We start from the raw sequence: 72089 nt of genomic DNA, 5'->3' as shown, positions 1-72089 counted from the left end.
AAGAGCTGAAATTAGTGCATATGTGTGTGTGTTGCCATCAATGCCAATTGAGCTGGAGGCAATATGTCTGTCTACTGCAGAGTTATTTGACCCAGGTGTGAATGTCGGTCGTACACATTCCCATTGCATTAAAAAGCCAGATGTTAGAGGGCTTTTTGTGCAGTCGGAATGAGACTTGAGTCACTACATAGCGCCCAGAGCATGCATTCTGTGATGTGGACACCGTGGTACTTGAAGCTGTCCACCCTATCCACTAAATACCCATTGATATTGAAGGAGGCCTAGTTTCTTCCCTGCATCTTGGTCTTATTTCAGAAGTAGACACTACACAGTATGTATGTGTGTGTATGTTTACACTGTATTTTGTGTTTATGTGAGATGGCAATGCAGACAGAGATCAAGCCAGTATGAGTGACATTTGCCCCCCTGCTCACCGTTGTCATCATCACTCTGAAAAGACCCTTCCTTCTGTATCCTGTTGATATGCAGTCTCTCAGCTCTTTGACTGTCTCTTTTTCTTTCTCCCTATCTTGTGTCAGTCAGAGCGCTGTTTTGTTTTATTTCTGTCTGTGGAGCTGCCCTCCCAATCGCCTCTGGGCCTGCATGTCCAATAGAGTGCTGAAGAAGAGAGCGGAGCTCAGTCATGGCCCTCCAGGGGTTGTTTCAGATGGAGAGGCCGTCCCTGTCGTCTTGTGTATTCAGTGAAAAGAGAAGGGCCAGCAGGGGGTTGCCTGTATCTTCTGGGCCTCCTACTTAATAAAACCCTTCTCTTTCTATCACCCCCCACTCTCCCTCATTTTCATGAGCCTTGGAATGCGCTCAGAGGCTGTAGGAACTCCAGGTGGCTGACGGGGGGCGCTCCTAATACCTTCTTTCTCTCTCTTTTACTCTGCTTTCTTCCAAAGTCTTTTTTTTCGGTTTCTCCCCAAGACAGGTCTAAGGGGTAAGTTTCTTCAGAAAGCAGCTCGGGCTGTGTGCTCAGGCCTCGTCCCTCTTGTATGTTTAGAGAGATCGTGCAGGTTCAAACCCTCCGTCCACCCCCTACATTGCTCTAGTTTTTTAAAAGGCTCTCCAGCAGCGCCACAGCTCTTTGAACACAGAGAGTGAGAGAGCAAGAGAGAGAGAGTCGTGGCAGCATCGAAAAGCTCTGCATTTGGTGTATAGGCGGTAGCCCCAAAGAACATTGTGAGAGAAGCAAATTAATGGCATTAGACAGCCTTGTGACAGGAAACCCCATTATGTGACAGGCACACAAAGCCTTTGAGGCTGGGTTTCAAAGGCAAGAAAAAAAATATTGAGTTACATATGTAAAAAAAATAACACCCCCATGCTTACTAATGCTGTATACCCTTCCTCCAAAAAAGAGGCCTCTGTGGAGCACTTTTGGTAACCCACGTAATCCATGATTCTAAAAGCAGCTCCTAACACCTTCTGTTTTCTTTGCTTTTCAGCTGGGGAAACATGAGAATTTACCATTTTATTGATTAATTGTTCAAAAAAGGAGTGACCCCCCTTGGTAATGTATCATGTAAGTACTATAGCAGGTTGATTCAATGAGTGCATGGATAATAATATATAAATATATGGATAATAGTATATAACATATAAATACAGCACAAGGTACACATTTATCAACATATGTAGCCATCCTAGCAGCTGGCTGTAGGCCTGGCAGTGACAGTTCATCCATCCATTCACTTATTTCTGCAACTTTTGTACGGATTGCCAACACATTCTCATCCCAACTCATCACATATTGCCGCTTTCTCAGTGGACTTACATATCACACGCTAGGTGTTCCAAAATGCCGCAATCACTGCTGGGATGTCAACAAAAACACATCGTTAGTGAGGGTTTTTTTACATTAAATCTGTTGTTTGTCGAGTTTTTATCCATTATTTACAAATTCTATTATTATTCTATGTTTATATATATATATATATATATATGTGTGTGTGTGTGTGTGTGTGTGTGTGTGTGTGTGACTGTGTGTTTGTATGTACTACACACTGTTTTTATCTTTGATTGCACTTTGTAATTGTGTTGTAATTGTGAAAAGTTATATATTATTATTATTATGAAAGCACATGGCAACTAATCCATGGGACATCAATAAAACACATAATTAGGATTAGGTTACATGGTCAGCTTTAGGCATCAGAAGCATTGTGTTAGATTTTTGGAAAAAAGTATCATAGTTTGGCTCTACACTCACACAGTAAGCAAACACCAACCTTATGGATGAAAGTCTGGGATCTGTTGAACCCATCCACCACCCTCCTGCTCCTTATATTACGTTGTTGCAAGTAACATTTCAACATGATGCCATCCAGCAGTGGATCATAAGACTGCAACAGGCTCTTTCTGGCCACATTATCAACTGAAGCACTCATATCAGTGTCTCATACTGCCGTGTCAGGGACCGTCCTGCCACCTGGTGACATAAAACAGGAAAAAGGTGTCATGCACCCTCACTACAAACTGACACTGTGTAGCACTGTATCATACTGGTCGGTATATTACACCAAAATCTTAGACCAAGCGGCAGTTTTTGATGTCTTTGAAATGAGAACATGCTGTTAGTACTTCACAAACTCAATACAGCCAGACTATAATTCATGATTGGTCCAAAAAAAAAAAAAAAAACAGGTTGAAATTATGTTAGTAAAACATAATTGTTAAAACATTTGAAAATAAAAGAAGGAAATTTCTCCAGCACGTCAGAGACAGAATTACTTCTTTTGTTTGTTTTTGTTCATGACTGCAATACAGCATTTTATAGTTCATAAGCAGCTGTTTTGTTTTATGTGCTGCTAAGAAGACTCCTGGTACAGCTCCATTAAAGTTCAAAATAAAAATAAAGATCATTCTTTATGATGTCAAAATGTTATAAATTAAGTATCAAGTATTCCGACTTTTTTGCTGTATCAAAAACATACCTGACACCATTGTGTTGTATCAAACCGAACCCTGAATTTTGTGACCCATTACACCCCCATTTAAGATCTTACCAAAGAATTCAATTGATTTTTCAATAAATAATATGTAATTGGTAACTTTTTACATTGTTCAGGTATCTTGTCCAACACTGCTCAATGTTCAGATAATGTTCCTTTAAGCCATTTAGCTTAAGCACGAAAACAAAGAGGCAGGAAAGTGTCTCCCACAGAGCAAACTCTTTGGTAATAAGAGTGAAAAATCAGAACATGAGATGACATCACCGTTGGCGATGAGTGTAACCCCACGCCTTTTCTCCGTCCAGAGAATCCACCTCCCGGAGCCAAACAGTGTGCTGGATCCTGGCTGCAAGCCTCCTGCTACAATAATAATCCCTTATCCCTCACACACTTCATTCTGAGGTGGCTTTCTCCAAAAAAAACTGGACAAGATGACAGCTTTGCAAATGGCCCCGTCCCAGATACCATTTATTTCTATGACGATATTGCTCTTGATGCATTTCCTCAAAAGTAAAGCTGACATTTCAAGTTAGATTTTGCAAATGGTCAGGGCAAGGAAAACAAAGTCGAGAAATCACCTCATTTTCCCCCACCCTGAGAGAACAAAACATGTGTAAAATGCATTATGGTCAAAGTTGAGCGTTCTTCCCAACTGGCTGAGATGGATGGGGACTGTTTTGTTTGCCGAGAATAATGGCGAAGAGGAGTTTTTACAGGATTACACGGGGACTACTTAGAAATTCAAAGAGCATGCTTCTCCGAGATAATTTTGAGCTCTTTAGAAATCATTTGTGACTGTCTTTTGATGCCTTTTAGGCTGCGTCGGTGTTGAGACATTTCAGTCTTCTTTTAGCATAACAAGGAGCACACATCTGATAGTAGGAACAGTGGTTTAAAAAAGGATGGGTGCTTCTTTCTTACCCCCACTGGGATTAGGAGACAATTTACCGATAAGAATGCCAAAGACATCAGCATCATAATCCCGTCTTCTGGCCGACTCAAGATCTTTTGATCCCTCTCTCATATGCATGAATGTATAGAAAGAGTAAAAGATAACGAGACTGCAATGCCCTGAAAACCGGATTTCCATATAGCACATTAGCTTTAATCACGCATGTATTGATTAGTCCCAAAACATGAAACATACAGTGGATATGCCACATTCACCAACGTTCAAAGATTCACATGAAACATGGGAGTTCAATTAAAAGATGAGAGTACGCAAGGGTGGTTTAATGAGTTGGTTTATTTGATGGGAACTTTGTAGTAGCTGCAGGATCAACTTCATGTGTCAATCTCTGTCTCACTCATTTTGTGTCCCAGTGTCTCACTGTATGTCCGAGACACAGTGAGACACTGGATGAGTAACACTCTTGGCTTCCTATAAAAATAAAGCAAGCACCAAAAGTAGTTTTTCATGATGCAATACCATAACCTCTTGAAGATGTTCAGAGAGCCTTTAAGTCTATCCACTGGTAACAGCTCTGTCCATTAAGTACATAGTTGACGTCAAAGGGATATAGAAACATAAACAAATTGTGTTTTTTTTCATGAGTTTTAGTCATAGACAAAACAACAGCACTGACATTAAAAATGGGTGTGTCGGCTCTTGTGATTACCGGTTGCGACAGCAGGGCGGGTTTTGTTTCCAGCCTCTGAGTTTGTATGTATATCATAACAGCAAAATGTGTGGTCCTGGCGACACATATTTTAGCAGAAACTACCACAGAAGCAATATCGAGTATGTTGCCAGGTGTTTATATGTCATTCTGTGTAACTGTGGATAAACTTTGTCACTATGTATGTTTCACTTTTGTGCGAGATATAGTCACGAAACAGATGTGCAGCTGCAGACTGTTCTCATTCCAGAGTTGTTAAATAGTCCCTGCTTTGACAGTGCACTTGACTGTAGTATATTGAATAGTATACTTTTAAACATAATGCCATCATGACAAAAACCTGGCATTTAAAGGGTTAAAATTCTGAAAATTAATGAATATTTGATATTCATAATTAGGATATTGTTAAAAAAAAAAAATAAAAAAAACAAACAAACAATGAAAATAGAAAATAATAGGAATGTTTAATATGTTTTTAAAGCTTGATAAAAAATAAACAAAAAAATATGGTATTAAACTGGGCCCTGAGGGTTAATTTTGTCTTTAAACCTAATTCAGGCCATTACGTTCTCACCACAACGTAATTAAGAAAACAATGTAGTAATATATAGATGTAATGTCTTGGAAACGGGGTTGGGCATTGATTGCTGAACACTACACAACTGTGCAAACTACAGATATCTCACAAATGAAGACCAAACTATGAAGTATATCCATCATGCAATGTGGCAGTAATAGATAAACGATTAACACTGCTGAATGAGTGCAAATTATGTAAAATGTGCAGAATCACATGTGCAAGTAAAGACACTTTGACAGACTTCCCCAAACCTGTTCACAGCCACTTTCTACCTGTCCACCAGATGTCCTCGGACAGTTCCATCTGCTCCAGTCACCTGATGTCCCTGTCAGCCCTGCAGTTACCCATGTCCCTCCAGTCCTAGTCACCTGACCTTCACTGCCCACCTGTTTCCACTTTCCCCCATCAGCTCTTCAGTATATAAGCAGCCCATTTCCACTCTTTCGCTGTCACATTGTCAATGTTGCCATGTGCTTTGAAAATTTGCTTTGCAGCCTCTGTATTATGTTACCTGAAACCTGGAATCTGGAACTTGTTACTCGCTTCTCCCTGATCTGGTGGACTTTGGATTTCCTGCCTGCCCCTTAAGATTTGTTTGCCTGTTTGGACTGCCTTCCTGGTTTTGACCTTTTCCTGCTTCATGATCCCTGTACCTACCTGTATGCCCATTTATATACAGTGTATGAACTTGACAGCCTGTAGAGAAGAATGATCTGCACAATAAATACTGTAATGTGACAATGGTGTAATAAGCTCACAGTAAACTGTAATAATTCAATCTGGAGAATCTGAAGTACTGAATAACAGAGCAGATTTTGAAGTTTGATGTTCTTGACTTCATACACTGTTTTTCATAGTAAAGATTTTTTTTTTTTTTTTTTTAAAAAGTCCAAAAACCTTTGTGTGTGTGTGTGGATGGGTGCCTCAGAAGAACAATTTTGTCTCAAAGCATCTGGTCCTGAAAATGCAAAAGGGTCTGTCTCATTGGTGTGGGCTCTCCTGCAGGATTTTTGCTTCCAGTCCTTGGAACATCTGCAAGACCTGCCACACTGTGTCCTTCATCTGCTCCAACTGTTCCAGGATCCCATCCTCCTGATAAAATTGTGCAAGACACATGTCGCCTTCACACATGTCTCCACATGAGATGACAAAGCCGGTGCTGGTGGATCGTCTGCACACTCGACACTGAGCGATGAGTGGCTCAGGGAATATGACAAAGAAGTCTGCAAGATTATACTTAAAACCAACAAAGGATTTTGTCATGGACATTAAAAGTCCACATGCAATAAGCACAGGCGGCATCACTTGAGAATGTGGCCGGACTGAACCAGGCACGTGTGTATGAAACACTGAAGGACAGCATCAGGTGATAACGATGCCTATGACAACTGAGTCAGTTAATTAATTACTGTTTATTCCTTCCATCTGTGGCCTATTAGCATCAATATTCTTCAGAGAAACCAGTTTCTTCAGTGGTTTATCTGAACATGTCCATTGGCAAAAGTATTTTTACCTGTCCCTTATGATTCAAAGGCAGGGTGAGACCTGCCATCACAGACATCACAGACAAAGACAGGATATGTACATATGACAGACCCCGACTCCAATTCTAACACTGTTCGGAATCTTACAAGCACATTTTTAAAGCATACAGACACTTTAATTCCAAAATATATACATGCATTGTCTTGAGTCATGCATCATGCACCTCTTCTTTCTTAAAAATTCTGTCTTTCTTCAAACACACTTCCCTCCCTGCTCTTTCTTACACATATTTCCTCATATCTTTGCTTTTCAGCCCAAGCATGGGGTCCTTTTTAACTGGCAACCCAACTAAAATGGCCCTGGAGGGCAGGAGCGTGGGACCAGGTACAGTTTCCTTCAAGCATAATATTCATTTTTTCTCCCAGCATTCCTCAGTACCCCCGAGAGCAATGTCTCACATCGAACAAAAATGAAGTCAGCACACAAGTTTGAGGTAGAAAAGCTAGTGTAATCACACACTGTAGATATATACTCCTCTCCAGCTGAACCTGGGAGGGGGGACATTTCAACAGAGTGATCTGGAATAACAGACAGAACCGTCCAACAACAATTCATTCTCTGTTTCTCTTTTCTTCCCATCCAGAACATAAAAAGCAGACTAAGAACTAATATAAGGACTCAGCAGAGGCAAAGTCCAGTGTACATTATGTCCCGTAAAGCAGTTATTTCTGAACTATATTGTCAGATGTGCCTCTGCAGCCCTGTTAGATAAATATAAGCATTTACTCCTCCAGTTGAGTTCCACATGTGTTGAACTGATATTAAAATTGATTTTACACCATTAGTCATATTGAAGTTTGAATTTGTAATATTATTGCCGGATGCTGGATGCTTCAACCATATATCTAGTGGTGAACTCTAATCCAGGTTTAATAATCTGGAATAAATCTCAATATCTATAATGTTTTTGCACTTTTGTTTTACAAGATCTATGGGAATGCTGTTGATGAGAGATTGATTTTGAGAGAACAAACTGACTAGGTTAGCAGAAAAAAAACAAATCAATTTGTATAACAGGAAGATTAGTTATCTTGTGACCACATGTCTCCTTACTTTATATTATGGTCTTATTTGTCCCTGTCTTTCATATTGTAACATAGTTTGGGTGAGCATTTTCCCACCACTTTCCACAACATTTTGATTCTGCAAAAACTTTTTGCAACCCAGTCGGGGCCTGACATCTCATCTGCTCTTCTATTCCAGAGACTTCAGTTTCTTACCATTTCTGAGATAAATATTTCTCAAATTTGTGTTTTTATCTATAAGATACAAGCTGAGTGCCATTTACTTCCATTATATTTGAAGAAAAAAAAAATAAGGCAGGTGGCACCTTGTACAGTAGCCTTGGCCACAAGTGTGTGAAAATTTGTGGGAATGGGTGAATGTGACATGTAGTGTGAAAGCGCTTTGATTGGTCAAAAGGCTAAAAAAACACTGTACAAGTGCAGTGCATTTATCTATTTACCATTCTTGTAGAAGTGATATCTGAAGAACACCTTGAGAGAGTTTCTCAAATTTGGTGCAAATGTTCACTTGGACTCAAGAATGACCTGATTAGAATCCGGTGGCCCAAGGTCAAAGTCACAGTGACGTCATAAAACATGCTTTTGGCCATAACTCGAGAATTTTTATGCTTAGATTTTTACACAAATGTCTAATAGGATAAAATGATAAAGTGATGACATTTTGTATCCAAGAGGTCAAAGGTCAACTGTGTTCCATAAGATTCTGTAAAAACACTTTTCTGGCCATTACTCAACATCATAAGTCAGGAGGAGAGGGGGAGACATTTGGTCAGATATTGAATCAGGGACACCAATCTTGAAACTGCTGATTGTAGAGATCTTCTGTGCTGCGGGGGGAAGATGTGCGTGAAGCATCTATGCTTTCACAGACATGGATGTAAACTGTAAGTGCAACTTGACTGGCATACAACCACATGGTGGTAGTTCTAGTTGGTTTTGTAGAAAAGTGTTTCTTTAAAATAACATGACTACCGTCAGCCTTGCAGGCTATTTTTTGTATGTACGTCATATGTTTGATACACGATAAACTGTAAATGGCTACATTCACATAGGACTTTTATCCAGAGCACTTAACAATTTGTCTCTCATTCAATACATTAACACGCATACACACACACACACACACACAAACAAAACACAACCACTGATGGCACTGAGCTACAATGGATGGAAGGTCCTGTGTGACCATCAGCAGAAACTGCAGCTGGCAGTTGCAGTACCCTTGAGTACCTCTGGTTGGTAATCGATGGTCTAATGTAGTCATACTGTATGTTCTGTCTGGGTTAGGTTAATCCTTCTACCAAGTCCTTGTCTAAAACTTTCTCTCTAATGTTTTTCATTCCCACAATGCATTGGGCCACAGAGTGGTTGGCGGGGAGTGTACTCTGTAATTTAACAGCCCCTGGAAGCAGAGACAAAGCATGGAAGGGAGGCTTTGCTTTTCTTCATTCCACCATGGAAATGATATTTCCAGGCCCGGCCTGAGGATACATGATCCAACATGGTGGGAATCAAATGCAGTGTTAAATATTTCACTTAGTGCATGTGTTTTGCTGCATTTGCATTTGTCTGTGTTAGCATTTCAACTTCAGCACTACAGGGAATACCCTTTTCCATGGATAATATTAATGTAAGGAATACATTATGGGGTCTTTATAAACACTGAAGACCTTGCCTCATCCTTCAGCCCTCTGGGGCAGCAGGATGAGGCAAGGTCTTCAGCAGTAGGAAAACTCACACAGTTTACTGAATAAGTAAAAAAAAGAATATTCATATGTGCTTTGTGTTTTTTTTCATGGCCTATGTGCTGGGTGCAAATTGCTGGGGGCAATGTTGGGGTATGGGGGTTACCCCTCTTTGCTTTTGATATCCCCACTTGTGGTTCTTCATTTTTATCCCCTACTTCTAGTCAGACTACTAGTCTTAGCCTTATAAAAAAGTTGTTATGGTTTTGAGTCATAAGAAGTTTGAACTTTCTTTATTGACGATTACGACTGCATTTCATGCTAGATTGACACAAAAAGTATAGTTCCATAATTTGTCCTTACCAGTGTCAAATTAACTGTCCTTTCCATTACAGATTTGCACAAAAATTGAACAATTTTCTCAAAATGTCAATAAAACACAATTGCAGGATGACTTTGTTTCTGCTGAGTGATGTTATGCGACTTGATTCTAAGAAGCATGGCGACGGATGTCAAAACCATTAGCAGGTCCCGGCCAGTCTCTGGATGAGTACTTTCTCCATGACATCAAAAAGTTTTTTACCTGGATCGCAATATTTGCCATGGCTTCTGGAAGCCCCTCTCCTTCACATCTGCTTGGAGGTCTTAATAAATACTGGCATTTCATTGCTGCTTCTAATCTAATATCACTGTAATTTCTTCGAATTTCTTCTTCCATGTTTTTAAGAATGTCATGTGACTGTTGTACACCATGTGACCTATAAAAGCCCAAAAAGTGTTTCCTTTGCAGTTTTGCAAAATATGGCCTTCTAAAACCACCTTAAATACCACCTCATACAAGTGTAGAAACTTTTTTGATATATATATATATATATACACACACACACACACACACACACACATATATATGCATATATATATATATGTATTTTATATTCGCAATTTTAATTTAGCAATTTGAGGGTTAATGGAAACCCACCTACCGTAAGCTGCAATAGCTTGGTATTGGGATATGCTTTGTGCATTAGTGATGAGGGAGGATATGAAGCAATGTGTGGATAAACTCACACTGTTGATCTCTCTTATTGTACAGATTTACTATTTAACTTCATGGTATTCAACAACATGATGATGCATGTGTCATAAATGCAGGTGGTGAGGTTAATTAGCCAGTTCTCATTCTGAAGTCATCAAATACCATCAATTTTACAGTGGTTTTGGTGTAAGATTCTAACGCCAAAGGCCACCTTTTGCAGATGTGTGATACGCCGTTTGATGGCATTAGCTGAGAAGGTTGCCAGACAGAACTGTTCAGGGTGTTATGATTTGTTGCTGGAAGGCAGCTTCCCCAGCAGCATGATACTCAGCATCATTTGAAAACGCAGCAAGACAAAACCTTTTATGTCTGCATGATATGCCACTGGACACATTAGGTTAAAATGCTGCAGGCAGGAGGGACGGTGGATGGATCCAACAGATCCAACAAATCCAGGACCTTCACCTGGGAGGTCCATGCTTGCCTCCCATGTTCCCTCGTTGCCTAATCCTAACCATCCATGGCAGCATATGCATTTGTTGATGTCCTGGCATTGGTTGCCATGTATTGATATCATGGTAGCAGCATCCTTGAATTTCAACAGCAGCAGATGCAAAAGAATACCCAGAGCATAACATGTAAACACAGAAGTTGCAACATGTTACAACTAAGGATGAAATTGTGTAGAAAATGTCAGTAGCATGAGTCTCACAGTCACTGTGTGAGAGTTGGAGCAACAAAATTACCCACAGCATGTATTGTTCTGCGTTACATCAAGATTGGTTGTAGTAGTTGGGGGTGGGGAATTTATGGAGGATACACTTACATTGTTGTTTATCATTATTTGTTAACAAATCAGTTTAAAGGACAATTCTGGTTTCATAGACTTGCTATATTTGTAATTTGAAAAATTAAAAAAAGGCCATCTTTAGATATTGTGTCATGAGAATGAAACTGATGCAAGGTCACAGTGACCTTGACCTTGTACCACCAAAATTTAATGAGATAATCTGTGAGTCCACTCAAACATTTGTCAAAAATTTGAAGAAATTCCCTCAATGTGTTCTTGAGATATTGCTTTTACAAAGGTAAGACAAATACAAAGTCACAAATACCACCAAAATTTAATCAGTTCATTTTTGATTCGACTCAAACTTTTGTACCAAATTTGGAAACATTCCTTCAAGTTGTTCTTGAGATATCAAGGTCACAAGAATGAGAGAGACAAAATTACAGTGACCTTGACCTTTGATCTATGACCACCAAAATAGATTTAGTTAATCTTTCAGTCCAAGTGAACATTTGTGCTAAATTTGAAGACATTCCCTTTGGGGCATTCAAAAGAATGGGATGGAGGGACAACTCTAAAACACATTGCCTAGGGCCTCAGTTGTGGAAGGCATAGTAGAGGCATAAAAATAGAAAAATAAATTCTAAATAATATGTATATACTGCATTAGGACAATGCTATGCAGTCTCATTTAAACACAGATGCAACTCACACACCATCCCACTCTACTCCTGGCTGTGTATGTGAGCCAGGGAAAGTGATATTGCATATTTTGGGACAGGTGTGGCAGCCGGATACCCACGAAAAAAAAGCTTAGGTTGAGGAAAGCCACTTGCCATACATACCCCAGATAACCCTAACACTGTAGAGCTTATGGTGCTAAATCCTGCCACCCCACATTCATTCACACACACCAGCACTCACACAGTAACACATCTCCCCCTGTTTCAGTCACGCACACGCTTGATTGGTGTTGGCTCAGGAAAAACAGCTGAGGAGGATGGGTTGTGTCCGTAATGTATGAAGTGCTAATGTGTGTGTGTGTGTGTGTGTGTGTGTGTGTGTGTGTGTGTGCGCGTGTGTGTGCTGTGGGTGTCATGGGAAATATTCTGGAGCTGTTCGCTGTGATCATTTTTCTGTGTGTCAGTCTCACTCTATGCATGGCAAAACTTAAGTACGCTTTACATTCATAACCAACCAATCAAGAATGTAAAAAACAAATCAACTCAATGTGCCCAAATCAAGTGGTTTGATCATCACAGACCAAGTAAAAGTAAAAGACTTGAAATGAGTTAACATTTCCCTTGTCTCAAAGTCAGTAGGTTTTTTTTAATGGGTTTTTAGTTATAAATAAGATCTGTGGTTTGTGTGTAACATAAGCTTTCATTTTTTGTTCTATGATATAAAATGCATCAGTGAATACCCCACTGTGAACTTCGAAGCTTTTATGTGAGTTACCAAAAGGCGGTTGCTAACAAGTGGCTCACTGAGAACACAGAATATCATTACGCCACACCACACACTGTGGTGGCAACAATAAGTCATGTGACCATGTGACCATCAACTGTCATCACTGAATAAGAACGGGTTGCACACACACACACACGCACACACACACAGGTATACTGTATATATAGAGAGAGAATGAGAATGACCCCAGTTTGTTCCTCTCACATTCTGTGTCACCACATGTAGTTTTGCAATGCAGCAGATGGTCAAGGTTGACAGGACTGAACTGATATAGGAGTACACCTTTCAACAAACCTTGCAATTGAAAAAAACAAGAAAAAAAAATAGTAAACCTCACGAGCAGATTCTATTATACCATAATGTATCAGGTCATTGTGAGCAAGCATTGCCTGTTTTCTGTCCAACAAGGGGAAAAAATAAGTGTTATTCCATTACTGCTGGACACAGCCTCTTCTTACATCATGTATACGACAATTTGGCGCCCTGCAGAGACATTTTAATATCATACTGGTTTGTTGGTGTTTGTTGATACTGGTCCTCACTCATTTTGTTAATTAGGACCAAGCTAGGTCTTGGTGTTGCACCCTGTTTTGCTAATTACTGGAATTCACTACATGTGGTCATTCGGTCTCATGAAACTTATAAGCTGGGAGATCAATGGATTTGGTCAATAGACTCCATTTGGAATTCGCATTGAGTGCCCTTCATGGTGATGCTGTGGAGGGAGTCTACTTATAAATACAAATGGGGCTAAAGCAGACTTAAAACAGTTTGATTACACAACACAATGCTACAACTCTCTCAAGTTTTGCAGGAGCATGCTATTGGCATGCTGACGGCAGGTGGCAGGCTGTCGCCCGTCAACTGAATCACTTCACACCCATAAGACACCATTCATGAATTTGGCATTACATGCAATGGCTTTCAAAACAAAATAATTTACAATGACATGCTGTTATCAGGTCAAGACCCTGGTGAGAATGATGAGTGTGCAGATCAGCATCCCTGAAATGGTTTCTGCAGAAATGCTTTGGTTGTGCAAATTAATTGATGCATCAGCTGTGAAGACGCTGCATGTGGAGGTCCTGAGATGCTGTGGTTACACATGGTTTGTGGTTGTGAGGCTGGTTGGATGCACCAAATTAACAGAAAAAAAAAACATTGGAGACATCTCACGGGAGTAAAATGAACATTTGGTTCATTGGGCCACAGTTCTGGTAGACAATCCTGCTGTCAATAGCACACTACCTCAAAACCTAGAACATCTGTGGCATTATGTTGTGTGACCAAACTGCACAGTTTAGAGTGTCCTTTTACAGTGACCATCCCAAGACACACCTGTGTAGTAATGATGCTGGTTAATTGGCATCTTTACATGCCACACCTGTCAGGTGGAAGAGGAGTGCTCACTTACATAGATTTTAACAAATTTTCAACCAAAATTTGTCAGGAATATATCTTTTGAGTGCATTAAAAAAGCCAAACCTGTGAAAAATGTGACCAAAAATTGCTGTATTTTCATTTTTGTTTGGTAGGAATCATTTCAATTAGGAATCATTGTCTTGGGTACATTAGTATCTGCACAAATTTAATTATAATCTCATCAAAACGACAGAGAATCGTCAATCTAGCCAAATTGCCAAGTACTCCTACTGTGTAAGAGTAAGTGCAGTAAATGTAAACTGTACAATAATCATCTCCAGATACTCTATTGTATGCTATTTCATGCAGTCTAAGGAAATGAAAAACTCTGTCTGTTTGAATTGAAGTGGTTGGTTCTGCTTCTGACAGGCAGTGAAAATAACATTGTACGGTGTAAGTTCTCACACCATTATATACGTCACGTAATGAATTACATCATGGAAGTTTGGAGCTCCTGGCACTTGCCAAACACTTCAATTTTGTGGTTTTACATTCCACTCAATGTTTCCTTGTAACATTTTGTGGAAAAATTTACATTACATTTGTCATTTTATTAGCATAGCCTTGTTTGACTTGATTAAAGCATCTGCTCAGTGGTGTTTACTCACTCCAAGGACAAGGCTGTTTCAACAGAGGCAAGAAAACTAAGACCTATGTACACACAGTACAGACCCACATGTCTGTGTTTAGTTTTAATTTTTCATACCTGCCATAGAGTCAAAGCAGCGTTGCTCTTCAGAGATGTAACTCCAGACATGACATACACCAGCTCCACCAAGACTCCATGGCCTCATGATTTCAGCGTCCTATTAATCATCATAAAACAGGTTGTCACTCCTCTTGAAGTCCCCTCCCTCTCTGATCCTGCAGAATATGTTTCCAAAGTTCAACTAGCTGGCTTTCACCATGAGACCATGAGCTCAGAGGAGGATGACCTGTCATGAATGGAGGAGACAAATGTGTCACAGCCTCGGACAGTCAATCTGTGGACGCTCATGGTAAAGAATTATTGAGCTTTACGGAGTCAGGGCAGAAAAATGTTTTTTTCACTCATCGACCCTAATACAGTAATACTCTGCTGCAACATCCTGGAGCGTAAACAGCTGACACAAAAGGATACCTAAAATGTAATAAGTAGGCATGGGAGGTCACTGACAGAGCGGCACAATGTTATGAGTTGGGATGAGAACATTTATTGACATCACTGTAACATCATCCCAGAGTGTAAACAGCTGTCGTACAACCTTCTGCGTCAACCTTTGACATTTTAGGTATCCTTAAACGTAGAAGGGTCAGAGACAGAATGTGGAGCGAATACATAGCGCACTCTAGGAACCACCAACAGTCACCATAGAAACCAACACCTTAGCATCCCCACAGTCACACCATTCCAACTTTTCCTCCAAGTGAATTATCATGTGGGAAGAAGTTACCAAGTGTGGGACTTTAGGTTTATTGTAGGTTTTTATGAGTGGGCCTTGCCTAAATCCAGCCAACTCTTTCTCCGCAAATTGCGAGACAATTTGGGGGGGGTGTTTGCTGTTGAGTTTGTCCAGCGGAGTTCCAGTGTTTTTCTTCCATCTTGTTTTCCACCCTTCTGTTCCACTCTGGCTTTCTGGCTTTTCCTTCTTACAGCTGACCTTCCTGCCCCTCCAGCCCCCTGATTCTGCAGATGTTGGCTTGACTTTGTGGTTTGTCATCCCAGCACAAAGGCTGCTCTGTTGACGAGGGCCTGGCATTGGCCTGGGCACCTGCCAGCATAATCTGTCCTAGACAGCCGCTCACAGAGCCAGCGGGAGGATGGGCATGAGCTAGGCCTGGAGCATGGAGAAGGGGGGCTGGGGACAGGGGTTACATTGCAGGACTACAGTCACAGCTGTAAGGGGAGGGCAAAACTATATCTCCTCCTCTCCTCTTGAGGACATAGAGGTCAGATTTATGGTACTTGTAAGGAACCAATCCACTTTGCATCTTGCAGGTGGAGAACCTCAGGGTGCTCGTCACGGAATGAGCTGCACCTTAAAAACTGTCCGATGTTTGTCTTCTTTTATGGTGTGGTAGTCAAGAAAATTCAACACAACAGCAGGGGAGGACTCGCACACAGAAATAAAACAAAACAAATCAGACTGAGGTCTGTATTTCAAAAGTCTGTCTTAGACATGTTGCAGGGCTGTACAGACAGTGAAAAAATCTGCAAAAGTGCAGATGATGAATCTTTTATTGTCATTATACAAATGTACAATGAAACTCTGTTTGGCCTCCCTCAATACATGCATACTCATACAGGTGCACCTACTCAGTCATTAGGAGCTTGTTTGTACACACAAGATCAGTTAACGGGTCATATCATGGCAAGCTCAGCAACCAACACTCAAAAAGCTTGGCTTTCTGTGGCACTGACATATTACCTGATCGTTGTGGGGAGAATATGGATTCAATTCTACTCCAATGTGAGTGCAAATATATTTTTTAACTAAAAACTCTCAAGCAAGCCCCAAGAAATTGTGGATTCAAAACTTCTGGGTGATGAGATCAACTTTTGAAGAATTATGTGATGCAGTAACACCTCTTGTAGCTCCTGCTGCATCATGAGGGAGCCAGTTCCTACTGACAAGCACATAGCCATAGCATCATGTGACCTTGAATAGTGAAAAAGTGTTTCAATTGCAGTTTTTGAAAAATTTGGCTTTTTTGAATCACCTGAAATACCCCATGCAACCGTAAAAACTTTTTGCAATGAATGGGAGTGTTTTTTTTTTCTCAAAATTGACCTGTGTCCATTGGGTGTATTTTATATTCTCAGTTTCAATTTGCGTAATTTTAAGTTTTATGGAAACCTGCGTACTGTTTATTTCCTTTGCCTGTTCATTTATTATTTTTTTTGTACATATAACCATACAGTTCCATCCATCCATACTGCAGCTGGGAATGTAAGGGTTTGGCCAGTCTAAGAACTCAATAAGTGCCTGAATGATCTATAGATCTTCAAACATGACAGCCCAGTTAACAACGCTTAAAGAAGTGTGGGGACACAGTGTCCTTACCTAATTTCTCTAGACCTGAAATTTTCTTTGTATGAAGGTAAAAGCGGGCTGATCACTTGGAACATTGGTCTGTGTTTTAATTAAAACAAAGCTGTAAAATCACCAGTTAGTCGAGGCAGTGTGTTCTCATTTCGTACAGCTTTTTCTTGTTTCTTTGAATAGACAGGTGCTTTTTGCACTTTTTTTTCCATCTGCAGGGTGTACACAGTGCATGTATTCAGAGGTGACTATTGTATTGAGTCACAAGTCTGGAGCTCTAATTGAACCCATTCCAGGAAGAATAATGTGTAAGAATATTGTGCGGCATATGGAGTCAGGTTAATGTGACCAGGTGGAATATTATCCAGGCCAGCCACAGTTTATAGCATCTCCATGGTGACAACACATGTGCTAATCACAAAAGCACGCAGTGAGTGGCCGCATGCAAAGGCCTGAGATGATCTGCTGAAGTCATTTTAGAGAATCAATTCATTCCAGGTTCAGTGAAAAATTTGGAGACGGGCATTATTTTTATGATCCAGTCTTTTTTTTCTTTTTTTTTTGCTCCTGAATAGGTGAACAGTACATTAATGTGAATTTTTGGCTTTTATTTAACTTCTTCCTTCCTGATATATATTTTTTTTTTGTTTTTTTGCTGCTCCAATTAAAAATCACTACTTCCAAACTATTTAATCAGTAGTCTTTTTTGTGCTTAGTATTTTAGTGAGTTTAGATTTCTGTAATTGAGCTCCTGTCTTTGTCTGTTTAGCACTGTTACCGCCCCAAATTAATTTTATTAATAATAATGATGGAGTTTATTTTTTAAAGCACTTATCAAAACCAACATTACAAAGTGCTTTACACATAAAATCCCAATCAAACACACACAGATTAAAAAATAATTAAATTAAAAAGCAAAAATACAGCTAAAAAAAATACAAAGACAATGTTTGAATTTGAAATCAAACAGAGCATGAAAAAGCATGAGTGCAATGTCAGGAGTGAGGTATAATAATAATCCTTTAAATTAAGCATTTTTTCAGACAACATGCAATCTCACACTATGGTGCTGACAAAAGAATGAATAAGCAGCCCTTTTCTACAGATATGTTTTACAGAGTTTGTAATGTGATGCTTTTGTCTAAAGAAACTTAAAATAAGTGCATTGAAACTGAAAACGAACAATTATCAATAATTTGGAGTGCAGTCCTCCCAAATAACAAGTAAAAGCCAGCCAGTGTCAAATGAAAAAGAATCATTGTGTGTTTTAATGACTTGTATAACCTTTTAGCTTAGGTTGTTCTGATTTTAGGGATAAAAAGCATCTTAAGATATTGCAGAAAATGACATTACAAAATGCAAAAACACCAGTGAAGGCACTGGTAGATCACTTTTGCAGTGTTTAAAGTTAACAAGTCCTAAATCCAATGTTTGGATGCTCAGATGAATCCTTTTCAGGATACTTTGTGACTTCTGAATTAACTCTGAGGGCCCTCTTTAATATAACACTGCTCTGAGCACAAAATTTCAGTCTTGAAAAATAAAATATTATACATTAATGTTATTTTCTACTTTCATTGATAATAATAATCATAATATATATTTATATATATATATATATATATATATATATATATATATATTTATATATTTTAAATATTAACCCTTAAAATGTCAGGTTTCGTCATGTTGCCACTATGTTTTTAGTTGGTAAAAAAAATCCTTGTCAATATACGCAAAGATTTTTTTAGTTTTTGTTTTGATGATGATGACAGTCTGGGATATGTCAATGATTTGCAGCAATGTTGTGACAGTGCACCTGGTGGAAATAGCATGTATTTTCTCCATATGCCAAATATATGATAATGATGTTATCAGGTGGAAAATATTAAAAATTACAAATTCCAAGTCAAAAGCCCAGACTGACACCAAGAAATAATACAATGTATGTTTTTATGCTTTGATGGCTGTGGGCTAAAAAAGTTTAAGTTTGAATGGGTTTCAGGAAGTTTTTTTGCACTTAACAGTGTGAATGTAACAATTTAGTTTTCACAGTGTATTTTAGACTTATTGTAGGAGCTGAGCTGGAAATTCCAAAATTGAACAAAAATACACAATCTGGCCAAAATGTATTTCATATACACGAACACAGCCAAAATTATCAAAACATGAAAATTGAAAAGCATGTAAAATGCTCCAAACAGTCCCCAAAAATGAACATTTAATTAACTTATATTTTGTATTCCATATGTAGAATTTAACCTTCATTTTTGTCCCCTGAGATAATGTTTACAGACATTAATAATATATTCAGTGTAAAGTCATAATGACAGTAATGGGAGGGAAAAATTCAGCTGAACATTATGCCTCTGCCCCCACCTCTACGGCGCCATAACTCTGAATGGCAGACGTTAGAGGCTAGAAAACTAATTCATGAAAATCTTTTGGGGGGAGAAAAAAAAATCCTGTCCTGCGTTGGTGGCTGCTGGTTTTCACCACGTGAAACTAAGCTCTGAAGTGTGTGTGATGTTTGATTGGCCCGCACATGCTGCTCAGCAACAGACAAGGCGACTAACTGAATCACAGTGAGGACCATCTGGGGAGGTGAATGTGTCATGCTGTGCCAAGCTGCAGAAAAATAACTCATCATCGCGTTGCCCTCAGAGGAGGACAGAAGGCAGAGGAAAGCAGTGGAAGGCGTGCCAATGAGGTTCACAATGCCTCATTATTATGTTGAGAACCTGGGACGAGCGAACCGCCACCTGCCCTTTCATTGTCTACATGCTGGGGTTCAGTCAACACGGCTGTCTGGCACACTGACTCTGTTTTTGTGTCAAAGTCAAGTCCAATTTATTTGGCTTTGCAGTTGAATCATAAATCTCCCAGCAGTCAAAACTTGCTCCACCACAGAGTAGAGAGTGCACAACATTTATTACTGATTGGCTGGCAGTTATAGTCCAGGACACCTCATACATATTTCCAGTGAACAGTTTAATCAGCCTGCATGCAACCAGAGCAACAATACAAATCACTGACTCCAGCTAATGAACTTTTGTGAAAAGTTAAAATAAGGTCTATAAGGCAGAAAGCCCATCACTGCTGTAGCTGAGAAGAAAAGCTCAATGCAGCACAGATATGTATCATAAGTGGCATTTTAAATTACATGTTAATGACTTATTACATCAGTGCTGTTTGTATAGGAAATATATGCATTTAGAATTTAAATTTGTCTGTACAAAAAAAACATTTCTGGTAATTTCATGCAATGAAGTAAGTTGTGACATAAAGCAGGGGTCGACAATTTTCTTATTAATCAGTTGTTTGAGACAGCTCCATCCTCAAAGTCCAATATCTTGTGATGACTGCCAAACACGGTGAGTCATTCACATCTGCTCTCATCAAATATAATGCTAAAGGTGCAAACTTTCCATTGTGTGTGTGTGTGTGTGTGTGTGTGTGTGTGTGTGTGTGTGTGTGTGTGTGTGTGTCCCCTCTCTAAATTCTGATGTTTTTGCAGGTCTGTGAATGCAGCGCTGGCTTAACTTATCATGAGTTCACAAACTGCTTCTTCTTCAGCAGCAGTTTGTGAGTGTTCGGTTGCAGGTAGCTTTTGGCGTAAGTGTGCAGCATGAGGCCAAAAGCCACCTTCAGCGTCCAACCAGAGTGCATTTAACAGAACCAGTGGCATTGTTATCATACGATGGATGTTATCATATGACAGATGGCACGTCCACATGCAATGCTGAAGGATATCGTCAGGAAATAACGCTGCCTGTAACGACATAATATAAGGGGTGCAAGTGCACTTGAAGGGTGGGTGGGGAGGTGGATCAGTCCCACAAACAACTAACTTCTACACCTCACCATATGCCTCTTTTACCTAAACCTTTGACTTTGTTGCCTAATCCCTTGCAGTGTCATCCCACCATGTGCATTTGTTGACATCATGGTAACGGCATCCCAGGGTATGAACAGCTGACACAGAATGATACTTAAAACATTATTAGTAGATGCAGAAGGTCACTGAATAAGCGTGTGATGAGATAGGATGAGATCGTGTTGGTTATACAGTAAAAACTAACGAAACTCTGAATCTCTAGATGTGCAGCAGATGAGCAGCAGCCGTGCTGTGCCACGCCTGTGCTGCACTGCTCACGCAGAGATAAAAAGACAACAGGTTTTGCAACACACACAACAGCTCACACAAGCAGTGTAGCCTAAGGACCACTTCCTTCTTTACTCCTGAATTTTGGTGCATTACCTTTTGTAGGAAAAGGTACTAACAATGCATAAGAACAGTGTCACTGACTTTTTGTGATGGTTTAATATTCAGTTTCAATGTCACATGGTGTGAATGCTGTTTCAGAGGTTTCTCTGTCAGGAATATTTCTAGCAGACCAAAGTTGTCAGTTTGTATTATTTCTCTGGAATTGAAGTGGTGAGCCTGAGCATGAGAAGAAAAATGTCCACCCAGCCTCAGTCCAGTCATTACTGCAGGAAGCTGAGCATGAGTGTGCGTCTGCGTGCTCGGTGACGCCGCGTGATTCAGCCAGACATGCCTGGCATACCAGCTGCGTCTCTCTCTGCGTGACGGGATATTTTGTCAGCCTGCAGTCTGGATCCTCATTCTGTTCTGCCTCAGAGTGATGGAGTCTCACTGCAGTCCAGATTGACATGACTCACAGCCCAGCAGGAAGCCTCTTCCCTGACCGGTTTGTCTGCTGCGATATCAGCTCCCACTGACTAATGGCACTCAGAGAGGATGGATGGTCAGAGAGAATCACAACACAGCTCTCCACCTCACTGCAGAGCGTTATCCTCTGCTGCACACATTCTACACTGCAGTTTTATTTTAAAAAATCTAACATGACTGCAGTTATTGCTCATTTTCTGCATTACTGTTGTCTTTTAAAGGAACAGTGTGTGAAACTTGGGGGGATTTAGTGGCATCTAGTGGTGAGGATTGCATATTGCAATCAGTTGAAACTGTAAACTGTGTACCAGTTAGAGTTCCTTCAGTGTTCATTATTCAGAACAATATTTAGCAGGAGTCCGTAGAGGTTTCGTCCTCTCCAAAATAAATGAACCACTAAAAACACAGAATAAAGCCATTTCAGGATAAAAATCAGACAGGTTTCCATTAAACCCCAAATTGTGCAAATTGAAACTACGAATACAAAAAAACACTCCCATGAGGTGGCCATATTTGGCAAAACTGCAATGGAAACACTTTTCCATCTTTTGGAAGTCACATGATGCTATGACTTTGTGCTTGTCAGTAGGAACTGGCTCCCTCATAATGCAGCAGGCGCTACAAGAGGTGTTATTGCATCACATAACTCATAACTCTGAGCTCGAAGTCAGACTTTACAGTCAGCCGTATGTCTAGTTTGTGGCCTCAGCTCTGATGACCACAGTAACTGAAACATTTTTTAAATCTGCTCCACCGCTATGTCCTAAACTGTGAGCGCTTCTGGCGGCACATGTGCGATGTGTGGAGCTGCAGCAGAACGACACCATAAGAAACAAGAAAATAAATAATAAACATAAAAAGCGACATAAATTTGACTTGTTATGTTTTTGTTCTTTCATTTATTTGATTTTTTGTTTGAAGCAGGTAATGAGAAAACAAGCGTCTTTTTTCAATATTTGGTTTATACAAAAAAAAACAAACAAATGAAATTCTCACTCGTTTCTTAGTTTTTTAGTTTGCCAGGCGGAATCGAATAATTGAATTAACGGATGATACACGGACCTTAACTCTTCCATAGACTAGTTGTTCACCTTAAAACAGAATATACAATAGCACTGTTTTGCTATTTGTGGTATTTTTCTGTCTTAAATTTCTCTTGAAACAGTCAATTTTCTTTCCTATCTTTGAATGACTCAATATTCTTTTACACTGTTGAGAGGAGGTTTGCTCTCTTGATCAATGAGTCTGGCCCAAAACGTTCATTGCTGTTCTCAGATGTCCCCCCAGCATTGTTAACTTCCTCATGGATCTGCAATCCTATCAGCGCCGATCAATGATCCAAGATGACTGCTGTCAAGTAAATAGCAGTTTGTCATAGACCCTGGGAGGAGTAATGGCTCCTTCATGGTTGCCTGGGAGATGCACCAGGCGACAGACTTCATTGCTCCGCACCACTCCATTGATAACAATGGCTTACAGACACAAATTAAAATCATGTAGTTTTGATGGAGTATCCGACATGTTGACATTCCAGTGGAATCCTTCCCAGTTGTGGATTGTTAATCAATGGTTCTTCTTCTCTGATCACTCCCATCCCAGTATCTCACTCCCAGTCACTCACACATTATTGCCAGAAGAGGGACAGTTATTGCTGCATTAGTCTATATCAGGGGATGTGATGGTGCAGATTGCTCCACCAATACTTCACATGGAGATTATTCTCTCTGACACTGGCGTAAATAAAAGTAAAGGTATATTTTTTCAAAATATTAAACAAATATTGTTCAAATTTTTTTTTTATCAAATATGTCAGTTTCATTTGTATTTTTGGACCAACATCACTTATGCAAAGTGGGAAGTCATGTTATACATAAAATCAAGGTACAGTTTTTATTCCAAGAAAATTGCTCCAAAGGCGAAGGTACCTACAAGGTAAGCCTGGTGTACACTGTGCAATTTTGGGCTGTCCCAGACAAAAGATGACCATTGTGAAAGAAATGTGGTGATATCTTTGTCAGAATTTGTGGATGACCATCGCACTGTGTGACAGCGGTTATGATCTACGTCTACTAACAAACCAATAGCAATGCAGCATTAAATGACGCACTGATCAGCTAGCTGCTAGCGCATGCTAAACACTATTAGATACTAACACGTTAGATACTAATACTCATTTTTACACACAAAAATGCTGCAATAGTGAGGGCTCAATTTGTTTGTTTAGATTTTGCCCTTACCACTACAGCAGCATAGATCGATGTCCCATGCCAAGGACATTTTGTTCTTGCATATTGACATCAGTGAACCTAAGTCATAGACTGCAATTCAGTGGGTGATGTCATCACACAGTCTGCATACATCAAACTTTATGTCTTACTCAGGTTTTTTTAAGTGTAGCTTGCTCTACACTTACACGATTGCAAAAATGTCACAGTCTGTTGAAGGCTTTAGAAATGTCCTGATCTTTATTGACTGGGCAAATGTGTGCAAATTTACCATAACTTATACTTAAATGAGAGCTATGGCAGCAATACCAACTCATAATTACTGCTAACTTGTCAAATACTGTATGGAGGCACCTCTCATGGAAGTATGAGACACACAAGCCTATTTTTACTCCAAAGTTGTCAAATGCCGCTGCTTTTGCAGTGCTTATCATAAGATCCCAATGCCAAAAGCCACCTTTTACGTCTGCATGATATGCTGCTGGATGGCTTCAGCTGAGAACTCAGCTAGACAGAACTGTTTTAGTGATATGATATGTTGTCAGGCAGAACCTGCGGCATCAGCATGATATACTGTCATTTTGAAACACTGCAGGTAACTAAACAATATAAGGAGCACAAAGGTCCCTGTAGGGCAGATGGGAGGGGTGGTGGGTAGTTCCAACTAACCCCAGACTTTCACGTGTTCCAACAAACACTGGCCTTTTATATGGGCATGCTTCCCGCTTCCCGTCTGAATGTGATGCTTTTTTTCCACACCTTAGCATGTGCCCCCTTTCTCTGATCCTAATGTTTTGGCCTAGCATGTGCGTTTGTTGACGTCCCGATGTTGGCTGCCATGTGCTTTTGTTGCCTAAACATAACCATGTGCAGCATAATCCCACCATATGCTTGTGTTGACATCATTTTAGCTCCACCCATAAATAGCATAAAAAGAGAAGGATACATAGAGCATATAATATGAAGTCGGAAAAATGTGCAGAAGTTCACTTCAAAGCAGCAATATGTGACAACTTGGGGGAAAAAAAACGTGTTGTATATTTCTCCAAATACTTGTATGTCAGTTGCAATAATGACATCATCTTCAAGTGAGTTGTATGTCTGACATGCTAAAATGTAGTTTAAAAGATGCACAGGCAGAGAAGAGTCAGAAAGTTGGTGAAAAAAACTATTTCTGTCTAAAATTAGCAAACATTAGCTACTGGTCCCACCAGACCAACTTGGGCTGTCCATGTTTAATACCTCATCTGACTTTGTTGTCGTGATATCACTGTGTTTCCATATTTCAGTCATTCCGAAGGCCGAGGTACATGTTAGTGTATCTAATGGAATACTGGAATACTGAATAATAAAAATGGCCAGTATAATGAAGATAAGACCCCATTTTAACGAACTGGAAATTTCTGGACTGATGTTTTGACCGTCTGTTCATTCAGTGACCTCTGCTGATCCAATGACTCAGTCTAAAAGCCTGATGTGATGTCTGAGGCTTTCACAACCACAAGAGCCAGTGCAGAGGGTAGGTGGTGTGTGTGTGTGTGTGTGTGTGTGTGTGTGTTTGTGTGTTGTGTTAGAGAATATATGCCAAACAAACTGTCAGCATTCAAGCTCTTGGGTGTGTGTGCAATGTAATTCACGCCTGCTACAGACAAAAATGTCGGCATCCAGAGTTTCATGTCATCCCTGGTGCGTCCCCTCAGCTTCACAGCTGCCGCACACAGCTGCCTCATTTCAGCTGTTCTTTCCACAACAATCACATGCTTCCATTAACATTCAGTCGCTTATACAATGCCGAAAGCTTCTTTAGACAAGGCTGGGTCCTTCATTAGCCCCAATGGTATTCTTTGTATACTTATTTGGAGCTATTAAGGCTAATTATTGTCAGTCAGGTACATTATTATAAGTAACCTCGTTGGAAACACAACAGATCACTTAACCCTCCCGTTATATTGCAGATCAAAGTTTAAAAATACAGGAAAAATATTTATATACATTTTTGAGCATGAAACCACACACACACACACACACACACACACACACACACACACACACACACACACACATACACACACAAATAAAAAATTAAATGTAGTTTTAAGATGTAAACTTTAATTTAAAGGGTCAGTTTGACACCTAAAAGAACCTTTTTTTTAAAAACAATGTTGAGAAAAAAGAGTGTGTGAAAAACAACTGTTGTGAAAGTCTATTTTTAGTAGTGTACAGAAAAAAAACATTTTTTTTTAATGGAAAACAATGAATTGTCATCAGTAAACCATGGTCCATATGAGGTGAAAAACTTACACTAATTAACAAAGTGTATATTATTTGAACTGAAGATAATGTTTATGGAGAAAATATTTACTACATTCAGGTGGTTAAACATGCAGCAAGTCAATTTGATTGGTGAACATCATTGCTGTTCCTTGAAGTTGAACATAGCAGGAGGGTTAAAATACGGTCAATTCTGTTTTCCTGTAGGATGTAAAGTCAGTGTCACCTCTTCTCATACATGTTTTTGTGGTCATTTTGAATAATTCTAAACAAGCCTCTCCAGTTGGGGGACTTGTAAGAGGAGGATCAAAAGAAAAGTTAGCAGAGGCCAAGATGTCCTGACTTCTAACACCTGGTTCCAAACACGCTGGAACCTAGGAAGTAATAGATAAGCTAGAACAGTCTGGCACTTGACTGTAATACAGCCTTTAAAACCAGGAAAAGACTAGACGTAATCACAGGTTTTCCTGTGATTACGTCATCCAAAATAGACAATATATATATATATAGTCATATCACGATATCAACATTATGTTGCCTTGCCCTGATTAGTGCAATTAGTCTTATTATTATAATTATTAAATTAAATTAAAGTGTTTTTTTTTACCTCAGTAACTTAATCCAAATCCACATTTCAAAACATCTTTTCAGAATTTTGTGGCTAATGTCCTGAACACTCAATGGTTTTGAAGTTAAAGTTGCTTGAAAACAGCAACGTTAGTACATCAGTTTTGTATCTGTGTTTTGGTAGAATTCTCCTAACTCCACTCGCCATTATGTTGCTACAGTGACCTTAACTGACCCACGCATTTTGTATCGCTGTACTGATGGGCCCAAATCATCAAACACGGTGAATAAACTTTTCACTGGTGGCTGAATTTAGCACAGAGCCGTACCCCAACATCAGTGATGAATCAGAGGGTCAGTTTTTCTGTCTGGCCTGCCAACACAGCACTGAGTGCACCCACAGGGACACATGCAGTGACCAGCTTCAGTCTGGAGACAAGAGGGAGGAACACTGCTCTGCAAACCACAGTCACAGAGCACAGAGGCCGTGTTGTTCCAGATGTGACTTTTTGGAAGATTCTGGTGCTGTTTATAGCAACAATTGTACTGTAAGAAGATGTGTTTTTCAACAGGACAAATAAACTAGACTTTTGTGTTTTACACAATGAAGTGGCAATAAGCTACAAGTTGAGGGAACGTTTAAACTGAACCACAATATCATGGAAAAGCAGTAGTAATTTGAGCATAATTCTAATTTTAATTGATTTGCAAATTTTTTAAATCATCCAGCGGCGTATCATGCAGATGCAAAAATTGGCTTTTGGCAACAGGATCTTGCACCGAAAGCAGCACAAAATCTGCGGTATTTGACAACTTTGGAATGAAGAGGGGGTGAATGTCCTATAATACTTTATTTCTGTATTTATTTTTATAGTTTATTTGATAGGGACAATGCAAATTAACATGGTACAACTTCAGCCTGTAACAAACAAACTGAAGTAACTGATGTTTCACATCCAATAGAATTTTTTTTTGTATATGTTTAGATTTATGAGTCTCTCTGGGAACAATCTGGACTGCATATTTTTACCCCACAGACACTGGATTAAGTTTACTGTCTGTGGCATTAATGCGATTTATGTATTAGCCTGGTGAGTGTTATCACCCTGAGCATGAGTGCTTTTAATTAGAACAAATAGCCTTTGCGTAGGATTGAAAATCACTGAATGATTAGAATTAGACCTCTGGACCAGGTTCAGCGTGCATGTAAACAGAAGTGAAGAGAACCTGACAGAGACAGAAAATTATTTGCATAAGAAAATAAATGAGTCATTTTGAATGAATTCCTCCTCTAAAGACTAATCAAAGAAATGTCTGTACATACATTGCAAAGAAATGGTGATTCAGTGAAAAGTCCAACCTTCTTCTATACAACATAAGTGTGACGAATGTGCAGATGTCTACAACAGAGAGGTGTTTGAGCACCGTCCAACTCTGATGCTGCCTCACCAGAACTGCCATCCAGCCATCTATCTATCCATGCTTTTTCTTGGGGGTGTTTGGCCTCACAGCCCCTCTGCCAATTGTCCTTGTCCGGGTCACCACCATGCTGGATGCCAATCTGTCACTGCCAGCTGAAACGCCCCTACCCCACGCCTCTTTTTTTTCCCTCTAAAAAACATTTATCATCAATTGTTCATGTCCCTGCTGGAGCAGACCCCGCTGCTCTCACTTAATTAAGTAGCAGGGAAGCCGTGTGGGGCGGCGGCATGGGGAGAAACGTGGAGGAATGAGGGGAGACAGAGAGGGGAAAAAAAGAGTAAACCCTGTGAGATTTATAACTCCCATTTGCATAATGGGATTAATAGGACCTCTGTATGTATTCAGCAGTGGTGGGTGAGTAAGGAGGGGGAGTGGGGGAGGGGCAGGGGGAATAGATCAAGGCGGTACAGACAAGTGTAAGAATACACCTGCTTGACTGGCTAGTGACAGGAGCTGACTGGATCAACCCCGCTGTGATGTTTTGATAACACGCCCTCTGGGGTGAGGGGGTTGGGGTGGGGGGTTGGGGGTGGGGTGGGGTGGAGCGGGACAGCCTCTTCCCGGTTAGACCTCCTCCTTTACCCCCAAGTGTCCTGCGACAGTTGGACCGAATTGTACATCTCATTTATTTAGCATGAAGGAGCTGGAGGCATGCATCTCCTCTGAGGCCACACTCAGATGGCCTGCAGTATGGCAGACGGTAAACAATGCAGAGCTTAGCACACATTATACAAACTGAACTCCACCAGCTCTTCACACTGAAGATATTCGGGTTCCACTTTCTGAAAAAAGTGGCTATATTATAAATCAATGAAATTTTATTTTTTTTAATATTTTCTAAGGCTATATAGATCCGTTATGAGCCATCAATAACAACAACAACTTTTGCATTGCTAGGTAAAGCTCCTTTTGACTGGACCATTGGAACATGGATTTCCAGCCAGTTCTCTTACCAAAGTTATCAAATTCTGTCACTTTGAAAGTGCTTTTGGTCTTAGATCCCAACGCCAAAAGCCACTTTTCTTGTCTGCATGAGACATCACCGCTGGAAGGTGTCAGGTGAGAATGCAGCTGAACAACTGGTCCTAATGGCTCCCAACAAGGTCCATCTATCCGGTGCAACAGCTTGATCTAGGATGTTAGGGGTTAACCATGTCTCTGTGAAGATGTGCACAGAGCAGTCTTTGATTTCATGTTGCTGAGTGAGCCTCAGTCACATCTCAAATATTTTATTCTCCTGTAACTGCAAATTAGCCAGAAGAAGGCTTGAGGAACAGCTCATGGTCCAAGTTGGGTCAGCCTCGCCCTGATGCCTCTCCTCCCTCTCTTCGTCCAGCGCTTTTGGTTTAATTTCTCCCCTCTGCTCTGACTGGCTGCTCGGCATATGCTGTTGGTGGGGATCCTCTCACAGTCTGCAGCATTCAGTCCAAACTTCACCCAATTTTTTTTTTTCAATCATCCTAATATTATGTGTGCACATGTTTAAGGATTTCTCATAGTTGCAGCGATTTGTTGAAATATTTGTTTTATTGACAGTCATTGACTACTTAGTCTATGCCTCTGAGACAGCCGGCACTGCAAATTTTCCAGAAATCATCTTGACTAAAAACAGCAAGCCTTACAGTCTGTAAAGCCCAGTTTCACCAAATATTTAAGACTAGACGAGTTGAAACATGAAACTACTTGGAATGTGCTGGTCTGCAATAAACTAAAAACCTGCACACCAAATGCAGGTGAAATATGCAATACACTGCCAGCTTTGCTCTACTTACCAGCCAAAAAAAAACCAACTGTCTTCTATTGAATGGCCGGTAGATTTTGGAATCCACAAGCCACAGTGGCATGTGGACAAAAAAGTCAATTTCCAGCCCTGAATGCAACTAAAACAAAAATTCTGATTTTCTGAAGGGGAATCATATTTATATGCTCTGAATGTCTTCTACAGCTCCTTTAACCATCAGAGGTGAAATTACATGTAAATACAGTCATTTATTAAATCCAATGAAGGCAAAATGGTCTTGTTCTTCCATCAGTATATTTTCTTCCATCCTTTCCTCTCTTATTGTCGTTCTTTCTTTCTTTGGAGGTGTCAAAATAATGAAATCAGGCCAAATTGCCATCACAGGCGGGCTGTAAATCTCCCCTCCAGTTCAGGCTTTTTCTCCTCTGTTGCAGCCCTGACCATTGTTAAAGTGAAGGCAGCGCTCCAAGACCAGCTGTCGGAGCAGAATACTCCCTAACCCTCAGTGGTACAGTAGAAACTGAACCCCATCTGTGTTGGACCTCCACAGTCACGTCTGTTCCCTGTAAATGTTCAAGTCCAGCACTTTTGGTGACACACGGGAAACTTAAGTGTTTAAAAGGTGGCAACTTGCAGGAGGTGGCCAAGTTCAGCATGAACATTTTTGCAGTTTGATATTGCGACACATATCTTATTAGATCAACTGTTCATTATAATGAATAAGAGGAATAGCAAGAGTTAATCTTTCTGGTATGATTTTTAATAAGAAGTAGGTTACATTCCTCCTAATAATGATTGCAGGTGCATTTTATTTTATTTTACAAATCTCATGTTAATTAACTACTTCATGTTACAGTTTGACTCCAAAACAAACTGTGTCTAGAAATTGTGTGTGTGACTAAAAGAAAACACATATAATATTCCAATAAACTAAAGTTAACATACAGAGATATTCAGATCTTAACAATGTGTAAAAATACTCTACTACAAGTAAGGGCCCTACATTCAAAATGTTTATTTCTTGAAAGTACAAGCTTTAGCAATGTCCTGATTACAAAGTTTTAAATCCTGATCTGAGTTGTTAAATATTGAAATACCGAGTCCTGTCAAATACTTCTATTTTTCTAGATCATACAGCTGCACAGTGCACACTTTAAGTAGGATGCTTTAAAGTTATCTAAAAAATACCTGAATCTAAGCTGTTCCTTGATGTGTTGTTTTGCTGCACCGTAACATATTGCAGTGATGTGTTGTTTTGCTACACTGTAACATAGTGCTGTAAAAATACTGCCGAATTCTAACAGTCATCTTTTTTTTCAGAATACAGTCACTACAAATCTTAATGCTTTTTGGAGCCAATATTATACTGCAGTCTACTGTAGAATACTGTAATAAATGTAATGGTTCTGTTGAAGTAATTTGTGGTGTTGACACTGTGAAATAATGGTAAGAAGCTGGCAACTATACATGTAATTCAGCAGAAATCTAAACAGTAACAAGTTGCTGTAAAAATACAGCCAAATTCTAGCAGTATTGTAAAGTTGTTGTTGTCTTTTTTCTCCAAGATACAGAGAGCCAATATTACACTGTATACCACAAATTATACTGCAGAATATTGTAATAAATTTAATGGTAATATACTGTTGAAGTACTTTACAGTGACAACACTGTAAAATAACAGCAGGATGCTGCCAAATACAGCTGTCAGTAAATTACAGTAATTATTAGTTTTACCATAATTTTTTAGTGTCTCTTATATATTTATTTAATTTTACAAAATAAAGTATAAAATGACAACCTTTCTTTAACCTTTTAGCCTTGTTGATGTCTTGAGGAAATCGCTCTGTCGCTTTAAGAGAGTATTCTCCAGTATTTGTTGTTCGGTGCAATCTGTGTCTGAATAACCTGAAAGAACTGCGTTCTTTTACGTGTTTATTTTTCATCATCTGCACATCAGATCTTGATGAACTACGTTTCATTAAAAAATTAATAAATAAGTCATTTTGGCTTTTGCATATGGGGCTTATTTTGAACTTGTTGTGGCGTGGTGAGTGTGGTTGTAGTAAACTCGCACTGCTGTCTGTCTCTGCTCTGAGCAGGGCAGAGAAACACCATGCGCTATAGTTACAGGCAAAACAAGAGACTCTCACACTAAGCTAAAATGAAAGAATTGCTCATAACTGCAGTAAATAACATAAAAAAAACAGTCTCATAATGCCTTTTTGTTTATGGTGTGTGTTGTTGTGCCATGGACGATGCTCAACCCATGTGCTAACACTCATGAACGCCATAGAGTGGAGAGACAGAAAGACAGCGAATAGTTGGAGAGGTAACAAAGGCTGCGCTCTGTGTTGCTGTCCATGAAAGTAAACACGTGTGTGACAGCTGACATAAAACAAAGGAGCATATCACTTCATAAATTAAATATAGCCAATCGCAGTCAGTCAAAAAATGCCTTGAATACACTTAAATCAGATCGGGACATCCCCAATTAGCATCAAAATATACTTAAAGTACTAGAAGTAAAGTACTTACAATGAAGAAGAACAAAATTTCCAAACTATATTATTGTCTTTTAGTTATTAATGCATTGTCTTCATCTATTTTATTTGAGAATTGGTGTATTATTTAAATACTGCTGTTCAGTTTTATCTATGATGATAAATCATAATTTATCTGTTGATAATTTTTTTCAGTTGATAATTTAAATCTTTAAATTAACTAATTTTTACTAAATGTAGTGAATAAAAAATACAATATTTCAGTCAATTTTGGTAGTCACCCAGCCCTTGGAGCCTGTCTGTGTCACCTATAAAAAGATCTGCCACTGTTTTCAGTGGGTGCTTTTTTGAAAAAGGTGGATCTTTCAGATTATTTGAGGAGTGTCAGCTCTTACTGGTTAAGAGGTGGGCGTGCCCTTTTTCATGCCAGTTTCTGTCTCTTTTTTTGTGTGTGGTTCTCAAGATTCCACCCACGCCTCCTCCTCACACTGCAGAGGGTGATTGAGCACACCTGTGCGTAATCTGCTGATCAGGAGTTTGCAGTATATACGAGTGAAGAAGCCAGTGGCTCAGTATGTTACTGTGGGTGCTGTGTGTTGGATTGAAGACTGAGGCAGATAGTGTTGAAGTGCACTGGAATATGTGATCTTAACTCCCATTTTGAAAATTTAGCGTTGCTTTCTTTGTAAAAACAAACAAACAAACACACACACACGTATGTGTGTGTGTGTGTGTGTGTGTGTGTGTGTATGTTTATTTATTTATTTATTTTTTTTTACATGTTTTAAGACTCATTTTTTGTAAACCTTTACTTCTTATTTATTTGTTCATACACCAATTTGTGCCTTTCTTTGTGTGTCTTTTTCCTTTTCCTGGCTTTCATTTTTATTGCCCATACACACACACACCCTAAGCCACATTGAGGAATTTAACAATATTGTAACGCTGCCTTCTTCCAGCCTTAATTTTTTAAGTTGGATTACTTAAGGGCTGTGGGTAAGGAAAACACAGCGATCACCTCCTCTCAGTTTCTCCATCACTTCAATATCTGCTTCATTAGTAGGACGAGAACAATTTATCTGAATACGCGGCAAGGTGATTCATCACTTCACATCCCTCACATCACTCCACGATCTTAACCACCACATGTAGTTTCTAATTTTAACTTAAAGGGGAGTGTAAAATAATGTATGATTTGCCCATTAATGAAATTAAATTATTTGTGTAAATAAACAAGGAATAGAATAATGTTATCTACCAAACAAAATAAATCTTCACAAAAATAAACCTCATCTTACACCATGGTTTGCATGTTCCACATTTAACTTAAGTGTGACATGCATTCTGGACTTTCTCTAGTCTGGTTTTGACTTGGTCTCAACCCCTCAAAATTTTGTCTCGCTACGCTCTGCTCTGGTCAAGAGTCTTTGGTTTCGGTGGTCTTCTCCTCAACACTAGAGAGCAGCGCTGCAACACCACCATGCTGAGCTGACAAAACACAGAGCGGCACAACAGAAAAGACTGACCATTTTTGCCGATATCATACATTAATGTATAAGTTTGAGATTTTTGAAGTGGGGCTGTATGAGATACTTACACATAAAGTCAGTGTATTCCATACAGTAGCTGATGGTTGGCATTCACCCGGTTTGTAGAAACAAACGGTTGCCACTTCAAAAACTATTACTTTCAAATGTGCCTGGATATGATATGATAATATGAATATGATAAAATGTGCAATTTTTCAGCATTTTTTTAAGGTCATTTCCTTGTTTATTTTTATCCCTTTTTTGTCCATTTTCAGGTGATTTTCTCATAACTTTCATAAAAAAATTTGCCAACTTTCTTTACTTGCTCCCCTTTTATTTTTTTTTCTAAGAAATCTAAAAAATTTGCTGAGGTTTCAAAGGGTTAAATGCTTAGATGCTATAGAGCTGAGAATGTCAAGATTTGTCATGGTGTCACGTATTATAAACTAGACCTTTTTTATCACGTGTCCTGAGGTAGTGATAGATATTCTGCTCCTGTCTGGAACACTGCACATCGCACTGTGCACCAGAGAATGTTTGTGAGTCTCTGTGTAAGCAGATGGCTTCTGTGTATGAATTTCAATGTGATAGTGATCATGTGTGCTTATGAAGGTTTGTCCTCCCATGCTGCACCGCTGTGATATGTTGCAGGTCCGCTGGGTAAAACTGGTTTACTCTGTGTTACTGTGAGAAGGGAAACAATGAGTCCAGGGAATGGCGCAAAAATCCCCCATGCCTCGTTCAGCCTCCATGTTGCCGGAGTGCCACCCTTAATTTAATTACCTCCTTCTGTCTGACAGAGCCGCTGCCTGCGCTGGCTGCCATCCCTGCATTACATTAAACATACACCATTGGGGAAAAGCGCAGGCGGCGGAGGCCAGCCTTTCACAAATGAAACAGGCTCGCATGCACACACACAAACAGCTGCACAATCCCTCCTGAGCAGGTGAGAGCTGTGCAGATGCTCTTCAGTCGGCAGGAAAAATAAGCCCTTAATTACCATCCAGTCTGTCTCACTCTTCCTCTGTTCCTCTCCCTCTCCCTCATCCTCAGCTCCTCTGTTGCACTGCACTGCGGTTGTACTGCTTGCCTCGAGGCTGGTGATTGTGGTGCGGGGCTCCTCTGAGAGTCTTCCCCTGTTATTATCCTTAAACAAGCAATTACAGCCGAGTCCCCAAGTGAAGCAAAATAGAGAGGGCACACCCAGAGAAAAGCTCGGGGTTGCTCAGACAACGACTAGCAAAGCTCTCCCGGGCAATTTTGTTTCTGGAATTGGCTGCACGCTCTCACCAGCGCTGTGATGATGGAAGAAATGCTATGGTTAGCATGAAAACCAGTGAGCGGCAGAAAAGAAAGCAAAGTTTAAATAGCAGCGGCGAAAACAACACAGGCACAATTGCTATGTTTGACATACGCCGGTTACGAAACACATTTTTTTGTATTTTTTCAAAGCCATGGCAGTGATTTTCCTGCTGTCTGGATTTTGGGGAACAGTAAATTAGCAGGCAGCAGAGGCCTCAGGAGGGGCAGCTCCAGGTCACATGTTCTGCTGCGGAGGGACAGACTGGGATCCAGAGCAGGTCCACACCATGGAGCTGCTGTTATGGACTTGTTGGGGTTGAGGTGAAGCAGAGGGGCTGAATGTTTTCAGTGACCTCACACCTGTCACCTGCATGATTTACAAAACTAAGTTCTGCATGTTCAGAATGACAGTGGCATCAGGGCAGCTGCAATTTGAGTGTGAAATTATTGAAATGCTGCAGACATTGTCAAAGAATAAATTGCTTTCACTCCTTTAAAAAGAATTAAACCATCTGAAGTGACTATGCTCAGCTTTGTAAAGCCTGAAACTAACATGTAGCAGTTTTTAGCTTCAATTCTATCTTATCTCTGCTGAAAAAACCCAACTTGACCAGTTTAAGATGATTAAGCTGTTTGGCCAGCTTCCTTGACAAGCTTAAGATATTTTTTTGCATAATTGTTGATGGTTTAGCTGGTCATACTAGTTTGTGATGGTCACTCTAGCTGGTTTATCCGCTGAAGTTCCTGTAAAATTGAAACCAAATCAATGTCTTGAGTTTGGAAAAATATCAGTGTCATGTGGGGAAATATGAAAGGCAAAGGGCATAAATCACCTCAGCCTGCTGTCATGGGATATCCATAAAGATAAATGTGGGCAGCTTGACAGGCTGGTTACACCAGTATGTCTGGCTGGTGGCCCACCCAACTAAACCATCAAAGACCAGCAAAAACGGGGTCATGGTAAGTCTGTATTAAAACATCATGTTTTCTTTCCAAAGTTGTGAATTACCATCACTTTTGCAGTGATTTTAGCACATGATCCAGATGCCACAAGTCACCTTTCAAGGCTGTGTGATAGGCTGCTGGGTGGCGTCAGCTGCGAATGTGGCTGGACAGAACCATTCGCAATGTTATGATACGCCACCAGACATCACCTACCGCGAAAGCTTGATATGCCGTTGGATGGCGTCAACCTTGAAACTCTGACGGTAAAGACTTGATGTAAGAGGCTCACAGGTCCTCATGGGGAGGGTTGATGGATTGGTCTAACAAACCCTCCCCTCCTCTTTGCTCACCAGCTGATTGTGATATTTTTTCTACACTTTACCATGTGCCCTTTTGCCTTATCCTAACCATTTGTGCCAGTATTTATGTTTGTTGATGTCTCAGCATCAGTTGCCATGTGCTTTTGTTACTAAACATAAAGTCGTGCAGCATAATCCCACCATGTGCTTGTTGTGTGCATCATTATAGCGGCATTTCAGAACATAAACAGCAGACGCAGAAGGATAAGTACTACTTAGACGCGGAATTCCACTGCAAAGTGGTGTTATGTGACGACTTGGAATGAGAATGTGTAGGTATGTTGTAGGATGTTACCTGGGGTTGGAGCTCATTAACATTTTATCAAATCTGAAACCAGAATTTAAAATTTTCAAAGTCCTTTAAATACCAACATGAAATTTAATTATGGAGACAAAGTAGGAGGGCTTCAACATTCTCTAAGCAGGTGAAGCAACAAAGCAATACAAGGTGCTCTTTGGTTAAAAAAAATGTGAAAATAGTTGAAAAAGTGGGATAAACCAAGGCAATCTTCTTATGATAAAAAGTGTAATTATTGAGGCTAGTTCATAGTGGAAAAAATAAAATTCAGCCAACATGTTTTGGCCACACAGGGCCACAGATGGCATGCCCCGATGAAGGCCCTGTGCGGCCGAAACATGTTGGCTTAATTTTATCTGCCTCTTTTTCAATTAAATTTAATTATGTTGAGCAAGTAACTCGCTGAATACTGGAAAAAATCAAAAATTAAATCAATAAATTGTACTTTTTGGTTTTCTACATAATGTTCACAACCTGAAACAAAGATGGGCAGTGATATGTGATGACTTGGGATGAGAACATGTTGATTAAACTATATTTCCCTCTCTTTCCATTTAAAAAATCTGTGCAGAAGTTATTTTTCAGCTTTAATTTTTTTTCTACACAGATGCTCTCCCATATAAAATCACATCAATAATTCTAAAATAATTCTAGAGCTATTCAAGTCATTGCAGAAAAAACAAAATTGCACTGTCAGCTTTTCCAGTATTTTGCAGCACTAATACATATATGCCTGAAAAAATACTGTTGTTTTTTTTTTCAGGATGACATTGGGAGTGGTGACAATGTACATTCTGACACTGTCTTTCTCAGATATTGTGCCAATTCAAAAATTCATAGTTGCAGATTACTTACACCTGGACTTGGTTTGGAGTGGCCTCACCACACAGTGACCAATGCTCCTTTCTTTCTGCAGTCCCACTCTGTGATTTAGAACTTTACAAAAACAAACCAAAGTAAAAATGTTGCTGGAGCAGCTCTGTTACTGGGTGGCTCGGCTTCTCCTCCTCGGTTTCTGTTCCCTACATAACACTGTGTGCTGTGGTCTGGCACACATAAGTGCCAATTCCACCATTGCCCCCTACAGTACGTATTCCCCTCTCTCCTGTTTGCTTCCTTGAAGTTACATCACAGGCATTACCTCACTGCACAGCACAGCCTAGTCTAAACACACTCACTGTGATGTTGCCATAACAATGTGTTCCGCTGGCTCTCAGCTCAGCCCGACTCCTCCAGCAACCAGGCAGTCCATCATTCATAACGCTGTAATGCCTCTCACCCGAGAGGCTGCAGGTCTCTCACTACCCACCCCTCCGTCGCTGCGATGACGACAGATTGTTTTTCACGAGCAGAGCCAGAGAGGAGAATGGATTCACCAGATGTGCTGTATTAAATAGACAAATGGAGCATGGGAAAGCTCTTTATAAAAATAATACCAAGCAATTTGACTTGCCCTGAATGACTCCAGGGCTCAAGACTAAGAAAGCATTAGCTTTAAGCTCACTGTGAGTCTCATTCAGTTTGTAGATTCACAAAGAGGAGGGCTGAATTTCATGTAGAAAGAAATCAATGCAAGGAAACATTCTTTCTATCCAAAGTCTGCAATATATCCCACAGACAACATGACTCCTTAAAAACCTTCAACTAGAAATGAAGTTCTTTTCATTATATCATTATATTATATCCCTTTTGATATAATGTAGTTTCAAAGACCCATTTGGAAAGAAACTGTTGTTGAAATGCTGTTTCTGACAAAGTCACACCCAACTGGCATTTTTTGACTGATCAGGATCGGCTATACTGAGCTTAAAGAGCCATCTGATCCTTTATTTTATGTCAGCTGTCACACCAGCCCGTTCTCACTCTGAACTTGTCAAATAGTGCTGCTCTGACTGCTTTCAGCACACAAGTGTGATGCCAAAAGCTACCTTCCATGCCTAATCAGAATAGGGCTGGACAGTGTCAGATGAGAACAAGCTCGGACAGAATTGATGGCATTGTTATTGGCAGACAGCCGGATGGCACCGAGCGTGCCCACACGCAATGCGCAGGGGCAGCATCATTTGAGAATCCACTAAGGGGTAACATCAGGTAACAACGCTGCCAGTAACCACATAATATAAGGAGTGCGAGTTTGGAATTCATTTCCTATGTGGATGTATGTGTGTTTCTTTTCTACACCTCACCATGTGCCTCTTTTGCTTAAAATTAACCATCCCTGACTTTAGTGCCTAATCCCAACCATCACGACAGTCCTTGCTGTTGTGAAAACATAGGGACTGTGCTGCTTCTGTTTTGTACATTTATGCAAAACCTCAAAAGTTATATATTTGCATGATTTGAAGTAGTTAATATGTTGAAACTGCACCTTTCAACATTCCTGTTTTTAATGTGTTAGTTAGGCACAAAAACTTGGCATGGCTAGGAAAAGATCATGTTTTGGTGCTGATAAAGAGTCTCAGTCTTCTTAGTCATGGTAATACTGGGTGCTAAATTGTAAGCAACTGGACTTGCTTGAGTTTCTTGAAGACATTTCATCTCATCCAAGAGGCTTTGGTTCAGTTCAAAACTGAAGAAGCTTTTTTGATGAGAGGTAAAATATCTTTACAATTTAGCACCTAGAATTATGTTTTGGTGTAAAATACATGGTTTTGTGGACATAAAGCCATATGGAAAAGCAGTGGTGTCCCTGTGTTATCCTGGAAACACAGAACACCAATGTTTTGTACCTAAAAGCAGCTGGAAACACAGTAACGAATCCCTTAATCTTTGTTATTTGTTGGTCTTGAACAGTGCTCTTGAGTTTGGCAGGCATATAGGTGAAACGCCATCCACCATCCCCTCCACCTCCCAAAAATAAAGTCAGCTCAAATACAACATCACTTTAGAAATGTTGACATGATCCATATGAAATGTGCAAATGTATTTATGTGCATATTCATTGCAGAAACATCCAATGCCAACATTTTCTTCTGGCTAGTGGTCTGAGCACAACATACTGCAGTTTTGGATGGAACTGTCTGCAGTTGTGTTGCATTGTGGGTAATGTAGGGGGCAGGTATTGATAAGAAAGAAGATAATGTGGGGAAAAAAAAGATGATATCTCTGGTTCTGCTGCAGCAGTTGTTTTCCTTTCTCTTATTCTCGTCTAACTTGCAGACCAAATAGCAATCAAATCTGTTTTTCTCACTAAGTTCTGTTGCCATCTACATTCTGCAATGCTGCTTTGCCCAGTTAAAATAATATAAACAAGCCAACAAAAAAGTTTTAAAGTGTTCTTTGTAATGGATTTCTGCTGCTTCCTTGTTCAACTTTGAAATCTCTGAGGTACTGTTCTGAAATGAACTGAAACTAGATGCCTAAAAGTTAATATATGAATCCAAAATATGATGTGGTTTGGAAAATAGTTTGTAATAAAGTATACTCATTATAAAGTTTATGGGCTGAACATGCAAAACCACCGTTACAGTCACTTTAACACTCTGAAACCTGAGAAATCAGGCTTGATTTTCCTCAAAAACATGGGACGAAGGCAATGAGCAACAACAATATAGTAAGAAGTACAAGAAAATTACCTTAAAATTAGAAAAAAAATACAAAAATAAACATAAAAAACACAGGGCAAATCAAACTAAACTTGAAACAGTTGTTTACATTTTTTGAATTATGTATTAACATTATAAGTTTTAAGATCATTTTAAATAGGTGTTTATGATAATTATAAATTGTTTTTTCCTCAACAAGGGAATAAACAACGAAAGACGACATAATTGCTAAGAAAGAAGTACAAGAAAATCACCAGAAAATTTGAAAAAAACACACAAAGAAAAAAACAACAAATATATTAAAAAACCCAAGTCAAACAATACTTGTAAAAAGTGTTTAAAATGTTAAATTCTTTTCTAAAATATTAAAATAAAAATAATTCTGTTACATGATTTTAAATGTGTAATTATGATAATAGTATAAATACATGATAAAAAGTTTTTTTCTTAGCTTTTTTGTCTACCAATTTCCAGGTTTTTAATGAGTGAAAAAGTTTTTTTTTTTTTTATTCTTTTCATTATAGCTCCTTCTTTTCTGCACTGCGTCACTGTTTTTTGCAAACACCAGCACAGTAATGCACTCTGCTAATATGCTGTTTGTTTTAATGTGAGACACTTCATGGCTCCTACAAGTCACATCTGTTTTGCTGAAGTTGACTTCCTCTCAAGGCTCCCAGAGACTTGATAGCTATGTCAGAGTTAAACACATAGCTTACACACATACAGACACACACATGCACACACATGCACATGCACATGCACAATGCACTGCAGCCTATGATGAGTCAAATTGAGGGTTGCTAATTATAGCTTGGGGAAAGTTTTGCCTTTTTACTCGCCATCAGCTCTCTTTGGGAAGTGCAGAGAGAGAGAGAGGCTGATGGTAGGTGGGTGGCGGCTTCTTTCTCTAGGCATCCGGCTCTTCCTCTTCCTCGACTCTACCATGGATCTATTAAAAATCTGGATACAGCTAGGGGGATGAGGCCTCATTCATTCCTATGATAGCTGCTCAGTGGTGCATAAAGCAGGTTTAAAAAAGTGTTACGGGTTTAGAAAAGTGTAAAATACCCAGATCTACTGGCCCATAGAAGTGATTAACAACAGCGAATGCGGCTGAGTGCGGCCGAGCTTAGCTTATTAGCAACAGCAGCTAATCGGTGGGATAATGACAGTTGTGCTGTCGGTTTTAATATTTACGTGATAATCAGATAATGGTATATTTCTCTCTCTCTCTCTCTCTCTCTCTCTCTCTCTCTCTCTCTCTCTCTCTATACACACACACACACACACACACACACAAATATACATACAACTTATCAGGGAATCATATCGTAATCACGAACTGAGAAATTTAATAAACGGAATCAAAAAGTGTTGTGCTCACAAAAATATAATAAAAGGTGGTGCCTAGTAATATTGCCCCATGTATTAATACACAGCTCAACTTTAAGTAAATACTACGTTCAGTACCGTTTAATAACTGTCACTAGTGCTCTGCGCTGCTCACTGATAACCAGTAATTTGAATACAGACCGCAGACTATATACAGTCTCTGATACAGACACAATAAAATGTCCGTATTACAGGCTTTACAGCCAAGAGCGTGCAGGTGTGTTGTAAAATGTTAAAAATGATGAATTATGATTCAAAAATATCCATTACTACAGTCGGCACAAAGCCTGTGCTGTGTCAGGGACTCTGAGAGTTACATGCGCGTTCACCCGGTAGAGTCCCGTGGGTCCTATACGTGTTCATTTTATGTCTGGAGAAATAACAAATTCCAAATCTTGATTTGGAAAATGGCGCATTTCACATCTTTAGGACTTAATGTTTTTAATAATGGCTATTAAAAAATGCGTTCTAAAATGTCAATATGTCTCAAAAAAAATTATCCAGTGATTTAAGGAGGTCTCTTTCCCAGTGTTAAGCAAATGGGGAAAAGTCTTTCTGTGCCAGTGTGCATCACGTGACGCTGTGGTTCCACTTTCGGCCACTATGTAAATTTTGCTTCAGAGGGTGGTGCACTTCCTGGGGACCTGGACTCTACATGCTCATAATGCTCGCATGTAGACCACTTCAACATCACCCCACCCCCCTTAACCCTTTAACACCTAAACACACAAACACATAAAACAAAACTAAACAAACATAACAAAAAACAGCAAAACACTAAAATGACTGAAATGAAAGGAAGGCTAAAACAAAGGAAAAAAATGAATAAAAATGTTGTTTTTTTTTAAAGGTTATAATTTTTTTGCATTTTAGCCTTTATTAGATAGGACAGATCAGTAGCGTGAAAGGGGGAAAGAGAGTGGGGAAGACATACAAACAGACATACAAAGGGCCTTGAGCGGGAGTCAAACCCAAGGCCGCTGTGGCAAGGATACCACCCTTATTCATGGAGCACCTGCTTTATCCACTCAGCCACTGACGCCCCAAAATAAAATAAAAAATAGATAAAGAAAAAAAAAAAAAAAATATATATATATATATATATATATATATATATATATATATATATATATATATAGTAGAATAACTCTAAATATATAATCATTAGATCAATGAAATTGTCTGGATATTTTTCCCTAGTTTTTTGATAATAATAAACATCTAATTCCCCCTCCCCTGCTATTTTTTTTAGATCATTTTCTTATCGCCTCATACCATTTTTCTTTTTTTGCAAGTTGCACAAAATTTCTCTGTAAGTTGCTCGTTGTGTTTTTCCCAAAATTTTTCAAAATAAATCTAAGCAATTTTCTTAGATTTCAGAGGTTTAGATGCTTGTTAAAGGAAAACCTATGATGATCCAAGTGTTAAAGGGTTTAAAGTTATGTCTTCTTCAATTGCATTTATATGTTTTTTTTCTTCTCTTACCTGAGTTGTCTTTTCTTCCTTTGAATGGTCTAATGTCCCTCTCTTATATAAAAAAGCAGGGCTGTCTGTGGTCTCACAGCATACGGAAAGTATGTGTTTTTTCTTCCTTAAAGGAGAATTCTGGTATTTTTCAACCTGGGTCCTCTGTTTGGATGTGTAAATGATTGTTGTCTCAACACCACACAAGAAAAGTGATGTCGTTTCAAAGGATTGAAAACCAAACAAAGCATGCAGATACTTTGCAGAAAAAAAAAGTGGGAAACAGTGCTGACATTGGAGTGAGACGCCTCTTTCCTGTGTTTGTATGTTCTCAGGACCCCTGTGTGATGTCGGGGGCATGGTGGTTGCAGATGAAACTTGGGGAGTGGGGGTGTCAGAAGCCTGAAGCTTGGTTCAGAGGATCCTCCAGAAGCAGGATGCAGCTCCGCTATCACCCTGCTTCCCGTGTGAATGGAAACCCAGATCCAGGCTCTGTCCCGGGAATCCCCCTTTCTCTTTCTCTCTCTCTTTCTTTCTCTCTCTCACATACACACACACCAGCACACACACATGTACGCACGCACACACGCACATGCACACACACACACACACACACACACACACACACACACACACACACACACACACACACACACACACACACACACACACCACCACATCCCCAAACCCCAACAGGCCGTGGCACCACACACCCAGCCCCTTTAGCCCTCCGCTGTCCTCCCCCTGTCTCTGCACCCCCGGCCCCTAATTGCTTTTATGCCTTTATTCTCACAGTGTGAGAAGTTTGACAATGTACATAAACGAAATTCCAGAATAGCAGCGGGATATGGAAAAAGCACATGTGGAAGCAGTTTGCTGCCCCTCTGGAAAAGACCGGGATTCTGTACTTTTATAGATTTGTTCTAAGCAGAGAAGGATGCTGCTGTTAAAGCTCAGGGCCCACTTCCATCCGTTTGTGCATTACAGTGACTTAATGCTACTACGGCCCTGAGTGATCAACGCACTGCACATTAAGAAATCACAATCAAATAAAAAAAACGATGCATTTGACAACATGCACACAGCATTTAGAAAAAATGCTGCAATGAGGGAAAACAAAACTAAACAAAGCAGAGTTTTTTGATAACTGCTGCCTTTCTTGTCAAATTGATAAAGATGTTTTCTGCATTTGCTTGTTTTTTGTCTATTTGCATGTGTTTTCTTCATTTGCAGCGCAGTGAGAGCCTCCATATAATCATTGCTTTTTTAGGCCTTGTTGCACCACACAGGGGTATGTCTCTGTAGTGCCCATAGGTTCTGAGCTACCCATGTGTTCGTCTCTGATTTATGCATGTCCTTACAACTATTCCACTTTATTCCAATTCACTGTGCTTACACAAGCTTAAATTATTCTGGATCCAAAACAAGTAATTGTGGAAACTGTAAATATATACGGGGGGGGGGGTCTACTAGCTAATTTGTGAAACAGTTCTTGCCAAGTTGCTCATTGCAAAAGATTTTGTAGCACTTGTGAAGGTGTCTGAATACAGCACAAGAAAAATGATGTCAATCCAATTTTTAAAGGTTTAAACATTTCTTCAAAAACTGCTAACCTAATATTTTTTCAGCAAGTCTGGAATAAGAAGTACCATTTAGAATGGACTAGCATTTTTGGTGGGATTCTCTGTAGGGTATTGATAATATTGAGAACAGCAACACTTACCTCTTTGCACTCCTTTTCGAATATGTAAAGCAAGTCAATATGTATTGGGCCATGTTTTTTTTTGTTATTTTTCTTTACGTTTTTCCTTGACTGTAATTATTCCTTTGTTTTTGGTTTGTTTGTTTTTGTGTATTATTTTCTTTATTTACTTCTTTACATGTTCGAAATAAATTAAAATAAAATCAACAGTATTGCGAAAAATTGTGAGTTGGCTAACAGAAACACGCAAAAGTAATATTTCTCAGAAAACAACTTTGGAAGTTATTTAACAGTGTCAAGTAACATAATATTTCATCAGAAAAAAAAAACAAACAGGGAAAATTGCACAGTAGGGGTAATATTTTGACCCTGATAGATATTAATGTGTGTTGTGGGAGTATGTGAGGGATTTGTTACAGTGGTATTATTTGATTATTGTTTTATTATTTCTACTGTTATTTGCCAAAAAAAGCATCCCGATCCACCTATTGCCTCAGTACAGATGGGTGGGAGTGAAAGGATTTCATCATCCCAAACACTATTGAGGAGCCTCAGCGACTATTCAATAGCAGGTGATAAAACAGGCTCCAAACAGCAGAATTATGGGTGTATGTGTAGGCCTTTCCTGACAGATTAATATCCCCATTAAATCCCTCAACCAGTAGATTAACCCTGTTTAAAATAGCTACATGAATGTGGTGTAAAGGCATTCACTGAGGATTTACATAATGCTGCATTTTGAGTAGCAGTGTGGGTAGTTTACTGTCAGACACGTCTTTACAGAAGAGTGCTGTTGACCTGTTTAGCAGTTTGGCATTTGGACACAAAATAGATTCTGTCTTCTATACCTCTGTCGCTCCCACAGCTCCAGTCCTCCCTCACTTCTACCACAACCAGGCGGGCTGGAAGTGATGACCTGCTGCTTTTTAACAACAAGGGAATTCAAGTCTTTTCACTGCACAAGTGTAGGGGTCGGGCAGCAGATGCGGGTCAGATGTGGGTCTGTAAGTAAATACTCCCCAGAAAGTAAAATATAAATCTGATAACTGAGGCCATAAAACCAGGCTCTCCCTATGTCTTCAGTGGCATCCCACAACCTCTGAGCTCACTGATATTATTGCTTTATATTTCACCAGTGAAGAGCTGGCACTGCATACTTCCAGTTGAAACATCCCTCAGCAGTGCTGCTTTCGCTACAGGAATTTGTAAAATTAGCATTATCTGTAGGTATTTTTTCCCCTGTCCTATTTGATTTGTAAAACACCCTTAACTGTTAGGGACCATTGGGAGCATTTTAAGCGCTTTTCATTCTTCTTTTTTTTTATATAACTGTGGCTGTGTTCATGCATATGGTGCAAGTTTTGGCAAGATTTTGTATTTTTGTTTAATCTTGATAATTTCCAGCTCAGCTCCCACAATAAGCCTTAAATACACTGTGGAAACAAAACCGTTACATTTAAGTAGTTAAATGTATAAACAGCACCACTGAAACCCATTTAAACTGCAATGTTTCATCCCACAGCCATCGAAGCACAAAAACATGCATTGCATCAGACACCAAAACCTTACTTAGCAGTTAGAAAAAGATTTGACACAAAATTTTACTACTTTGGAAAGTTATTACAGCAGCAACAGTTTATCTTTTGTTGTTAAATTACCAGATGAACAGCAAAAGTATATCATTCACATGCCAGGGTAATTTACCTGGAATATGTGCTTGCAGGAGGCAGTAGTTTAGTCCATAGGCTTGGTTAATGAAAAATCAATGTCTTATTCACTACTGTCAAATCATTACAAATCCCTTTAGGGAAGCAAACTGCTCCAGCAGACCAAGGTTATAAAGAAAAAGCCAATGCAGCTCATACATTAGCTTTGTCCATTTTGAACCTTCCGTTTCTCCTTCCTCTTAAAGATCAGCACTCTTAAGAGTAAGTGGTAAATTGATTGAATTTAAAATGTCAAAGTTCACCAAAGTTGAACTCTATGCAGAAGCTTGGCACAAACTCCATTGTACCTGTTTTGATTCTGTAGAAATTACGGCCACTTTTAGATGAGAACAGCCCTACTAAAAACGGATTAGTCTTTTCTTAGAGTTGAAATTAAAAAAATCTGTGTTCTTATGATAACAAATCGTGAAAACGATCCTCGTGTACAAAGATCCGCAAAAACAAAAATTTTAGTATGCATGCCAGGCAAGAAGTTGGCAGTGTAACTATGTAAGGACACACCATAGATGTACATGCACAAAGTGTGGCCATGACGTCACTGTTCTCATGGGATCCGTCATTGCCAGTTTACACCACAACTGAAGGGACTGCATTTTCAAAAGATGATGAAGAGGATGAAGCTTAATGCTCGGCCATTCTCATAACTTTTCTTCTTTTTGTCCCCACCAGGCCAAATTTTCCACCTACACACAAAAAAAAATCATTTAATGGGCAGATTGCCATAGAATTTCCAGAACGTAGTCATTCTCCCCAGATGATGAACCCTTTGCATTTATTTCACTAAACCGAGCATTCTTTTACCACAGCCCTCTTTCCTCTCACTCCTCCTTCAATTGGTGATTCCGTCTTGCCAAAAATGTGTTTCCACTCTGAGTTGTAGTCAAATGGGACATTAGCATGGGGAACAGTGACAGCTCAGACCCTATGAGGGCTGTTTGAGGAAACATTCACCGACAGCCAACTCAGAGGCTATGAGCCATAACAGGCAAACCATGCCGTATAATCCAGCTCCACTTTAAAACTGCCCTTCTTACATTACAAATGGAAGCAGTACAAAATATGTTTCATTTTATGAACCCTGAGACCAGCCTTCCTCCTGAGTGATATGTTGACTGAAAAAAACGTAGAAAGAATGTAGTTTTTGTGACATCAGTCAAAAGTGGTGACCATTTTAAAGCATTTTTGTTTGTTTTGTCATTTACTGCAACCATAAAATATGTATTTGGTCAAAGAAGTAAAAGCCTGGATGGGAAATAGCCTATAAGTGGCACCTACCAAAACTGATTGATAAGCAGAAACACCTGTTCACGAAGCACAAAACACTGACCAAAATGACAGACTCTCAAGGAAATTATTTAGGAATTATTATCAGTACATCAGCAAACATTAATTTATAGTCCTCTCATCCTCATAAAAATGAAATAAAGAAAGAAAGACTGACTATATTAAGTGTCTATGGACACAGACTTTGTGAGAATCTGGTGCACTCATTTGTTGCGTCTTAATACTTTGCCCCTAAAACCACCTAGGTTCTCCTAAATCTAGGCGTCTCCTCGTATTGTATCTCAAGGCAAGGCACCCTTTAAATTTAAACAGAGAACGAATGAACGTACGCAGGCATTGCTGTTTTGTCCCCCAAGGGCAAAACAGCCGTTCTCATTCCAGCCTTGTCAAATACCACAGCTTAGACAATGTTTTTGGCGAATAATGTTGACGCCAAACATTACATGATATGATATGTGGCGTCACTTGAGAACACGTACAAATGGACCCTGCTGTGTGCATGATAAACCACCACTTTAGGTTGAAACCACAACGTAATGTGAGGAGCGCAAGGGTGCATGTAGGGTGAGCGAGAGGGGTGATGGATGGGTTGAAGAAGACCCAGACTTTCATGTGGGAGTCAGGTGTTCACTTCCCTTCTGAATGTGATGAGTTTTATTTCTACATCTTATCATGTGCCTCCTTACCATAATCCTAACCATCTGTGCCCTTGTTACCTAATCCTAAACAGCCGTGCCAGCTTGTGCTTTTGTTGACGTTGCAGCATTGGTTCCCATGTGCTTGTGTAATCTAATCATAATCACGTAAGATCCCATTGTCAAAAGCCACCTTTCACATCTGCATGACATGCCGCTGGACTGCATCAGTTGAGAACGTGGCTGGATAGAACCATATGCAGAGTTACTATACAGTATATACAGAACCTGTTGCTTACGCATTATATGCCACTGGATGCTGTCAGGTTGAAACGCTGATGGTAGCAGCATGACATAAGGAGCATGAAGGTCCCTATGGGTTGAGTGGGATGGGCAGTAGATGAATCCAACAAACCCTGGACTTTCATGTGGTAGTCCGCTTTTGCTTCCCGTCTAAATGTTTTTTTTTTCTTCTACACCTTACCACATGCCTTTTTTGATTAATCCCAACCAGTTGTGCCAGCATGTACTTTTGTTGACGTTCCTGCGTCGGTTGTGCTTGTGTTGTCTAAACATAACCACAAGCCCCTTCATCCCATTTCTTGCATTTGTTGACATTACGGTAACAGTATCTCGGAACTTAAAGAGCAGACACAGAAGAACATCTAAAATGTAATATGTAGACACAGAAGTCCACTGCAAAGTGGCAATATGTGACAACTTGGGATGAAAACATGATGATAGGTCTCAAAAGGACTTTCCCCAGAAGATTGGTATTCACAGTCTCTGTTACTTTATGTTAGGTATGTAACGTCATTCAAGGGTGCTAATTCGTAGGGTATTATGCAAATACTGTGTGTGCGTTTTGCAAGTTACAATCCGAACTGAGCCAAGATTTGTTTAAATTAAGTGTGTTCTGATGTCAGGTTTGGGTACCACTTGTACCCAAACCTGACCACCTCGGCAAGCGGTGTGAATGATCGGATTCCAAAGTGTCTCGGTGATCAATTTTTTTTGTATTTAGAGCTGTCCACTTGGGATCCAATAACTCAAGGTGCACGTTAGTACCAGGTATAAACAGGCTCTAGTATTTGCGAACAGGGTCCTGGTCCAAATGGAACCGGTTTTGGAACCCAATTCTAATTCTAACATGGACTTAGCTGGTTTTGCTACCAGGCTGTAAGCTATTGGTGAGTTGTTGACAGATGACTTTAATCAAGTATTTAAATAAGCTTTTTTATTGCATAGTAACATGCACCAGCCACAAAAAAAGCAAACATATTGTGATAAGTCAGCCGGGGTACTGTCACTGCAGCTCCACTCACTCCCTGAGGCCATGAAGAAGGTCCCCAGCTCTCTTGTTTGGAGCTTTGTGAGAGATATTTGCGTGCTCACAACTCAGGACAGAACTCTCCGTTATCATTAAGTTAGCATTATTCCTCTGAGGGGGGATTTTCCCTCTGAGACACACATGGAGAGTAGGACCACAAAACCTCCCACAGAAAGTTAAATTGAATTTGGCTGGAGCAGAACATCAGACTGCTGTGAGTCAGGGCTGTGAGGACCGCTGCTCCGATCATGTGATCATGTTAAGTTTTTTCTGCGGACAGCTCTACAGTCTGTTAATCAAATTGGTGACACCAGGTTGACCTTTCTGTGCATCAACGGACACCTTCAATTGTGTTCCTGGATCCTGAACCTGATCCTCAAAAGAAAGTGGGGTTGGTTCCTTCATTTAAATCACTATGTAAATCCAGCTAGTTGAGCTGTGAGTCACTCTGCAGCTGGAAAAAGACTGTGCGCCTCTAGATAGCAAAACAATTCATCATCTAAATCATCTGGTGCCCATCCAGGTTATTTGTTTTGCACCACACCCAATGAATCCTCAACGTAAACTGGTTGACCCCTTACATATTCACATGCGGTATAACATTTCCCTTTTTACTAAATCTGAGGGCCCTGCGATAGTTTGGTGACCTGTCCAGGATGTACCCGGCCTTCCGCCCGATGACAGCTGGGATTGGCTCCAGCCCCCCCGCGACCCTTACGAGGACAAGCGGTTACAGAAAATGGCTGACTGACTGACTAAATCTGAGCTCAAAGCATTGCATTACATTGTTGTTACATTGTTGAATCTTTAACTTTACAACAAAATTTAACCCTGAGCCATTTTTTTCGAAGAAATGAGAGAAAAGGCAGCTTTAAATAAATGTTCCGCAAATTGCCTGAAATTAGTAGATTTAGAAAATTATTTTTTTTTAAAGCAAAGGTAAAATGGGCCTTGGGGAAAAAAGCAAGTGAAAATGTACTTATTTATTTATAATAACATAATTCTATATTTAAAATTGTATGAAAGAATAATGATTTTTAGGCACTTTTTATCTTTAATTTTTTTTTCGATTTTTATTTGAATTTTATTAGATTTTTTTTACTGATATCAAAGTCATTTTCTTTTAGTTCTAACTAATGTCTTTAATTCTGGGTCCCTCCTTTACTTGCTTATTGCCTTCCTCCCATATTTTTACACAAAAGCCAATTTTATCAAGTTTCAAAGGGTTAATTGTTGCTTTCTAAGAAAAGTGTGCAAAAGTCAAAATTAAACGCATTGAGCAAATGGGATAGGATAACATTTTTTCAATTTCATAAATAGGCTTATCTCAGTTTCAGTTATGACCCATTTCCTAGCTGAAGTTTTCCGTGCTCTGAAGAAGCGGACTCCTCAGATAGAAAGGCAAGTTTGGCTAACTGTAGCTGAGTGTTGGGTCGGCTGTGTTGCAGAACTAGAGAACCAAATGTGAGCTGGCTGTTGCCCAAGTCAGGCTGCCAGACTTGGCAAAAAACTGGTTGGGTCAATTGGAGTTGTTATTCAGTTCCTGATAGCAGCGCTCCAGCTATAAGCCAGCGTTAAAGCTTTTTTTTAACCATTTGTAAAGCAAAGAAACAATGCAAACTGCTTAATAACGAGTTTCTCAAATGCATGCTTTTCAATGGCAATTTGTGTTCTTACAAGGTTAGGATGAGGGGGGTAATTAACAAGTCTTTTCCAAACCCTGCTGTCAGAGAATCAGTATTTCAATTAAATGCATTTTAAATACTTATTTAAGTATTATATACTCTCAAGTAAGAAACATTGTTTTACCCAGCTGTAGAAAGAAATCACCTGCTGACCAGTGAAGGGAAATGTACTTCTGGTGTGAACAGCCAGGAGACCACTAACGGGCAACTGCATGACAATTGACACATCGGGCACTTCTGTGTCCAGTGTGAACCTGGCATATGTGCACTATTCTTCATTTTCACCCTGTTCTTATTCCAAAGTCCTCAAATACCACCACTTTATCAGTGCTTTCGGCATAAGATCCCAACCCCAAAAGCCACCTTTTGCATCCGCATGATACGCCACTGGACGCCATCAACTGAGAAGCAGCTAGACAGAACTGGTCACAGTGTCAATATATACCAGTGGATGTCTGGGTGGCACCTGCTGTGGCAGTATGACACGCAAATGGTTGGCATCTCTTGAGAATGGGGCCAAACGGCCCTGTCGCTTCCCCATGAGGATGGGAGCAGGTTGAAACACTGCCAGTAAGAACTTAACATAAGGAGTGTGAGGGAGCCTACAGTGCAGGTGCCTAAACCTAACCATCCATGCTGTTTGTGGATGTCCCGGCATTGGTTGCCATGTGCTTTTATTACTTTAAATATAACCCTGTGCAGCATAATCCCACCATGTGCTTGTGTTCATCATGGTAGCTGCATCTCAGAACGTAAAGAGCACTTGCAGAGGGTGTAACATGTAGATGCGGTCCACTGTAAGTCTTGGGATGACGTGGTCATTTTAACATGTTGTTAAAAAAAGATGAGTTTTGCCTTAAACCTGATTTCAAATTTATATTAAAAAAACTATAGTTCTATCACATTTCATTTATGTTGGTCAGATCCTGCTTGTACTTGGCAATTTAAAAACATGTTGTAAAGCAACACTAGCTGATAGGATGATATTCTGTGGTGCAATTGAGGAGCAGAGACACCCGTTGAAGCTTCAATCAGGAAATGTTTATTACGAGCATTCGGGTCGACACAGGAACGAGGGAAACATGCAAATGACTGTTTGACAACGAACAGAGAAAACACAGTGGTATTTATGCAGTTGTTATGACGTAGATGTTTGGGATCAAATTCTAACATGTCAGGAACTAAGGTTCTTCTTGAGAAGTGAGGAATGTGTTTGTGTTGCTAAATCTGCTGACACTGGTCCATCTCAAGTATCTATGGTCAATTTACAGGCACTAAGGTTTTACTAAATATGGGTAGTTCTTCACTTGAGATTGACATAGAGTCTTGAACTAACTGTGGAGGATGCATAATCCTAAAATACACACTAACGCGAGCTGAAGTATATTCACCTGTTATGTGAGCACCTGCTCAGCAGGTGTAGCTGTTTGCCATGATGCCACAGGGCTCGGTAGCCCCTTGATCAACTCAGCTTCAGAAAGAATAACTGGAACTACTGTAGTTCAGAACTGAATTTAATTCACTTTGACCAGACATTCCTCATACATGCATCATATTCTATAGTGGGGTTGGAGAGTCTGAATTACCCATGATAGTCCAAATGCTGTTTTGTAGATATTTCCAGCATACAATACATACAGAGAGGTGGTCTACATTCTGAGGGTGTAGCTGGTGATGCACGGGCAACAGGTAAAATTCCAGTGAATCACCATCAAACGCCGTGCCTTCCTCTCTTGCCTCCCCACATCTGGACACTGTTAACATTCCTTACTGCTCTTGCACACACACACACACACATACGGACGCACACATACACACACACACTCACTGATAATTGAACTTTTTCATGTGTAGCTGTGCATATACTGTACATGCAACAATTTAGTCTCAATTGTTGCTTGTAAAATTTTCACGCTGCCAAACAAAACACACACGCACACACACGCACATGCTCACACACACACACAGACTCCAACTTATATGTGTGTGAGGCAGCATGCAGGGTTGTATTTGGACTGAAGCATGTTATATCTGGGAAATTCACACTGTCTGAGTTCAAATAAAGCAGCCACATCATTTCCCTTCATATTCCCCCGAAACGAACTTACCGTGAATACACATGCACATCCCTGCATACATTCCCAACTATCTGTCCTGAAAATGAGTTCAGAGCATTTATTTCTATTTCTAAATGCGATTTGAACTGTAATCTGGCCTGAATTTAGACATTAATTCGCTCCTGACTTGCTGTGACTTCTGCTGAGAGAAGCGTATTCGTATAGCTTCGACTGCATAAAATGAAACTTTGATCTCTGCATTGAATATTAAGCGTTTTACTAAATATTTCATATATAACATGAGAGTTAGTTTAGAACAATAGCTTTAATGTCCAAGGTACTAAGCTATGTTGCTCCACTGGTGAAAACACAGTCTGTTGAGTGAAAATGAGGCTACCTTAGTTTGATGGATTGGTTTCTTCAGGAGTTCAACTATCAGCAAAAATGCCAATGAGCAGAGTTGTAGTTTTTTGTAGTGTGTTTACATGCAGGTATACTGCATACACCCACATCTGGAAAGAGAAATTTAACAACTACTGAAGTTAATATGTGATGTGCTGTAACTACCTCCATTTTGGAATATCTGGTTCTCCATTCCCTCAAAGTTCAGCACTCACAAGATTGTTTGGCATTTTAAAGTAGTGAACAGTAGTCAAATAGTGAATAGTAGATTTGATTTTGCATGTCAAAGATTTTAACCATGCAAAATCTGTGTCTATAAATAAATCTGTGACTGAAATGGCAGATGTTTTTTTTTTTTACCCAGCTAGACACCCAAATCGTCACCTGAGAAGGGTGACAATTGACGTTATTACCCGAGAGAGTGAGCTTTAACATCATTTGATCACAATGGTGATGCAGTCAGGACCTAGGTGCTTGCGGCCCGCATCACTGTCATACTCAAATGACGTTAAAGCTCACCCTCGAGAATAGTTTTGCGATTAACAACTATTACCAACAAAACATAGATGCATAATTAAAATGTAATCATGTTTAGGGGCAATTAGCTCTAGAAATTAAAACGTTTAGGGGAGAAATCCCCGTTTTCATGCAAATACACAGACTCTGATGAATAACTGGAAAACAATCAACTCAGTCACTCACTCAATCAGCAGAATCCTACATGTAATGAAACCCAGTTTACTATTTAAGCAAGTAGTTAGAACCTTAGTATCGACCTGCAGACATGTTTTCTAGTCCCTGTTGAGTCCTCTGGCTGACTTGTGCTTATGCTTTTTTAAAGATTGTCAAATATCTCAAGCTAAATAATTACTGCAAATATAAACATGAAAATAAGTAGCTTGTTCAAAAAAAGATTTTTTTATATACAGATTTAGAAATTACAAACTTAACTTATATTTTTTTTGATGGTAACCACCACATCATCAGCACAGCTGATGGAGCATGTCAGAGGATGACAAACATTTCCAATAACTTAAGAGCAAGGCAAAGTCCAAAAGTGAAAATTAATGACAAAACAGATATTGGATATCTGATATTAGATATAAACAGGTATTGTCATTTCCAAAATTCATAACACATTATCATTTAACCTAGTGTTCTGTGTTTGATGTCATTAAGTCTTTCAAAACCAATGTTTTCACTGCGCTCCCAATCACTTGGCCTGTATTTCCCTTCATGCCTCATGCCGGACTGACTCGTTTATAGTTTGCAGTTAATTTAACTGTTTTATGTTACAAAACAAAACTGTTTTTGTCAGTGTCTATAATGTGTCTGCTCAGAACATGGTGGTTTATGCGGGTTATTGTCATCTTTGTGTTAGTTTATAGTTCACACCAGTAGTGAGTAGACTGTTACTTTTCATAATTTGAGCTGTAATAAAAGAATGTTATGAAGATTTTTTGACATTGTGTCTTCAATACATGAGGATACTGCCCTGAAATTGTTCTTGTCACCCAACTGATGAACTTTTCCACAATTCTGGAATTTTTGCGTGGTGGATTTTTGCGTGGTGGAGAACAAGTGGTGGAGTAATATTTTCAGTGATGAGGAAGGAGTGCTGTCATGCAGATTTGAGAACATTCTCAATTTCTTGTTAACTAATCAGATTGCTTGGTCGAAACTACTTGTTATATATTATATATATTTCATATATTCCTCAAAAACGATGGACTGTACATTGAAGAGCTGACTTCATAAATGTAATTTTTAATGTAGAGAACCAGCACCACCAGAGTTAAACACAGTGACAGACTTCCTCAGCCTGTCACTGAGTGGAATATTCAGCACCTTCAGCACGGAGCCTGTCATGCAGGTGCTGCAGTGACAGGTGCTGGGACCCCTCCCCTGTCCCTCGGCTGACCCTGCTTTGAAGCCAGTTTGTAAGGGAAAGAGGACTCATAGCTCTGGGCACATACCACCTTAAAAACTCCACCTCTGTGCCGGTGAACTTGAACTCCATTCACAGACTGGCTGGACCACTATGTGTATGTGTGTGTGTGTGTGTGTGTGACTGCAAGTACATGCCAGAAGACATATATGACTTCACGCCACTCTGTCTGTCAACATGTTGGTGTTTTGCTTTTAGTTTTTTTTGTGTGTGTGTGTGTATGTAGGTGTGCGTGTGTCTGTGTGTCTGTGTGTGCGTGCGTGCATGCGTGCGTGCGTGTGTGCGTGTGTGCGCGTGTGTGTGTGTGTGTCTGTGTGCGTGCGTGCGTGCGCGTGTATGTGTGTGTGTGTGTAAACAGTAGCTGTGTGCTGTGCTGTAGCCTGAAGGTGTCAGCTGCAAAGCCTTTGAACTGGCTGCTTAAATGTAAGAAGATGTCTCCTCCATCTCTCCCAGTCTGTGTTTGCCTTGACTAAATATTTGCAGATAACCTCCCAACAAACACACTACCCAAACACACTTTCTATCACCTACATCACATTTATATTAACTCTCAACATAAATTGCAGTCAGCGTAACTGAAAATATGTTTATACAGTAAATAGGCCTACATATATACAGTTGTTATGTATAACTTAAATAAGTTACATTGCTATCATTTTCAATGTTGCTTCCCCTTTGGTGATTTTATGTCCAGGGCTTTTTGTGGAGGAAAGTGTTTTTTAGAATGCAAGGATCATGGTGTAATTATGGCTAAAATAATCTCACTGATGCCGTTTTTGTGTTAATTCAACACCTTCTCCTCTAAAGTTGACAATACTGTTGCCGCTTTGCAGTGGAGTTCTGCGTCTACATATTACTCTCCAGGTAATCTCCATATCCTTTGGGTTAGCTGTTCTGGGATGCCGCTACCTCGAAGTCAACACAAGCATGTGGTGGCATAACACTGCATGTTATTATGTTTTGGCAACAAAAGCACATGGTAACTTAGAATGGGACTTCAACTAACGAACATGCTGGCTCGGATGGTTAGGATTAGGGTAAGAAGTAGAAAAAATGAAATCCCATTCAGACGCGAAACAAACACTGGACATCTTGTGACTCACAAGGACAGGACAGGCTTTGTCAAATAAGTATCCAAGTATCATTCTGCCGTGACAGGTGCCATCCAGCCCGCCCAGCGGTGTAAGATAACACCGCAATCAGTTCTGTCTAGCCACGTTCTCAGCTAATTCCATCCAGGGACGACTAAGGATTGACAACAGGCTGGTTCCTGAGTCTTTCTTGTTGTTTTTACCCACCAAAGATTGTTTTATGAATTGTAGATGGTGAAATCAATACATTTCTTGCAATTGTACAATGAGAAACATTGTTCGTAAGACTATTTGCATATGCAGTTTTTTTACAAAGTGGCCATATTTGCTTATAAACAGCTGAGCCCTTTGAGAATGTTCCTTTCATACCCTATGATGATACTTTAATTTTATCACCTGTTTACCTGTGGAATGTTCAAAACAAGTGTTTTTAGAGCATTCCATATCATTTTCAGTCTTTTGTTGCCCCTGTCCCAACTTTTTTGGAACATGTTGGAGGCATTAAATTCAGAATTAGTGTATATGCATATATATATATATATATATATCAGTTTAAACAACAAATACCTTGTCTTTGACAACAGACTAACAAACTGTGCATTTTGTTTTTGTTTACATACCAACTTTTTGGGAATCGTGGTTGTAGATCAGCACTGATGAAGATGATGCACTTAAATTATTCTTGCACTTTCTAGAAGTGTACCCACATGGTTGAATGCACTTATTGTAAGTTACCTTTAATAAAAGCATCAGCTAAATAAATATGATGTAATGTAATGTCTTTCTGAATGTGGCTAGCTGTGAAATGTCTTAACATAACACAATGTTTGAATGGGAGGGAGCTGGCCTTGTGGCCATCTCTGACAAAAAGCCATGCTGAGCCCATTTTATTTATGCATACGCCACATCTTTGCATTGCCTTGATTTTCCAGCTTTCAACAAAGCCCTCACCTTCCCCTCTGTTTCAAATTACTTTCCTATAAATGTGCCTTGTGGCTTTTATGCAGTTCTCTCTTAAAGTATTAAATGAAAAGCTCAACATTTTGAGAAATAGGCCTATTTGCCTTCTTTATGAAATTTCAAATTGTAAGCTTTGGAGGTGGGTGTACTTTTGAACCAAGCACAGAGCAAGCCTTTATGCTAAAACAACAACTTTTTGACCAACTTGATGTACAAATGCATGGAGTGTGACTTCTGTTTCTCAACACTCTGAATGTACATGCAAAGAAATAAAAAACAGAGAGCAACGAATAAGTAAAAACAAGCTATGAATAAGTAAAAACAAGGCTGAACAAATGTAAACCATTATTTAAAGAAGTATTTCACTGATATAATAAGGGGCCTCACATAAAACTGAATTGTTTATGCAGAAGAAAGATGCAAATAAAAATTGGTGTAACATGACCAGAGAAAACTGAGAAACAGGACTGGGACTCTGCTTTACTAAGGCAGAAGACCTACAACCACCAGAATGCATCCAGTGGGTGAAATAATCTGAACCATTTGTCTATTTCACACAGCCAGCTGACCTCGTATTACGGTAAGTTAATGCATGTTTCTGAAAATGTTTGAGGCAAGAAATAAGCAATGCAATGACAGAATCTTGGTTTATATTTGACTAGCGCTGCTTAGTTTTACCATTTGATTGGGCTCTGGGCTGTGACTTTTTTATTTACAGTAAATACAAAATATTACTTTTTCAAGTTATATGTCCTTCACCTAAGCCAAAATTAAAAACACAAGTCACCCTTCAATGCTTACATTTTGCATTTTGCAGCAACCCCTCCCCACTCATAAGTAACAAATAGTTCTTATCCATAAACACTAAGGGAGGCCAGTGTGGCAACTAGAAGCATGCACCTGCTCCACGTAAAGTCTGTCTGAGGTGTTAACATTGTCTTGACTTCCAATCGTTCTATGAGTACATGTTAGTCTGATTTCAATAAATTGGTTTTAGCTAAATTTCAGTTGGACTTACATGCTAACATACATTTTAAAAGTCAGTTTTATACACAGTTATAATAATTTGACTTTTTCTACATCATGTAAATGCACTGACTCACAAACAGGACCAAAGGCAGGATCTCCTCCTTGCTTATGCATAGCACAGCCAATAAAAAAAAATGGATGGTCATTGATGTCCTTCTGTCTAATCAATTAATACGGTACTTATTTGAGCTCACCTTATGAAAATATGAAACATGCAAGGGAAAAACATTGTTAGACTCTCAACCACATATAAAACACAATTGGGATAGCAACCTCTATATGGAGATAAAGTCCTCTGCTAGATCTATATAAATACAAATGACATGACTTATCCCTTTAGTTTGTTGGAAATAAATGTTGGAAAACTGCATGGTTAGCATGAGCAGCAAGGGAACCACTGGCAGAACAGTGAAAAGTAAAAATACTGCCACTGACTGAAAATTGAACTTAATCCGATGTCACAGCACTGCCAGCACAGTTTGATTGGCAAGTGCTCTCTAGGGTGCAGAATGCAGAAACAGCACAGCAACGAGCACTTAGCACTAAAGACGAAATCAAGAAAAACACGGATCTCCCGAATTACCACTTGCAAACCGTAGACAAAGAATCTTAAAATATTCTTGGACGCAGCCTCGGCTAATGTCTGAGAGCAAACATGTAATTCATGGTGTGGCGAGCCCCTAGTCTGGTCCAGGCAGCAAGGGGTTAAGCTGGCGGCGGCTGGTGTGTTCGCAGCAGGAAGGCAGCGGCCTGGTCTGGGCCAGCCTCCAAACAGATGTTGGTTTGTTTCAGGGCTGTGGTTAAATAGTTGGATGGCGGTCCAGCACACAGGGGAGAGAGGAGGGGATTAGAGCTGTGAGGATTGCAGCTGCACAGACAGAAAGAGAGCAGGAGGAGGGAGAGAGGCACACAGATAAAAAGGAAGAGACGAGAGACCAATGATGCAGCGTTGAATTAAAAGCATGGTAAGCTGCAGCATGACCTCCAGTCCTTGATCATAATGCAAACCACCAGCAGACACAAAAATTCATTATACTTTCAGAGGATGGTAAATTTATGTCAAGTCAAGTCAAGTCAAGTGAAATGTATTCCTTATAGCACATTTGAAACAACAAGAGCTGACCAAGGTGCCTCAAAAAAGATAGCAAAATCAGCATATACCCACGCAAAGAGCAAGAATATACCCAAGAGCAATGCATAAACTTAAAAAAAAAAAAAAACATTACAAGAGGACAAGTAGAAGCAGAAATGCAAAAGGCAAAAAAAGAGGTGGGTTTTGTGCTGCCTTCACATGCTCCTCAGAAGTATTGTTCTTTCCAGTGGTACAGTCGTAATTACAACATACAGCATTCAAGTGCTCTGGTCTGAAAAAAGCAACAAACGTGGACACTAGAAGTAAAAAGGTTGTTTTTTCGTGACTGATATTTTACCAAAAGCAAGTAGAACAGAGCTCATTTGTGCTTCAGTGACAGAACGAAGGACATACAATGTGCATCAGAGATGCAGTTGACATTTTATTCATTTATAAGCTGGCCTGGCATGCTTTATAGTTCAACGTGTGCTTGCTTGCTAAAGCTAAGACATCCATATACTAAAATGTGCAACTACTAAAAGTAAATGATGGCTACAAGGAGCAAAATATCAAAATGTATGCCTTCTGCTATTTCTGCTGCCCTAAACCCTTAAACCTCCCACCATAGCAACTCGGGTATCATGGAAATTTCACACTTTCCCTCTCTTAATTTTGACTTTGGATTGCTGTTCACGTGCTTGTAACTCATAAATACAATATTTCTGGGAGCTCATGAAAGCAGCATTAAGCTGTGTTTTTACTGGCTAAGAGCCCTGACACACCAGGCCAACCAAGCCATCAGTCTATGTCAGGCCATCAGTTAGCATACGCTGCCCTAGTTTTGGAGGTGTGTCCCACTCCGTTGGCATTAGTCGGCCCATGACAGCTGTTTTTCAGCTGATTTAGCATGTTGATTTGGAGACAGTGAAGTCTGGTGGTAAATGAAATCAATCTTATTGGCAGTACACTCAGTGCACGTGAAAAGAGAGGGAAGTGAGGAAAGCAAACCAATAACTAAAGTCTTGTCATATCAGGCAAAATTATGTTTTAGCCATTGAGCTCTTTAGCAGTAACAGTTTAAAATTGTTTGCTAGCCTACTGTAAATAATTTTTTTTTTTGATCATCAGGTTGGGTTGTAATATGCTAACTGGCTAACTAGAATCCACTCTGTCCGTCTTCCATTTTCCCTTTTTTCAATGATGATCACAGACAACCACCGTCTGCTGGTATGGAGAATTATTTCATCTCACTCAGGCACAAAACATATGTACTGGTTGGCCATTGGCTGTAGTCTTTGTGGTGTGGTCAAGTGCAACTTTTTTTCAAAGACAGAGGCAACATTAGGTAACAGAACAATTGTCTTTGTCGCCACCAGTTCTTTAAAGCTGATTTTTGTTGTGTTGGGGCGGTTTACCCCTGAGCACCTGCCAAAACCAAGAGATGATCAGAAGTGACTGTTCAGATCATCTCAGTGACCTTAGTGGGGTGTAGGGAATTTGAAGGTCAGAAAGGAAAGAGGGAGCAAATCAAGTGCTTAACCCTTTGAAACCTCAATTAACATTACTTTTCTTGTGCTGCATTACGAAGCCTTAACAAGTATTTAAACCTTCAAAATCTGGGGAAATTCGTTTGATTTCTTTTGAAAGCATGGAGAAAAAAAGGCAATTTTGGTTAAAAAATTTTAGGTATATTTTGGTACTTTGTGTTTTTGCAAACTTTTGAGTAATTTCTTATTGAAATACTCATCGCCCTTTTTACGTTTTGTTATTTTTTTCAACGAAATCTAGTTGCTCAGGTTTTAATGGGCTAATAAATGAATAGTTAGGTGTCATCTGCAAAACCATGGAAGGATTCCTCATTCCCAGCTCCAACTTCTAACCTACAAGGTAAATGGAATACAGCAACAGTATGTCTGTGCAGAGATCTTGGTGAAAAAGGCACAGCAGCACCTTTATCACCTCCAGATGTCATGACAAACACTTAAAAAATCACACCAGCCCTGCACTTGTGTAGGGGTTGTCAGTGAACTTACAGCTTGTTACAGTTGTTGACCTGCAGAGAATGGTACCATCGTCCCAACGCTCAGCAGGGGGTGCACTGCAATCTAAAAGACATTTACACCAAGCAGTGCAGGACCAGAGCTGGTAGAAATGAATCTAAACAGTGCAAACAATAGCTTCTTTGAACTGTTGCAGTCAGAGAGGGGTTGCCACAGCCACTTGAGGCAAATTTGTGATTCGTAATATTGGGCTGTATAAATAAAACTGACTTGACTTGACATAAGACTAGAACTGAGAGACTAAACAGGAGCTACTTCCCTTAGGCCCTCCGAATCCTGCAAAAGGACACTGCCAGGATTCCTTGCTGACAATTCCTCCATGCTTCCCTTGCATCCCCCTACTTGCACAACATTTTATACAATGACATCTCTCTAGTGTGCATTATGGAACTATCTAAGTCCAAGTTTAGATGAGAATGCCCCTACCTAAAATAAACGGCATTCATATTATAACATTGTGAGAATGATCTTCGTGTACATAGATCAACAAAAACAACCAAAAACGCTGTAGTGTACATGCCAGGCCAGTAGGTGGCGGTGTAACTTTGTAATGACCCATCATAGAAAAACACCATGCTCCTGCACATAAAGGCGTTCTTCTACAATGAGTAAAAACAAACAAAAAAATGATGACGAATGCACACACGAGAACAGACAGTGTGAATAACTTCAGTAGAGTCAGCAGCACAAACACAGCTTGGTAGGCCATGAGGATGTAACGATTTACTCAACTCATGATTCCATATGATTCACGAAACAAAATTATATTACAGAAAAGCTGACTGAAACATTTACTTTTAATTATTTCAAACAAAAATGATGCAAAATACTGCATTTTCTCATCTTTCCTATAAAAAATTAAAGAATCGCTTTTAATTTCTGAGGGGGGTATGAATGTAAAACACAAATTATGCAATTTCCGGACGCTGTAAAAAAAAAACCTTTCACTTGGGACTAAGGTGTGGAAAGATTTGCTTTTCCTAGAGGGGAAAGCAGAGAGGGCAAGTTTGAAGAAGAAGTTGGCCATTTCCCTCTTGTGGGTGATAAGATGGGCACTCTCTTAGGGTGGCGTAGGCTTCACTATGATGCAGGCTCACATGCTGCATCATCTTAGTTGTACTATTTGTGTATACATATGCTTGCAATATTTGCAGAATGTTTCGTTGACATGTTTTCGTCTTTTCTGCTATCTCTTTGCCTTTATTACTCTCTGACTTAAGGACGCTCAAATGTTGCCACATTTCCAATTTTGAAACTGAAGGGTGCATCTTCTATTTCAATGTTGCCTGTTGCGGAGCCTTTGCTTTGTCTTATCTATGTTGGCGAGCTGTCTCTAGTCTCGGACACGACATAGGACGTTGAACACGTAGTGACGAAGCACGCTGAGCAAGCAAAGTCAAAAGTAGATTACACCCTCTGCGGTTCAAAAAGAGTTTTGCGGTTCTCACATATTTTTCAGTGATTTTTAAGTGCCTCACGATGCATCGTTACATCCCTAATAGTCTGCCATTGTTGTTATTGTTATCCTCTTACTCGCACATGGCTATTTATCTGAAACGTAATGTGCGTGAAATGCAGTGTCTTTTTTTACAGCTAAAGAAGGGATGCAGTTTTTAAAAGACTACACTTTGTGAACTGGTTTCAAAAGTTTGCGTTTTCAGGCCCCCAAAATGTTGTGAGACCAAAAAAGTTTCACACAAGAACTGTTGCCAGATAAACAACCGCTGTGCCTTTAAAGCCTAATCCTAACCATGCAATTTTGCTGATGCCCCTCCGTTGGTTACAATGTGCTTTTGCTGTTACTATACTAGGTTAGCTCCAACAGTATTTCTTTTTTGGAGTGGATTTGTATTTTTAAAACAATTGGTTGAAATTTAAAGTGTTCCTCAAAAGCCAAGGCGGGAAAAACTTGGTGGGTTCACCGAGCAAAATGAAAAAGGGTCTAGGAGAAAACCAAGACAGAAACCTGAAAAAGCAAAAGACAGAATACAGAAACAAGTGTGAGGGCAAGCACACAGGGTTGAGATGAGAAAAGGACCCCTTTTTTTTATATTTCTTTTTTTTTTTTCTAAGAAAAAGAAACTGTAGATAAGTTCCAAAAAAGAACATGTGCCTCCAGGGAGGAGAGAGCGAGGACAGGAAAACTCCACCAGTTTTTGCATAAATAGCACTTTGAAGTCAGGGATGGGAAGATGGGGCAGTAGGAAGAGAAGAAGGAGAGGGAAAAAGAGAGAAAAGAGTGGCTGTGGATATGAAAGAAGTACAGTGTCAAAACTTTTTCAAGTGCATCTGTAGTTAAATGTGCCTCCGTGGCCCTCGGGGGTTGTACTTGCACGCTTAGTGTTTCACCTCTTTCTTTTCCTCCTCACCTTCTCTCTGCAGCCCGCCCTCCATTAATACTGCAGATACTGGCTTAGCCCTTAGCTTTAACTCACACGCCGGCCTTGATCTCTTTAGACAGCGAGTGTGAGAGCTGCATTTTGAAGTGGATTAGTCCCTATAGTATCTCTCAAACTCTTTTTAAGTCCAGGGTGTCCACGATTAAAGCCAAGTAGCTTACTGATATGGCTTTTACGCAGTTTTAGGGTTGTTGGAAGATGAAATCTGAGATTCCATGGATGGATATACTTGAGTAAAGAGGAGAGCTAACACGTCACTGAAACTTATTTTACTCACCCCAAAGTCTGGAGTAAAAATTCTCAATCACCATAAAGTCATCAAGAGTAAATGAAGCAGTTTGAGAAATACATTATTTGTTGACCTGTCCTGCCTCTAAAAATGTGTGTAGGTTCTAACAAAGTAATAAATGCACAATGTAACCCAAAATAGCTACCAACATTTTCATCCCAAGTCATCACATATCGCCACTTTGTCAGTAGATTTCTGTGTCTACATATTACACTCTAGGTATCTTTCTGTGCCCGCTGTTGATGTTCAGGGATGCCACAACTGACGCTTGGATGTCGAGAAAAGCACATGGTTATGTTTAAGCAACAAAAGCACAGGTGGTTAGCTATAGGGGCTGTTAAAGATTTCTTATAAAATCAGCACAAAATTAATCATAATTCCTAATCTAATACAAACTTCCTGTAGTTCAGCATTTGGCTTATTTGTATAGTTTATCAGTTGTTCTCCACTGTTATTGTAATGAACTGAACAGAATAAGAAATATCCCTAAAATATGTCTTCAGTTTACTCAATGACAGTAAAGAAGGCCCTATAGGCAAAAGGTTGGGAGCTACCATACACATTCTAGCCATACACTAGGTTTTTAACCTACTCTTGTTTCTCTCTTCTTTTTCTGTTTTTCCTTTGTCTCTTGATGTAAGATTTTTTTAAAATTCTATTATTATTATTTTCATAATTGTAATGATATGATTTATCAATAAAATGAAATTATAAAAAAGTCCTTAGTTCCTCCTGCTTTTGTCTTTTTACTGCCTGTTTTCTGTCACACCTGTCTTACATCAGACTTGTTAATCCTTCCTGCTTCACAGTTTCTCCCAGCCAATCAACTCTCTGCCTGTGCTCCTGCCTCACCTGAGTTTCTCTGCCCTTTTTCTCCACCTACACTTCATCCCCTCATCAGTCTAGTCTAGTCTATTTAAGTCCTGATTTTCAGTTTGGTCTTTGTTGGATCCTTGTTTTGGCCATGTGGTGTTCTGTTTTTCCTGGTCCAACCTGGAATAATATTTGTCTGAGTTTGAGTTGTCTGCAGTCTCCTAAATTTGGATCCACCTGCTCCGCATTGTATGACAGCAAACCATGACCTGCTATGTGAAGATTTACCCCTCATTTCCACCAGATCCGTGTGCTGTCCGGCTCCGCTCTGTCACGGCAGATGGAGCAAATAGTCTATGTGTCAATTTCCACTGGCTCCGCTGCGTTGCGGATCGACTGCGTCTCAGCTCTGGCAGTCCGGAGGCTTGCGGATCAAATACGCAAGCCTCCTGTTTTTGCCGGACACTGGATCAATCCGCATAAATTCAGCCAAATTTAACAAAGAGCAGTGAATGGAGTTATTACTTCTTCTGTACCGATATAATGCACATGATTCTGTGATTACCGAGGGAACTTTCTGTCTCACGCTGCTGTGTTGTGCCGGACTCAAAATGCAACCGGTGAGGATAAACGGGGGACAGTGTGCGGTTTGTTGTGGTAAAGCTGTTTTTGCCACTCGTGCATGTGTGTATCTCTCTGGCTGTCTAATCGCCATTGCTTTGCAGTGCTCTCATATAGCAGTTACAACTGATATTAAGACCACAGCATCATAGCAGCGTTTGGCCCACCCTACAGTTCTAACATGTTTAAAACAGCTCTGTTAGGACTGTTGCTGTTGTTAGCTGCTAGTTGCCAACCCAGCAACCTCCATGTAGGATCATGTCCATACAACTCTCTGAATTTTTGTTTTTTATTCCTCTGTTGATGAAGGTATAGCATGGTTCCAGGTAACTTTAGGAAAGTTAGATTTAAGACTTTTAAAGACTTTTTTAATGCCACTTGGACTGAATTTTAAGACTAATTTTCTAAAACTGGAGAAGCAATTTTATTTTGCCTACATGTTTAGTGTAACAGTAAACATGAAATGCCTTTGGTTCAGTGTAAAAGTAAAAGAGTATTTGCATCAAGCGTTGATGAAAAAAAAGGTTTACCAATCAAAGAGGGAAATATCTGGCACTTCTGTCCATTTTTTGTGTTTTTCACTCTACACTAAAATCCTACATCCCATGTCAGAGCATTTTGAAGACTTTTGAAAGATGATTTTAAATCATTTTAACACCAATTACAGCCTTATTTTTAGATTAAGGAATTCAATGCCTTTTAAGACTTTTTAAGGATCCCTTGCATTCAGATTTATAGTAATATTGTGTTACATAAGGTTTTGAATCATCAAAATGAAGATTTTTGATGAAAAAGATTTTGCAACAATATGCAAACATGAACAAAGTGGACTGTAAATACAGAGTTTTGGTGGTTGAGTTTGAATGCAAAAACAGTTCATGAATTTCAAAGATGTGGTCACTGTCAAAGCAATGAATAGTAATTAGCATCATAGAAATACGTGTACCTTGAGCTTTCGTTAGGATATGTCAATTAATTAAAGTTTCTGATGTAATGGTGGCAAATTCAGGGATACAAATTATTTAAAATAGCTGATTTTATCACTTAAACAAACTTTCCATTTTGTTAACCTTAGCTTCAGTGTGAGAACATTCCTTTGGCATAGGGGTGTGTGTACATGTAACTATTTGTCTGTCTGGCAGCTGGCAGACATGATGGTGATGGTATGAGTGGATAAGCTGTTTGATGAAGGGATGAGGGGTTTTTGAGAGTGGTTTGGAGAGTGTGTGTGTGTGTGTGTGTGTGTGTGTGTGTGTGTGTGTGTGTGTGTGTGTGTGTGTGTGTGTGTGTGTGAACCCTCATCCAGCTGCACAGTCTGGGATACACCTGGACCTCCTGTCTAAACAGCCCTGTGCAGTTTTGCATGGCTGCCCTGCAAACAAGTGTTGGTAAGTGCTGGTGTGTGGAGAATTTACAATTACAGTATATTTTTTACAGAAAGAAAGCATATTACATTTTATGACTTCATGTTATGCTTTACAGATTAATATGTAGCGTACATATGGATTTTAAAACATTTGAGTGTTACATTGGAATGTTGCTTAAAACTCCTATTGATGTTCACTTTAAAAATGAAATGAATGTTTTTGGCATAAATATTAGGACACTGACCAAAAAAAGACAACAACAACAAAAATATTGTTGTTTTACCTGCTGATAACAACTATTTGAAATTGAAATTTAAAAAATTATATTATTAATTTTATTTTATATTTATTTTTAAATGAGGTAGTGGATTTGCAGAAATTTTTATTTTCCTAATTTCCAAATGGACACTTTTACTGTTGAATTCTAACCGTTTTAAATTGTAAACTTTATGTGATGTGCTGGATAAAAATGACCTGACCGGTCCATTTAAAACATCCTTTGACCGTTTTTTTAGATAACTAGAAAAGAGAAGAGAAAACTAAGAAGCTACAGCCAGCTCTGTGAGGCTATGCTGCATTCATGTGATGTCAGAAGGTCAGAGTTTCCCAGTTGGGAAGTCGTTCATTCGACTTTGTTGTGTTAATGTTCTTTGAGGTTATAAAGTGGGAACGACATGGAAACTACATAGAAGATGGGTTGCATTTTAATGCTACACTGTAAAAAAGAATATGATCAATAAGTCATAGTAAGTTATTTCTTTAAGTTACTTCTATGTAACATAATGAGTTATGAAATTTCAACTTAATATCACGAGTTAAGAGTATTCCAATTCAGGTTTGTAAGTCAGTTAAATGAAATGTAAATTTCAATGTCTTAACTTAACTCATCAGTGTAAATAGTAATTTTGGTAACGGATCTCTCAGCATCAAGGGCCATATTAATGCGCGTTGCAAATAGTCCCGGAAATTTGGTCTTGCCTAATATGGAATGAAGCTAACAACAAAAGGGTATAAGAATTTTAAACACTACATCCCCATGCTCGTTCTGGTTGCAATTCACCATTAACAGAAGAGGAACACCAACAGAGCAGATCGGCAGTTAAAATGCAAGCGGGCGGATGAATATGTTTTGCCAGCGAGATCACATAATGTGACCTCTGGCGTAAATATTACTGCATGATAAAAATAGTCCGAGGAATTGGTACTAATAAGGGATAAATAACAAGGATGTAAGATTTTTTTAACACTACAGCAGGTGCCCCACCGATTTTAATTCGCCATTTACAAAAGAAGCAGAACACCACGTGAGCACATAATCGGCGGTGAAAAGGCAAGCGGAGGAATCGTTTTGTCAAGCGAGATCACCGGCCCTTTGTGTGACCTGGCGGTTGACGGCGGACTTTTCACAACAGCGAAGCAAGGTGAGTGATTGCATTCCTTTTCAGTCAACTCGATTTTTTAAACTAGTAATAATAATAAAAAATTCAGTTATTGTAACATTTATACACGCGGGTTAGTTAGTGGAAGCTAACAGGTTACAGTATTGTGAATACTTTTTACTTTCATAAAGAATAAATACAAGCAGTCAGACTCTTACAACATTCACCCCTCAGAGAAGCACATTCATGGCGCTTGGTAAAAGTTTTGTATGGTAACCGTTGTTTGTGGCTGAGCTAGCGGCTTTGAAAGAGGTTCTGTGTGTCGTGATATTCCTAATTAACGGTGTGTGCGTACCGCCCGCCTCTGCTGTGTGTTACTGAGCTGCTCAGAGAAATTGAGAGGGTTATTTAACATAACCCGGGACTACGAGTTACTTTTTTCTCATAAGCAACGTAGCGTTTGTTTTGTGTTCAGCTCAAGCTAAACCTGAGGGTTTTAAGGCGCGGGAAAAAAGTTGACTAACGCCATCTTGGCTGTGGGGAGCTGCCATTAACCCTTCAAATCCCTAGTCGTCGCCACACGTTGGGCTAGCGCACTTTGGAATACCATAAATGTCACCGTTTGTGCTATCGGAAAACATCCAACGGTTTCTGAAAGCTGTAGTTTAGCTTTACAGCTAATATGGTGTTATTACAGTAATTTCATTTGCCCCCCCAGAAGCTCTTGAAAACACACACAAAAAGTATGCTCAGTTTCATTTTTTTCCCCATTAAAACACTAAAATCAAATTCCGTTTTAGTGTTTTTCTTCATTAACTATCATTACACTCTGACAACAGGCAGTAAATCATAAATAACTGCCAGAAAATGAAAGTTTCTTCTTGAAAATGGGCACCAGCACTCACAGGACATTTTCTGACCTTTTGTAATCAAAATAAGAAAAAAAAGACCAAGCGGACATTTTGAGGCTCAGGTCTTAAAAAGGGTTAAGTAGGCTTTGCAGCAGAATTATGTTCATGTTGTTTGGTGTACCTTACAAGACAGAGCAGTGACAAATATATATATATATATGTGTGTGTGTGTATTGTAGACACACTTTTGAACTGTTTTCCTTTCCCGTTTGCCAGTAATTTTGTCGATACTGCATGTAGTGTTAATGGCAAGATAATGTTAAACCAAAGGATTTGATATTTTGTTAATGCTCAATTTTTAAAAGCTAAATTGCTAATGCTAAATGGTTCTGATTACTGTTGCCATTGTGTGCAGTTTATTCTTTGTCATTTTTCAGCTCATATGACTAAATACAGGTTATTTATACTATGTTCTAATTTATATTCTGTGTTTCAGGTGCAGATGGTTCTTTCATTGAAGTTTGGCTGCAACTGTGGATGAAGTGGAGTTGTAAGTTTTTGCAGTTTTGCCACTTACAATGAAAAAACAATAGTGAGTCATTATAAAGACAATCATGGGCGTGGAAGGCGGGGCTTGAGCTGCATTTATCCAAACTGTCTAACAGTTCTCCAATCCCATGCAGACTTGTGAGACATACAAAGGAGCACAAAAGCGGATCAAATCCAGTTGCTAAATTACGCTGTGAACTTTGTACTTTTTCAGCACCAACCAACATCAAACAATATTTTCTTCATTTAAAGAGACATTTGAAAACTAGAGACTGTGAATTGCCCATTGTGGGATGCTCTTTTAAGTCTAGGAGTATTCTCAACTTTACTGCCCATAGAAATCGGTATCATATAGCTTCTACGTTTCAGGATTTCAGACCCTGACCTTGTTGTTAGGGTGCCACAGTCAAGCCTTTGTAAATGATGAAGAGGATGACTTGGATTATTTGTGTCACCAGATGTGTTGACTGAACCTGATTTTCAGCCTGTACATAAGTCTATTCAATGAATTGCATCCCTTTTACTTGGCTGCAAGCCGTCCTTCATGTCTGTCAGCAGTTCAAGTAATTATGGATGATTTATTTGATATTGGTGAAAGTACTGGACAAATAAGTAAGCAGGCAATTGAAGATATTTTGAAGGGACATAATTGCTCATCGGAAGAATTGACCTTGTTATTAACTGAAGCATTACGGAGTGCAAACCCACTCACTTTGCTTTCAAGAGAGGGACCTCTAGGCACAGAGTATAAAAGGCAGTCATTTATAGACAATATTTTTCTGTCATTGAACCTGTTGAATATGTTTTGAGTATACAAAAAGGTCTCATACTGTCGTTTTATGTCCCTATTCTAAAATTACTCTCTGAAGTTCTCAAAGAGAGGAGGTGCAGCATGTATTAGGGAAAACAAGCAGAGTTGAACAGTCTGGCCACTACAGGTCATTTCTGGATGGTGACTATTGTAAAGAAAATCAAATTCTCTCAGGCCAAGATGTTAGTTTATGCATAACCTTGTACATTGATGATTTGAAATTTGTAATCCTTTAGGCACATCAGAAAAAAACACAAAGTCTGTGGTGTTTATTGGGTTCTTGCCAATTTGCCAAGAAAATACAAGTCAGCACTGTCATCAATCTATCTAGCTTTACTGTGTAAGACTGAGCATATCAAGATTCACGGGTTATAATAGGGTTTTGGAGCCACTGATTAAAGATGTTCAGTATCTAGAAACAGTTGGTGTATACGTGGAGAAACTTGCTTGTAATGTAAAAGGGACCATTGTGTATGTTGCTGCTGACAACTTGGCTGCACACTCCTTAGGTGGATTCCAAGAATCTTTTTAATGTGGAGAAGTTTTGTAGGTTTTGTCTGGC

The sequence above is a fragment of the Plectropomus leopardus genome, chromosome 9 (genome assembly GCF_026936395.1).
Source record: "Plectropomus leopardus strain MGB_pleo_1.0 chromosome 9, ASM2693639v1, whole genome shotgun sequence".
Lineage (NCBI taxonomy): Eukaryota > Metazoa > Chordata > Actinopteri > Perciformes > Serranidae > Plectropomus > Plectropomus leopardus.
The sequence above is the reverse complement of the archived record's forward strand: the minus strand, read 5'-3'. Positions refer to the sequence as shown.